The following is a 72,089-nucleotide window of genomic DNA, read 5'->3' as shown; positions in this document are numbered from 1 at the left end:
AACTTTCGCAAAGTAGTCACCTCGACATGAGACTCAGTGTATACATAGTCATTACTTTGGTTAACCTCATGGAATCATTCAGTTCGAAGGAGAACTATAATATTTAGTGTAGCTTTATATTCGACACACACTTGCCTCAAAAGTTGATAAGTAGACACTGGAATTTGTTGGGAAGCAAATATTCTCCAGAAGTAACCATATCGAGAAGATGAGTCCGGTCATTCTTATTTCTCAGCACCTAACGTGAATGTTCGGATATTAATTCACGGTCACGAAGGATCTAGAGATGACTCTATCTCACCGGAGTTTGTGTTGGTAAGCGGAGAAGTTGGGAGTTAAACCCATCGATGTGGTTAAACGTGATTAGCAGTTTGCGAAAATGGTAATACAACTGGGCATGGTTTAGGGTAATGCCCTATAATATACTGGGCTTCATGTTGTGTGGTTTGCACGGGCCAATACCGGCGATCGTTTAAGCGGGAGCACCGCTTAAACGGGAGAAAAACTTGTCTCCCGACCCCTCCCTTTTAAGCGGTGAGCACTGGATGCATGTAATTTTCATTTTCGTATACATGCACAATTTTTAAAAAGGAAGTCCCTGAGAAGCTCCGATCGCTTTCTGTATATGGATTTTGGAGACAAGTATGCATGGATACTGCAAAGGTGCGTATATAGAGGACTTGCATCAACAAATTATCAGGTTTGACCTAAAAAGCAGCATCATTCGTCGGTGTTTTCACGAACCGACGCTATTTCGATTTTGGTCAAAATTTTCAAAATCGAGATATTGGTACCAAATGAAAGTGCTTTCAAAACTCTACCAAATCCCAAAATTCTAGATCACAAAATTAATTATTCTTAATTTTATCAAAGAAAGAAAAAAACGACGGTACCCGAAATATCGAGAAATTGAGAAAAAGGGGTTTCACGAACCGACGCAGTAAAGATACGCCGGTTCGTGAAACCCGAATTGCTAGGGTGAAGAGCAATGCGGGTTTTACGAACCGTCGCAGTTGCATTATTTTGAGCTTTGTTCAACTTACTGGCCTAGAATTAGGTTTTGGCCCTAATCCAGATCTCAGAGTGAGAACCAAACCTTCTGAAAGATGAATGACGACCTAAGCCAGCCCACTGTCCACGAGTGAAGTGAATGGTAAGCTATAATCCTATTAAAATCATGCTCAAAATAACAGTTTCAGTTGGACTACAAGCGGTAGAGTGTAGTCCCATGTATTCAATCGCTTATGAAGCCTAGTCTGTAAACGCCATCCAATTTCAAATTAGATCCCAAATCATATTATTTATAGTTTCTTTTCAACTTATGTCGTTACTTCTGAGACTCACTACTGAGTACTGTAGTCGTAACGTCTGTGTGCAAGACATGCAAGATGTCAAAGTCTCGAAGACACTCATGGCTATGCCTTGACTTGAGTTGAAAATGAAATCATGAGATTGACAAAGTAGGCCTACTAAACTAAAAAAAAAAAGTAAAAAGTCTAAAAGTAAAACTCAAAGGAAGAGTAAAGAATAAAGTTAGACATGTTAGACTTTGAACTTTCAAGTTTAACTATTAAGTCTAAGTTAAGACTTTACTTGTAATACCAGTTACTAAAACTAAGATCAGCTGAAGTCTAAGACCAAGTCAAATTAACACAGAGTCTACATGTATAGTCTAGCTCTAGATCTACATCTAGACTAGTGGTGATAGTAGGTAGAGTCCACCCATTTTTTCCCCCAATTTTTACTGGTCCATTCCTGAAAAAGTTACTGGTCAGTGTCCAACAGTGATTTTTCCTGGTCAGGGACCGTCGGACCAGTGCCAGTGTGCAGCGTTGGTGTAGATGTCATCTATGACAGTATGTGGTCTAGTGATACTACCTAAACACTACGTCCAACGAGTAGTACTCTACAGGTTAGGTGGCTTTCCTGTACAGTGAAGTGTTATAGTATACTTGTGAATTCAGCCCTAGTACCGTATAAAAATATGTGTGTAGATATGTGACATTATGTCTAACGTTAGTTCGAGTGGAGTACCTTTGAAGCACAGCGGTGGTGCTTTTTTTCCCTAAAACTTGTGAATGCGGCCCAACCAAATGGCGTTTACATATTTACGCGTGATTGATACCGGTAGTGATACAGTAGCGCTGTCGATTTCCACAGCAGCCATACATAATCTTTTGTCCTTTCTTCTTTCCTTTTTCCCTTTGTTCTTTCACCCTTTTTATTCTTGGAATCGAAGGACTTCTAAGAAATGTCCCTCGACTGATTTAACCAGGACTCTTGAGTCCTGGTAAACCTAACCTAACCGAGTAACCGTTTACGTTTGTTAGGCCTAACATAACAGTAACACTGACTTAGCCCTGTATTGACTTTGTCTTTGGCCGACTTACTGAGATGGCGAGTCTAACTCTTTAACGTTAGTCTAAACGTAGTCGTTAGATCTGTCAGTGTCAGTGTCACCGGTTTATATTGTATATGGTGCCATCTCTAACGTACGTTAACAAGTTGATGTTAGTTATCTATGTCAACTTACTGATTCAGTAATAGTGGTACTGTCATCCTGTTGGATATCGCCGCAATATCATCCGTGACGTGTTAAATTCGTGTCACAAAGACAAAAGTTGCCAAGATCTAATAGTATTAGATGTCTAGATCTAGATGTAGTCTAGATCTATAATATAAATTCTGTGTACCACTGGTAACTTAAAAGTGAAAGGTCTAGACTTCACTTAGTCTATAATTAGACCAGACATTCATGAGGCAAAGGCCTATTTAGTAGATCTATTCTTATTCTATTTTAACGTCAATTCCTACTAACTCGCCACGTGTTATTCCTAAGGCCAAGGACTTCCGGGTTAGTGATTTTTTTTTTTTTCATAAATACCAAACAGCAGACGTGTTTCATTTGCATTCTTGCACAGACTTCATGAAAATATGTGCAGTATCAAAGAAATATGATGCACATGACAATGCCAGTGTTTTATAGGTGAATGGTTATTAATACCTTTAAAAGCTGAATGATAATGTAGAGTCTAGGTCTAATTAAGATGTTACAGTCTCTGATAAGAAACAGGTTTGATTGTCATAGACTGTTTCCCAAATGCAGGTACATGTAGTAATATTCAGCTATTTCAATGCAATGCCTTGTTTACAAATACATGTAGATTTATATTCATGTGAATGATAATTCAATATCTACATGAGACTTACTAAGTGCTAAACATAATATCTTGCATCAGTAAAATTTCTTCTCTCATATCTTATCCTTTTGCCTGCTTATACAATATTTTTCACACTTTGAATATGTGTAGGATTCTGTCAAAGTTATGTGTATTTATGTTCGTAAATCTTCTGTAACATTGTGTGATATTTATGTATATGCCCTGCTTATTCTGTTCATCCAGTTATGTCCTGGGCTTTTATGTTTTGTATTTATGTATTCCTTTGTTCGATTTGTATATCAATAAAGTGATGAAATATATAAATGACGAGACAATTTGAATATGCATCAAATACGAACAGCAGCATTTTTTGACATTCTTTGATCCTGCATAGGCCTACCATTTTGTTTTATGTTTAATATAGATAGAGCAAAATAATTTCAACTTCAGTTTTGTTGGCTGATTTTTTTTCTTCTCAAAAGTAAAGTTGTATCTTGTACCATGATGTTTGATTTTAATCAAAAGTTCTTAATTTCTTTCTTTTCTTTCAGATGACTGGTGCCATGTAGTAGCGAAGAACTGGACTGTCTCAGAAAAGAAAAGGAAAAGTACAGGGTCGTGTACATCACCAACGGATGTGAATACAATGGTAATGTAGAGTCTAGGTCTAATTAAGATGTTAAAGTCTCTGATAATAAACAAGTTTGATTGTCGTAGACTGTTTCCCAAATGCAGTTAGTAATATTCAGCTTTTTCAAAGCAATGCCTTGTTTACAAGGACATGTAGATTTATTCATGTGAATAATAATTTAAATTCTACATGAGACTTACTAAGTGCTAGACATAAGATCTTGCATCATTAAAATATGTAAAAGGCGAGACAATTTGAATATGCATCAAAGACGAACAGCAGTATTTCTTTTGACATTCTTTGATCCTGTATACCGTTTTGTTTTATGTTTAATATAAATAGAGCAAAATAATTTCAACTGCAGTTTAGTTGGCTGATTTCTTTTTCTCAAAATGAAAGTTGTATCTTGTATCATGATGTTTGATTTTAATCGAAAGTTCTTAATTTCTGTCTTTTCTTTCAGATGACTGATGCCATGCAGTAGCGAAGAGCTGGACTGTTTCAGAGAAGAAGAAAAAAGTACAGCATCGTGCTGATCATCAAGGAATGTGAATACAATGGCTTAGGAAAGAAGACAATCTACAGATAGGATAGAAGGGAGAAATTGGGATGAAGGGCGACAACATAAGGACGGTATATCTACAGTGAAATGTGATTGTAAAGTGGAAACATGAAAGGAGATCCTAAGATTGAAGGTAAAAACAATGCATTCCATTCTGTGATGTCGTAATTGCAATTTTGCTACACTTTAATAACACTACAGAGAGACATTTATATCAAGGAAAGCTTCATGTGGATATGGAATGTTAGATTTTTTAAAGTGTTCATTGGTATGTATTTCATGATAATAAATCTTGAAGGTTTTGTGTGGTAATCATAACCTTGTGATAAATCTTGATAGATTTCTAAGTGCACATTGGCAATATTTAGATGATGCTGTAATCAGATTAAGTTCTATTCTCCTTTATTCTTTTATTTATTATTTTGTTGTCTTCAACCCACTTTGAATGTGTCACGTATGATTCTTATAAACATGGGAACATGCACTCCATGTAACTGATAGGACTTATAACAAATTGACATAATTATTCAACCATCACTAGACAGTTCTGTTATAAGATGTTCTTTATTAAACTAAAATTTTAAATTATGATACGTGTATGTTCCCATGCAAACTGACAACAAAATACAGAAATATGATTTCTTTTAATAATAATTCATTATGTCTCTAAATTTACAATTAAAGAAAGTGATTGCAATAAGGATGTCAAACATTGTATATCAAAATAATAGATTATTCATATGTCTCCATCCGTAGTAACGCACGCAACTGCAGTGTGCAGTTTGTAGGCTGCTGTGAAAAAAAAAAATCACAGGCAGCCCAAGCAGGATTCGAACCCACGACCTCTGGATTACTAGACCAGCGTCATAACCACTAAACCACCGGAGTGCCCTGGCGCTACCTTTACACATGAATAATTAAGTATAGAAGGGCTTGGGGGCGCTTCGAAGTTTACTGCTCTTATTAAATATGTACATGTCATGTGCAACTCAACTAAAGATGATTAAACACACTGAAATTCTTACTTTAAATGATATTCATAATCTGTTTTTTTTTTCTTTGATAGCTTGGGATGTACACTTTATACACTGTATCGGTCTACATTTCGCCTACAGTATGGAATTCTTTACTTCGAGACGTTTGTTTTTAACAAACAAAAAATTAAGAGTCCTTTAAAGGTGCTGTAAAACAGTGGTGTTTGTTTGTTTGTTTGTTTTTTGGTGGGGGGGGGGGGAAGGGGAGTCAAATTAGCCTTGGCCCCTCTCCGCCGTCTTTTTTTTTCCTTTAGCTGCATTTTTTTTTTTAGTCATCACATGAAAATTCGTCTGCATCCACCCCGTTGTTTTGCTGATGACCTTTCTTTTTAATTATTTTAGCCACACACAATTTTGGCCGAATTTCCCCACCCCTCTTGTGAATTTGCTAGTACATGTACTAAAACACATTCTCAGAATGTGTTTATAGTACTGGTGGATTAAGGATTCACAGGGAGGGGGGGGGGGGGTCGGCCAAAATTTCTCTCTTCTCATATGTAACAAGCCTACGGGGCGAAAGGCTGATATTATGGGCTTTCTACATACATTTTTAGATGCTAATTATTGGTTAACATGAGCACGATCATTTATGTTGTGATTAATTTGTTTCCTTATATATGTATGACTTCTATTAGAGACTTAATTGGCTTGGCACTCCTTACATCGACCTATTTTAGACACCCATTTCCTTCTCTCTCTCGTGCTTTTTCTCTACTGTCCTGTGAATAGTGTAACTACATGTACATGCAGTACCTCTTCTCTTTTGTATGATATACATCAAGTTTTTATCTGAGCATATGGGTGTTGCAGCACTCTCAAGCTTCATGCATATGCAGCAACATCTTTGTGTGTTCATATACATAGTTATGCTTGATATATTAATTTGAGAATGTTATTCTTTCTCTTGTATATGTTCCGTCCGCACTCTATAGATGTAAATGTACGATGTAAGATTTGGTGTGCATGTTCGAACTGTGTTCCTCTTTTTGTGAACACACAAGAACTGATATAATAATGAACTTGAATTACACATATTCTTGAATCTTGATTCCATCTCCATTTGCCATTAGATATGTATTGATTTATGGAGCTCTTCCACAATTGTTATCCCTCCCATTGTCATCACTCATCTCTGAATAATTCAAATTTGATATTTTATTGAGGACCTATGTTTCTTCGATTACATAATGTACCTCTTCAATACATTGCTGCAAAAGGCATAATAAAACATGACCATTATTATATATTTAAAATGAAGCTTGAAATTCTGATAGTGTTGATATTTATGTATTTTTAGGAGTTTATCAGTTTCGAAGAGTGCATGCAGGATGAGTTTTATGTTTTTATATGATCAGGTGCAGCTATCATAGAATCTGTTGAGCAGGAAAGAGAAAGATGGAAAATGAGGAATTATGAGTGAATTCGCATGCGAGCCAAATGACAATAATGACACTGATAAAAATTGTGACAAAGTAAATGTCACATGTGGAATAATAAGAAATAAAGAAATTAATAGATTATTTCAGAGAAAGAAATAACAGAGTGCATGCATGAGTATGAAAGATGAGTAAATATAAGTAATTACTACTGACTGGCACGTCTTTTTCCCAAGATTTAGCGGTATCCTTCATCTTAGAACAAACATTCATAATTGTTATGAAAGAAGTGAACTGAATTTGAATTAAAAATAATGTGAAAAAAATAAAAAAGTAAGTTAAAAAAGTTTTTAAAAACAGTAAAAAGTAAAAAATATGAAACACAGTATACCGAGTAAATGTATTACCAAATGATAGATGTCCACATGCAAAAGTGTTAAATGATAATATATCCACAAAAAAAGGGGGGGCAAAGAAATCTTTGGAACGATCAACCAGAGCTATCATAACAATACGTGCGTGTACTAAATGAAGATGAAAACAATGACAACACTCTTTTTAGAACAATTAAGAGAAACTGGCTTATATTATCATCTTAATTATCACTAAATGTATTGTAATCATCACAACAATCATTACATGACAATTAATTTCAATTAATAAGGTTATTGTTGATAAGCAGGTATAGCCCTAATAGTATTTGTATGTAAACACATACGAAAATGAAATAGCGACGGTTCGTAAATACACGCGTATTGCACGTTACCTATTGTACAGGCCCTACAGCGCGGGTCTCACGAACCGGCGTAATACAACTTACGTCGCGTCGGTTCGTGAGACCCGCGCTTAAGTACATAACCTATGGTGCGCGCAAGAACGATGGATTTACGAACCGACGCAGTGAGTTTGAAGACAGAAATATCGTAAATTTTTTGAATTCACACTAAAATTACACTATGGATAGGAAGAACAACTTCCACTCTCATCACCCTGTCAAAATTTTCACACACAAGACAGGAAAAGTCATTGAAAACGTTGTCTGAAACTTGTGAGATCTTTAAACGCGATTTTCTCAGAATTGCATTTTCGCTCAAAAACGAAATAGCGTCGGTTCGTGAAAACACCGACGCATTGTTCATATACACAAGGACCTGTGTACATGGACTTTGATCGTTATTGCTGAGACTGTCTATATACGCGACAAGTACGTGAGCAGATATACACTTTTGTTGCATTACAAAATATGAGCAACTGATCAACATTTCCTTGAAAGAAAAAATAAATCCTATATACGAAGGCCATTTAAGTCAACTCGACGAAATTCTTGCTTTCTAATTTTGTAGTACAATATAAGCTAATCCATAGGGCGTAGAGTTACAATTGTTCGAATCGATAGCAATGTCTTACGAAATGTACTGGAAACATTTTTTATAACCTTGAGGGGTGGACCTTGAATAATGACAGGTGCAGATTTGATGACCCTGACAGCTAGTGCTCATGAAGGAGGGACATGTACATTTGATATCGTTCCTACAGATTCACGGTATAGATGCGCCCTGACTCAAACTGTATGTTATTTGAGATGACGGATTAGCACGTATTCAATGCATTATGCGTTCAATCAGTAATTGGCGACAATCGGCCCTAATGTCTGCCTGCATGACTTTGTGTGTAGGGCACCAGGCTTTTGCCAACTCATTGCTTGGAGCTAACTAATAACCACACGCCATTATTAACGCTCGCAAATACACTATATATACACATGTAGTAAAATATAGGTCCAGTACTACGATCATTGTATAAGACTATCCATACAAAAATAAAAAAATAACAAAACGAAATGTATCTCAAGAAAATCGGTTTGTATTCAGTTAACACAAAGTCATTAAAAAGTGTTGTATTTGAAATATTCACACAACAGTTTCGTCAATGTAAATTACTATTTTATCATAAAATTGACAAATACAGTTCTTTAAGACCGTCGCTAGGCAATACTATATGCAACAGGCGGAGCTACTATCATTCCCCCCCCCCCCCAACTTTGAACGACAGGTGGAAACAGTGAAACGGACTGAGATATACACAATTATTACAACCATTAATCACAATGATAATTTCTTCCTTGCTCAGAGACATGCACAGTTTCAGGGCGTTGTCAGGAACGAAATGAAAAGCAATAGGAGTTCGTGTAAACTGGTACACCTTATACTTCGAATGTCATTTTCGTCATAGGCTGAGGGTGCCATTCCCTACCATTATGAGACTCTTTGAGGTACCGTGTGTGAACACATACATCGGTAGAGGGAACCCATTCACGATTTGGCGGCAGCAAGTTTGATTTTCCTTCTTCTAATATGGAAACCTGCATCCTTCATTCGGGAAGATTCGAGCGGATATTCGGTGGAACTACATTGTATGATACTTACCAGTACAAGATGTGATGAGTATTAACTGAAAGACCCGAGAGATGAACGAATAGCCGTTCAGCACTTACTGTACATGCATGCACATATTACACTTCCACATTGATCTTTGATTTTATAGTCTCTGCTTTGATAAAAACAAACACGCATACATCTAAACTGCACGTGGTGCTATACTGCTCACAATAAAACAAACACTATATAGCGCTATGATACTTTTCGTTTTCAGCTCAGCATTGCCGTTTGATTTGCTGAACCTCCACCCTATATATACGTCTACACGTGGTTAAAAACAAACAAACAAACAAACAAACAAACAATTGGGAACAAAGATAGCCAGCAGTTCCTACTTAGTCACTGCTGGATGAGAAGACTGCTACAGCTTGTGATGTCACATGTGTACAACGATATAAAGAAAATGTAAGGAAAATTCAAGATATCTTCCCTTTTCTCGCATAATAAAAGCACACTTGACTTCCCTCTTTCAGAAGGCAAGGGGAATAATGTTACCCTTAACATATACGTCAATGACGAGTCGAGGAAATGTGCACTTTTTAAAAAAAGTAACATTTTGTGAAATTCTCTTTTTTTCCTTATATCGTTGTACGCATATGACATCATACACTATAGTAGTCTTCTCATCCAGCAGTGTCTGTGAAGATACTTAAAAAATGCATAACATTTGAATGGATTGTCTGATTTTCCCCAAACTTTCAATGAAGATGTGTTCTACAAAATTGCTGCATTCTCTAAATCCACACGTATATGAAGGTGGACTTGTCCTTTAACCCTGTTTCAGTCCCATGATATCAAGTGGCTCCGCGGCCCCTGTTTATATTTGGTTTGGGTTGACAGCCCAGGAATATCATATTCTTACTATGTATTATTTTGTTAGACCATTATTTCTGAGGCCATTGTCCTCGTCAAGCGTTTGCTTATGATGATGGTCTCCTGTATTTCTGTTTCATCCAGAGTTGCTTGATTTGTCTTTGAATGACAGATACACGGGATGTGTTAATGTGTTTGCATAAATATATGCATAAATTAATGCCTGTTTGTTTTCATTTTGCATTGTGTTAAAAAAGTTAGATATTTGAATTTATCATCTGTGTAATCAAAGATCGTACGATCTTTGGTTTAACTGTCAGATTCAAATTATACTGTGCTCAAGTATTTCATTTATGTATGAAAAAGAAATTCAGAAATAAAATAAATCAAAATAAAAAATCAAAATCAAATTTCATCTTCGTGTCTTTGGCTCAAGAGAGACGAAACAACTTCACATACAACCTTGAATGATGACGCTATGATTCTTTTCCTAAGCCACTTCACAAATTTTCATAAATCTAGACGAATGTTGCATCAATCAATATCAAGGTATATATATATATATATCAAATATATATATATATATATAATTATATTCTATCAATAATAATGTCTCTTCATAAATCTGATAATTTATGAAAATGACAGCCTGATTAATGACATTTGATGGATTCAGAGAGCCAATGTTCCAGTAATTAACATTGGTTCAGCCGGTGATATAACAGACTCAATAATAACCACGCTAAAGACTGAATCCGAGTCATCAGCTTCAGAGTCCATGGCTGGATCAACAAGCACACAGAAACACATGTATGAATACACTCATACTTATCAAAGCTTAGAAGTGGATATCATCAAGCTTTGTATATATAGCATTGATTATGATAATATGATGTGATATGACACAACATTTATAACGTTATCAAAGACATTGAAAAATCAAGTAGAATTGTCTTTATTAAAAAGTACATCGTAATTAAGACAACATGAGCACATAATCACATAAAAACTCAATAGTATGGAGACATTCAATGGCACAACATTTGACTGAGACTCTCCATCATCGCATAGGGTTATAAAAAAAAAGCCTGGAAAAATTGGCGGTTATTCATCTGAGAATATTTTTGAAAGTCGTATGCGTGTATACGTTAAAAGGCTATCATAGTGATTTACTCTACAACTTGACTCTTTTCCACGACTAGACAGTGATGACTAATTGGAACAAAAATCTATCGCCAAGGTGACGTGATATACACACACACACACATACACACACATTCACACACATACACACACACACACACATATTTTACAAGCCAAAGATAGATCTTTTATTGCCTTACACCACGACGTGATAAGTGGCACAATTTGAGTTCGAGTCCAATTCGGTTTTAATTTTCTATCCAACAAGGAGTGAAACAAAATATGATATGATATAAAGCATGTGTAAAACAATCCCATTGTTTGATTAATTTCAATCAAGGAAAAAGAAATACCAAACGAAAAATGAATGGCATAGTTAAGATGACAAGCAGTATAGATAAGAATACCTATGCATGCTTTGAAGGATAACAATAAAGAAGGTATGGAAAAAGAGTGGTCCACTAAAAAGCGGGGCTTGTACGGATCACTCAAAACATGATTAATAAATAACATGATATCATTATAAACAGTAATTAATTTGTAATAGATAACAAAATAATAGATTTATCTAAAATACACTTTAAGGCAATTTCAGAGTTTTGTCTTTTGCAGCACGTGATATTATACCGGAAAGCACTGTCTTATAGACATCTAACAACCTGAACCATATAAAATTAAAAAAAAAAAAAACAGAAATCAGACTTGTCAAGTATAAGGAGATACAGATATGCCAAACGTATCACTGCATCTACCTATCAGTTCTGTTTCTATGAACGCAGCTATACCAATGTCCATTCCTTGATCACGTTTTCTCGAGAACAATTCGCGAATATATGCAACTGAAAGATTAGGCCGAAAAGGTAATGTACATAACTTAATAAGAAATTTACTTCAAGGTGCGGAGAAACAGCAGACATCATCTAAATACAATAGACACATGAAATGAAAATCAATACTTTATTAGCATTTAACTATACATGTATAGTAATAAGCGACATTAAATGTATCATTGTGTTTTCATTTATGTAATAATCCACGATACTCACATTCTAATATTAAGGACAGTTCATTGATTTAACAAGCCAAAGTTCCTGTAATCTGCATTGGTATTGCTATTCAGCCTTGTTTGGGGACGCTTCGATCATGACCAATCTGAGTCATAACCTTCAGATTCCATCAGCTGGGTCATTCAATAATTGTACTCAACAGATGCATGCTTCCACATAAAAATACACAGAAACACATAAATGTGCTTACTTTGTAAGTGATTTGTTTGGGTTCGGACCAATATGTTGAATGATATGATTTTTGTCCAAAAAAAAAATAGATACAGATTATGGTGGTACGGTAATGGCAAAGTAGTTACCTCATGCATAACACAACATTGGAAAAAGTAGAAACGCCTTCATGAAAGATTCATTCAGACAACGTAAGCACATTACACGTAGAACTTGCCAATTTAATACTGGCGAAATTACAAGTGGAAAATTCTCTCACATAAATTTCTTATGAAGATAGTACTATCTCCGTCTCTCAGTCCGTCAGAGATATCGGAGTTGTTGTAGATAAGCATCTGAACTTTCAACAACACATCAAAAACTCATGTCGTTCTGCTGCTTGGGGTATTTGTAAAATTGGTAAAATCCGCATTTAATTGTTGGATCAGTCTTCCACTGAACATCTTAGTCATGCGTTTGTATCTTCTCACAGCTGCCGTACGCTTATCGTGACTCTTACAAAAAGATTTGACCTCGTTACTCTAGTTCTCCAATCCCTCCACCGCCTCCCCATACCTGCATACATCAGCGTATCACCTTTAAAATCCTTCTCATTGCTTATAAGATACTCTGTATGTAATAATCTTGCCCCATCTTATCTCAAAGACTTGATTTCTCTCCGCTCCTCCACTTAACCTGTTCTCTCTGTTCTTCCTCCACTCTGCAACCATGCATGGTCCCCGCACCTGTACCCGTTTTGGTGACAGGGCTTTTTCTGTTATTTCTCAATCTCTTTGGAACAAAATCCCTCTTTATATCCGAATTGCTGAAATTGTTGATAATTTTAAATTATTGTAGAAAACTCATCTGCCTAATCAATCCTAATTTTTTGTTCTTATAGTTATCATATGCATTATCATTGTTGTTGGTGGTGTTATTATTATTATTACTACTACTACTACTACTACTACTACTACTACTACCATTACTATTGCTATACGAGAACTGTAAGCACATCGAGCTTTTGCTTAAGTTGCAGCCCTTGTGTTTATGAAATGTCTCGCGCTGCAACTTGCTTAGCACAATTATATTTGTGTCAAAAAAAGAATCGTTCTCTTTGCGATCACATGATAATTTGCATTATGCATGTGTGACGATGATACAAAAACCATCAAATCAAATCAAATCTCATCAAATCAAATTTTACCTCGAGACAAATTATTCTGTCATTCTAGTGCACAAGTGAAAAATCCAAGGGTAATAATAACAATGCTCACTTTAAATAGGCCTACGACAGATTGTGTTTGTGTGTTAGGTAAGATTTGTCTTGTAAATTGAATTACAGAAAGCCTTTAGGCACGTTTCAGTGACCGTTCGGTAGTGATCGCAGCAAATTTCTTAATTCTTTCGCTGGTACAATGTTCGTTGTTGTCCGCGCGTGAACTGCCAACCAGAACTTTGACGTTGACAAAATTATGATCTTATTCAAATGGGATCTCGATATCAACTCCCTCCATTTCCTTCCGGAAGTACTCGTCAAAAATCTCGTTCTGCGCCACGGTAAAATAGTTCTTCCATTGTCCCGTCTTTCCTGTGTGGAATAAAGATGTAAACTTGTAAAGATAACGTCATATTATTTTAGCCTATCATACCTTCGCACTTTTTACATCAAGTGGCACCCATGGAATCAACCCCTCTGGTTACATCGTGAAATAACACTGACATACATGTATGCGAACATTTTTTTCCGTTGAAACAAGAGAGATCCTGAACGTCACAGATTACCTTTAGAGATGAATTTTAGTCTAGCTAACTCGGCCCCTGGTTCCTTGAGTTGTTTAGCTCTCTTCTCGTAGGTCTTTCGCATTCCTGACAAGGAGCTGTTCTCGACAACTCGCTGTAACAGTTCTTCTGACAGTGGACGTCCTATGTGTTCTGCTACCATACGGATGTGTTTCACTGGATCCTTAAAAAACAAACAAACAAACAACGCGATATTGCATCGTGATCTGCTTTGTTTTAGAAAAACGTGGAAATGCTGACGGCTCGTTCTTCTAGGAATGAAAGAAGTGAAATGAAATGAATGAAATGGAATATTGTAGCGTCAAATTAGTTGAGATTTTACGAGACCAATAATCCCATAAAAGTTCTTCTTTTTATATTCACGTTGAGGTTTTACGAGACCAATAACAAGGAGTCATTAAAATACCCTTTATCGGAATAAAATACATATACCCCTCTTTGAAGGATTCAGTAATTTTGAATCCTCCCAATATGATGTACCCTGTCAGGGCACTGGAAATATGAGTACAAAAAGTCTCAAAAAATGAGAAACCCTAAATGGAAGAAGTATTATACCAAGATGACAAAATACGATTTTATTCAATATGAGCAAAATACAAAAAGTGCACTTTTTACAAAATGGTTATAATTTTTGAATGCTTGAATTGCTCCCCAGCCCCCGGCCAACCACATTTGCATTGCTCTTCACTATCAACGGACAGATACTCATACCCGCAGGATGTCTTCGTAGAACACGATGAGGAGATTCTCGTAGTGTTGACGGATTTCCCAGAATTCCTTGACATGGTCTGCCCAAGGTCCGTACTCAATGGCTGATATTGATAAAGGGAAAAGGGATATTTTATGATTCGATAGATGAAGCAAGCGTGTATTGCTAGTACACATTTATTCAAATATAGGCACCGTAGGACTCCTTTTTGTTGAGGTATGGGATGGTATGTCTCTGATATTACATGCTGCTCTGTTCTTACGTCAACTCTTGTTCACACTAGTATTGACTGCGCTGTTCTCGTAATATATAATCTTTACCAACATAATTGTTGAGGATATGTAGTGATCATCATCACGCGTGCAAAAACAACAACACCAGGTGTCTCGGTGCATCATCATAAAAGTCTTGGTCAAATTTTGTTGAGGGTAACCTTTTCTATGCTACCATGCAGAGGGGCCTGCGATCATTATTACCCTATATAACAGAGCATTACAAGGTACCCCGTTTTTACACGTGGGTCTATAGAGGAACATCTTCAAAACATCTTGTCCAAAAAGGACGAAAGTACTGGAATTCAAACTCTGGCTCTTTGCCTGGATGGGGACTGGATGTCAAGAATCTTGTCCATTATCATACTATACACTATCAAAATTCATGTTGTCATAACATTCATTATGAACATTGCAAGAATGCTAAAAATTTGAAAGAAACTCATTGCACTGGTATTCAGACGTTTTGTTTAACATCTGATTTTTGTTCAGATTATTTTCTGTGATAAGAAATAGAGATGTTAAACACTGACTTCCATCCATAGCTTGATGAACGACAGATTCCCAGGTGAGGGGAACGTCATCTTTAAGAAACTTGAACCACGAGACGGCAGTGTCCTTCGGGTTGCGACCAACGTATATCACCTTTATAGAAGAAAATGAGGTCAGGATATCACTTGCAACTGTGGTTCGTGTCTGATTATAATGAAACATGGTGTGACAAATTATAAGTGATCATTCTAAGGAAGCAATATTGTCTATATAGCTAGATATATAAGTAGCGAGTTTCGAGCAATATAACATAGACGTTCTTGTACTGATACGATTGTGATCTGTTGCCAAAACCATTTACGAGCTATTCTATGACATCCGAGTAAACAGGGGTGTTAGTCGAGCATACACGTTTCATGAGATATTGGACTGTGAAACTCATACAGTACAAACACACTGATTTATACGCCAATGCGTTTATTGTAGCCGGTGTCTTCTAGAGAATATGGGGAAGACCTTGAACTTAGCATAGTAGGTCCTAATTATTCGTGTTAAAACCCGCGTTTCTTGTTGACCATGAATTTGTTCCAACATAGTTTTTGTATCTGATTTTTACAGTGTGATGTAGTCCGTAATGCTTATCATCATGGTCAATTGTAAAGAGCACTTTCAGGTGTGAAATATCGTGAGAAAATATAACACACCTTAGCTTTTTTCAGCACGTTCTGTGGCATGTATTTCAGTCTGAGGTGGGTTTGGATGACTCTCGGTGAGGGCGCTTTCTTTATCTTCTCCATAAATGGTGTCATGTCTGGAGGATTCTGTTCTTCCTCCTCCTTAGTGAATGGCAGTTTTTGGTCCAGGTCGATCATTTCAATCAGAGTAGAGCTGGAAGAGCGGTCAATTTTCTGTGGGTAGCCGTCCGAGAGGATGAGACCAACAATTTCCAACATCCAATGGGTTCCTGCCAGTTAAATATTAGGGCATTTGGTCTTTGGATTAGCTGCACGTTCTTACGTAAAGGAATTTCGTAACATTGTATACAAAGTCATATAGACTCATAGTGTGTGTGTGTGTGTGTGTGTGTGTGTGTACTTTCATACATGCTTCTTATTGTTTTCCTTGTAAAGCTGTTTTATCGCCGGTGACACGACATTTGCTCCTGCGACAATTGCTCCGGTCTTGTTTTCTCCAAGGATTTAGGGTGATAAGGGTTCGGGTTGTGATAGGGTTTTTAGGTTTAGTTTGATATGAGGATTATGATTATGTTTGTGGGTAGAATATTGACTTAGCATGCAGATATCACAAGGGAGCACTACGCCATGGATCCTTCCCCTTCAGAAAGGAAGCCCTTAATCTGAAACAGTTAAAGATGGGAAGGACAAATCGATGTCGAACATTAAATGAAACAAAAGTCATACTCTACTTACTCCTTGCAATAAAAAAGAGACTTAAAGGCATTGTAGACTTGTCAAGATACAGTGTATGCATTATATTACACAAGAGGAGGAAATTTCAAATAGACCACCTTTTTTAGTCTGTTTAGATGGCATTGGTCGCCTAATTTCAAACGTCAAGAACTTAATTGTTCCACCTGCTTTGGGATAGGTTACGACCCACACATCGTCTGGGCGAACTTCAAACGTCTGCAAAGCTTCGATGCTGGAGTCCACCACAATATTCGGGTACCAGATCCCTTTGTATTCGTGGTGACCCATAACGTACGCTCTGTTCGAAGCCTCGGTCATTTTCACTGAGTTGCACGTGTCGATTCTGAAATCACATGGATAGAGAACAAAGGAGTTCTGCTTACTCTGTATCAAGTATGTCGGTTCATGGCAATCTACCGCAGTCATCTAGAGTATGTTTACTGCAAGCATGTAATTTTGCAAAAGCGTTTCATCTGTAAAATGCTCGTTTATCTTAACAAAATCTACTGAGTCATTTATATGACCACAAGCTTCATTATCATTTCATTAATGTTTGCATACTATAACTTTAACGACTATGTTGTTCACTACTGGTAGAAACTTGTCAATCAGTTGCAATGATAGAAACTTGATTATCATTTCTTTTTTTAAACCAAAAATGGAAAAGAAGAAACAAACTTTTGCAGAGTAGTCACCATGTATTGCTTTTTGTGGAAACGAAAATGTGGTAGGAATACAAATGCCCCCTTGGTCTTTATAGAGTTAACCTACGTTCAGCATAACCACAATTATCTAGGCCTACAATTTGGTTAAACGGCGCTGAACAACATCATACAAGTTAAATAGGAGAATATACGTGGCTGGTCAGAGAACGGGATCGAAGTTTCGGGATAGAAGGTAATTTTGATGCTCGCAATGCACGGTAGTTATATAGAATGAAATGACATGTTTCAAAATGCTTCGTCATTATTCTTCAGTGTACTTTTATATTCGGCGCACGCATCGTTGCCTCAAAAGTTGATGTGTTGCACTAGTGTTTTTATTAGGAAGCAAATATCTTCCGGAAGAAACCATATCGAGAAGATTAGTCTGGTCATACTTCTTTCTCAGGATCAAACGTGAATGTTCGGATATTAATTCACGGTCACGGAGGATCAAGAGATGACTCTATCTTATATGATTTTGTGTTGTTAAGCGAAGAAGTTGGATGGGAGTTAAACCCATCGATGTGGTTAAACCTGATAAGCAGTTTGCGAAAATGGTAATACATATAATTCTCATTTTCGTATACACGCACAACCATTAAGCTGGAAATCAATGAGAAGCTATAATCGCTTCCTGTGTGTAGATTTGAGAGACTAAGTACACATGTATACTGCAAAGGTAGTAAAGAAATATAATATGTAAAGACTTGCATCAACGATCAGGTTTGACCTAAAAAGAGCTGCATCATTGTTCATTCAAGAACCTGTCTACTTGGACTTTGATCATTATTGCTAAGACTGCATACGCGGCAAGTAGGCCTATAAGTGAGCATACACTATTGTCGCATTAGAAATTACTGATCAACATTTCCTTGAAAGAACAGTAAATCCAACACAGGTCAATTAAGTCAACTCGACGAAAATTCATACTTTATAACTGTAGTAAAATCTGACCTATAGCCATAGTGCCTATACAGTTGATTTATTGCTCCGAATCGATAGCAATGTCTTAAGAGATGTATTGGAAAAAAAAAATTATGACCTTAAGGGGTGGACCTTGATTAATGGCAAGTTCAGATTTGATCACCTAGATAAAAAGTGCTCCTGAAATAGGGACATACCCATCCACACTATCCATAACAAGAAAAATAAAAAGACGTAAATAAGACATTCAGTTTGTATTTTGTTTATCTAAAGTCACTCAAAAAGTGTTGCATTTTAGAATATTCACACAACAGTTTCATCAAAGTAAAGTACTATTTTATCATAAAATTAACAAAATACAGTTCTGTTAATGACGACCAACGCTATGTACTATATGCAACAGGCTGAGCTACTTTGTGTCACAAGGTTTTTTCTCCAACTTTGAAGAAATCTGTTCAGAGACATGCACAGTTTAGGGCATTGTCAAGAACGAAATGAAAAGCAAGAAATACCATATTTTGTGTAAATTGGTGCATCTACATGAATATAATTTTCGTCAATGACTGAGGGTTTCATTCCCTGCCGTTAGGTGAACACATACATCGGTAGAGGAAACCCATTCACGATTTGGCGGCAGCAAGTTTGAGTTTCCTTTTTCTATGGAAACCTGCGTCCTTCATTCGGGAAGATGCTGGCGGATATTCGGTGGAACTACATTGTATGATACTTACCAAATGTGATGAGTAAACTGAAAGAGCCGAGAGATGAACGAAAAGCCGTTCAGCACTTACTGTACGTGCATGCACATCCGCATTGATCTCTGATTGTGATGCTTTTGTAAAAACAAACACACTAAATATGAAAATCTCTACGCAGTGCTACCACTGCCCGAAATAAAACAAACACCAACTCGCAGGCTATTATCTCTCTACTTTTCTTCTCCAGTGTAGCACCACCTTTTCGTATGCTGATCTTGTCATGCTACTGACGATCCGCTCTATACACATCCACACGTAGTTTCAACATAAAAAAAAAGAAGGAGAAGAAGAAGAAGAAGAAGAAGAACCAGCAGTGGCTTAAAAGCAACGGAGTAAGTCTTATCACATGATAGTATGCTCAGGATTTTGGCAAGTCAAGCCCAAATCGATGAATTAAAGAGATAAAGATCTATAATTAAGAAGGGTTTAGATTAAAAAGAAAAAGAAAACACGCTTAAGACTGAATTCCTTCCATAACAGTCATTGCAGCGTTTATGACATGATATGAGTTAAATCAATTATAGGATATGATGACTTTGATGTTCAGTATCAGCGACAGTCAATTCAAATGAAATCTTATTTCCAATAACACATACAGTTATTGATACAGAGTAAAAGAAAACAAAACGTGCAATGTATTACAATAATAAGTTAGCATATTAACTTATGGAAGTAATTGTTCGAAACAATGGCGTTATTGGAAAAGAGAGACCCACGTAAAGCACAATAAGCTTGTAGAAATGTGAGCCATCATTAAATCTTCAGACAGTGTCATATTGGCTGAATAAATTCTCGTATTCATTACAACGCTGAAAAGTGAGAGTCCAGTAGATTTCGACAGGTTCTGAGGGTGATCTCGGAAAGCAGAGTGTGATTGATTCGGCGCTTAAGAGGGATCGGTTACAAAGGACTCTTGTTCGTTTGCTTGTTTGTTTGTTTGTTTGTTTGTTTGTTTGTTTGTTTGTTTGCTTGTGTTTAGCCGCCCATGATCCCAATGAGGTTGACAACCCTAAAAAGTGGCAAGCATCCGCCCAGGCTGTGAAGGGCTCAAGGGGGTAACCCTGTTTCAGTCCGGTCCAGGATCAAGACCGGATAATGGTTACGCGGCCAAGTCATCTCATCTTTTTGTCACGTCACAAACAATTAGAAAATCCTCGAATGTACTGATTTATTGTTGATGACACTTGAAAGAACCGGCAAAGGGTTATGGAATTGAATTCTACCGATGATTAGATAGTGATTTCGTTGCTTATCTAAATCCAGGACCTGTTCTAAAAAATCACTATCGATCTTGGCCTTTTTGAATCATTTATGACTTATATCTCGAACATAAACTTTTTCTCCACTAATCCTCACAGCTCCTGCGTATCTGAAATCTTCAAATCGGAATCAAAGAAAAGCTACCAAACAAAAATGATAAAAGTTCATAAAAGTCTAATAAGACATTGTAAGAGAGAGAGAGAGAGAGAGAGAGAGAGAAGAGGATGGTAAACGTTTCTGCTTGGTCAAATAAAAAAGGTTTTGAATTACCCTGGCCCTAGCTACCCCTACTCTCCTCCCCGACAGCGCGTATTTTTACAGAACAAATTTAGATTCTATCTCCCTAGGGATGCTATACCTGCCAAGTTTGTGAAAATAAATCATATGTTATCAAGAAGTTGAGAATTAAGAAATTTGACTTAATTTGGTTTCTCCCCCACAGTCCCTGAAGGGTACGCTCAGATAATAAACTTGAAAGTACAGTCACCACTGTATACTCAATCAAATTTATCACTATAATATCATTATTCGAGAGATGAATGCTTTTAAAGAGTCGTTAATTTAGGGGCTTTGGGACCCCGTCTGTCGGGGGGGGGGGGGGGGGGCACTGTGCCAAGTTTGGTGAAAATACGTCATGAGATTTTAAGAAGAAGCTGAAAATTTAAAAAGTTGACGCATAGACCAGGAGCTGGCTGCTGGTCAATTTACCCCATCAAGCCCAAAAGGTTTGACCCCTCAAAGTTACTGGGGCCACCCCCCTCATTACAAAACTGGGCGTCAGCCTGATACCTGAGGGCGGGGTCGTCCCCCAGGGACCCCCCCCCCCCCCCAAAATGGCCCCCGGCGGGTGTAATTTACCCCATGGAGCCCATGGACCAAACCTGGTCTAAAAGAATGGCCTAGGGGTGTACATAATAAAAATATAAAAACTGACAAAATATCTGGTCGGGAAAGGGGTTGCCAGACCGTCCCCCCCCCCCCCGCCCCCCCCCCCCCCCCCCCCTGGCGGGTGTAATTTACCCCACACAGCCCATGCACCAAACTTGGTCCAATGAAAGTACTATGGGTGTACATAATGAAAATATAAAAACTGACACGATATCTGGTTGGGAAAGGGGTTGCCAGATCCCCTCACCCCCCCCCCCCCCTCCACCACCACCACCACCCATTACGCCCCTTCGTGGGTTTAATTTAGCCAACAGCACCCATGGATCAAATTTGGCTGGGGGAAAGTAGGCCCCACTATGGGTGTGCAAAAAATAAAGATAAAAGCTGACAAAATATCTCACTTACAAAGAGTAATCAAACATATCCCCTACCTTTGCTACCCCCCCCCCCCATTTTTTAGTGTGAAGGGCCTATACGGTTTGGAGAGGTATGAATGAGCGTGTCATAAAAAGTAATAAATGGAACTTCTTGAATTAAGATGAAGTTATGACAACAGAAGCATTGTGTGTGTACATATATCCACATGCCCCATCCCACTCCCTCCCCCGAAAGAATGGAGTTATTGATATCTACACTAGAAACATACTCAGACAGTGCAGACCTTTGCCAAGCAGCTCATTTCCACCCATCCACACATGCTAAAAACTGCCAAATTTCCCATATAAAAGCCTTTTGCTCTTAAATGCCATCAACTTCCAGGTGTGTGGTAGTGCATTATACCTTGAGCACATGCCTTTACCTTTAGTGCGCATTGATGCAAACCTCAAATTCATGCAGCTTGAACTCCCAATTCCATTGATCTCATCTGCCATAAGATAAAAATCATCAAAATTTCATAAAGATTCCCGGATCACTACCAAAATTTATATTTATCATCTGTTTTTAAAATGTAATTGTGTTATTATCATCTTTTCATACAAGTTTCATCCAAAATGTGTTCTCAACCTTTCAAGTTGTTTTGCATACAAACAATAATGCAGACAATACTATATATAAGTAACATAAAACCTCAAGTGGCAGAAATAATCACAACTGTATGCAACATCCTACAGTTCAACTGTGTTACCATGCATGTGGAGCAAGCTCATGTACAACAGTACAAGAAACTGTATACCTGTGATACAAAATTGTACATGCAGTGGGTGCATAGGCCATAGTGTGTTTAATTGCATGCATATATTTGTATGTTGTATACATTTTACTTGTTGCATGCAATTATACATTTCGAAGATCGGCAACACGTGTATCATCAGTCTGCAAACAATAAAAAGGCGGTGTTTTCCTGACCTTGGTATTAAGTGAACTGGGCTTTCCTATTGTAGGTACTATACTGGTAGGCCCCTATGACAGTGAGTACATGTATTTCATCACTGGATGACAATTGGTGTCAGTAACAAAGCAAACAAAGAAAGGTCAAGAGTCTAGATCTTGGACTAGATCTAAGTCTCAAATATGCTATGATATGGCTAGATATCTAACGTTAGGACCTATATTTCCTATACATGCTATAGCTTGTAGAGTACCTAGTACTATTTGGCGAAACCAAATGAACTGGAACAGGGGATGGATTATCAGCGAGATGTAGTGTATTATGAGTCATAACTGAAAAACCAATAAATAGAACATCAATGTTCTCAGCCTATATAGGTTTAAGTGTCAAAGGTGTGCATTGCTTTAAATTTGCATAGAACACTTAAACCCTGAATTTGTTAAAGTCACTGCACTTCCTATCATTCATAGCTAGAGTCAAAAAGGCAGAATTATACTACATTTCAATTTCTCTATCTAATAGACAACTTTGATTTTAGGATTAGAAATAGCCTTATTAATAGCTATATGTATCATAAGTGTTGAAGATGCAGATGTTCCACTGAATGAATACTTGCAGAATTTGGTATGAAGATTAGGCAAATAATCTGAAACTCTCTTTAAATATAGCAAAAGAAATAACAAACTGTCCCTGTGTTGTAGCCTCTCCCAGGAGAGGCTGCAGTGCCAGTGTGGTGCATGTAGTAGTCTTTGTGCAGACTCATTGACAACCAACAAAGGTTTGTACCTGTAAACTATGAGAGCTGCACAAGGTATAGAAAACAAACAACTGAAGTGAAAACAAGCTTATGTGTACTTTCGCCTCATACATCAGTGTAAACAAACTCAGAGTTGAGCATAAATACTGTAGCAATGCACAATTATAGCTTTGGCTCTAACAGAGGTGTAAGTGAATGACCTTTGGTACAGATTCCTATATTTTTGCAGGTATTTAAAATATTATCTTACTACCAATGGATTTGATTTGCAATTTAAGCAATTTGAGGCTTCATTTGGTCACAGCTCTTCAATCTTAAGGCTCTCTGTCCATGTTTCTGGCATGGTAGACATGCTGCATGTACTGTAGCTTGTTAAGACATCGATATCACAATATTTGCAACTTTAATCAGGCTGTTTGTTATTTCTTTTGCTATATTTAAAGGGAGTTTCAGATTATATGCCTAATCTGCATACCCAATTCTGCAAGTATTCATTCAGTGGAACATCTGCATCTTCAACACTTATGATACATATAGCTATTAATAAGGCTATTTCTAATCCTAAAATCAAAGTTGTCTATTAGATAGAGAAATTGAAATGTAGTATAATTCTGCCTTTTTGACTCTAGCTATGAATGATAGGAAGTGCAGTGACTTTAACAAATTCAGGGTTTAAGTGTTCTATGCAAATTTAAAGCAATGCACACCTTTGACACTTAAACCTATATAGGCTGAGAACATTGATGTTCTATTTATTGGTTTTTCAGTTATGACTCATAATACACTACATCTCGCTGATAATCCATCCCCTGTTCCAGTTCATTTGGTTTCGCCAAATAGTACTAGGTACTCTACAAGCTATAGCATGTATAGGAAATATAGGTCCTAACGTTAGATATCTAGCCATATCATAGCATATTTGAGACTTAGATCTAGTCCAAGATCTAGACTCTTGACCTTTCTTTGTTTGCTTTGTTACTGACACCAATTGTCATCCAGTGATGAAATACATGTACTACTGTCATAGGGGCCTACCAGTATAGTACCTACAATAGGAAAGCCCAGTTCACTTAATACCAAGGTCAGGAAAACACCGCCTTTTTATTGTTTGCAGACTGATGATACACGTGTTGCCGATCTTCGAAATGTATAATTGCATGCAACAAGTAAAATGTATACAACATACAAATATATGCATGCAATTAAACACACTATGGCCTATGCACCCACTGCATGTACAATTTTGTATCACAGGTATACAGTTTCTTGTACTGTTGTACATGAGCTTGCTCCACATGCATGGTAACACAGTTGAACTGTAGGATGTTGCATACAGTTGTGATTATTTCTGCCACTTGAGGTTTTATGTTACTTATATATAGTATTGTCTGCATTATTGTTTGTATGCAAAACAACTTGAAAGGTTGAGAACACATTTGGATGAAACTTGTATGAAAAGATGATAATAACACAATTACATTTTAAAAACAGATGATAAATATAAATTTTGGTAGTGATGCGGGAATCTTTATGAAATTTTGATGATTTTTATCTTACGGCAGATGAGATCAATGGAATTGGGAGTTCAAGCTGCATGAATTTGAGGTTTGCATCCATGCGCACTAAAGGTAAAGGCATGTGCTCAAGGTATAATGCACTACCACACACCTGGAAGTTGATGGCATTTAAGAGCAAAAGGCTTTTATGTGGGAAATTTGGCAGTTTTTAGCATGTGTGAATGGGTGGAAATGAGCTGCTTGGCAAAGGTCTGCACTGTCTGAGTATGTTTCTAGTGTAGATATCAATAACTCCATTCTTTCGGGGGAGGGAGTGGGATGGGGCATGTGGATATATGTACACACACAATGCTTCTGTTGTCATAACTTCATCTTAATTCAAGAAGTTCCATTTATTACTTTTTATGACACGCTCATTCATACCTCTCCAAACCGTATAGGCCCTTCACACTAAAAAATGGGGGGGGGGGTAGCAAAGGTAGGGGATATGTTTGATTACTCTTTGTAAGTGAGATATTTTGTCAGCTTTTATCTTTATTTTTTGCACACCCATAGTGGGGCCTACTTTCCCCCAGCCAAATTTGATCCATGGGTGCTGTTGGCTAAATTAAACCCACGAAGGGGCGCAATGGGCGGTGGTGGGGGGGGGGGGGGGGGGGTGGGGGTGAGGGGATCTGGCAACCCCTTTCCCAACCAGATATCGTGTCAGTTTTTATATTTTCATTATGTACACCCATAGTACTTTCATTGGACCAAGTTTGGTGCATGGGCTGCGTGGGGTAAATTACACCCGCCAGGGGGGGCCCGGGGGGGGGGGGGGGGACGGTCTGGCAACCCCTTTCCCGACCAGATATTTTGTCAGTTTTTATATTTTTATTATGTACACCCCTAGGCCATTCTTTTAGACCAGGTTTGGTCCATGGGCTCCATGGGGTAAATAACACCCGCCGGGGGCCATTTTGGGGGGGGGGGGGTCCCTGGGGGACGACCCCGCCCTCAGGTATCAGGCTGACGCCCAGTTTTGTAATGAGGGGGGTGGCCCCAGTAACTTTGAGGGGTCAAACCTTTTGGGCTTGATGGGGTAAATTGACCAGCAGCCAGCTCCTGGTCTAGCACTCACGCACACTAGACCCCGGACGATGAATGATAGCCATTGCTAACTCACTTGAGCCTCTGGCTCAGGTGAGACGAAGCAACTTCACATACAACTTTGGATCATCACCCTATGATTCTTTTCTAAGCCACTCCACAAATTTTCATTAAGCTAGACAATTATTGCATCAATTGATATCGAGGTATATTCTCTCGGGGAATGATAATATCTCTTCATGAGTCTTATAATTCATGAAAATGACATCCTGATTAATGACATTTGATGGATTCAGAGAGCCAATGTTCCAGTAATTAACATTGGTTCAGCCGGTGATATAACCGACTCAAAAATAACCACGCTAAAGACTGAATCCGAGTCATCATCTTCAGAGTCCATGGTTGGATCAACACGGACACAGAAACACATGATGAATACACTCATACTTATCAAAATCAAATGGTTTGTTGCAGTTAGAAGTGGATACTATTAAGTTAATGCATAGATTATGATAATATGATGCTTGTGATAATTATTATGGTACGAAGAGCATTCACAGAGCATTCATATCATACTCTCTTGCACTGTCACCTGCACACACGACGCACTGTCACTTGCACACACCTGCACTTCTATTTGTCAGTAATATATGGTGCATGCGTCTTTTTATCTTTTTCTCTAGCACCAAGTCACTGTTTTTTCTTTTCTTTTCCGTTGTTCTTGTTGTTGTTTTTTTTAGCAAAATGTTTTTGGAATGTAACGCTAAGATTAAGAGTTTTATGTGTAGTTTTATTGATGTTGTAATATATTCGTATATTTAAGATAGGGCCTCATTCACATCAAGTTCTGCTTGTGATGACGGTCCTCTGTATTGATTTCTCCGTTGTTCATATAATCAGTGAATACGTTGCTTTGATTCATATTACAGACTGATGTTGTTATGAAATTGACATTTCTTATATCAATTTGTATGTTATACTCTCCTCTCTTTTTTTGCATACTCTGTATCACCTTGTTTTCATTTGTTATTGTATTTGAAGAAAGAAATGCAGAAAGAAACTAAACCAACCAAACCAAACAGCATTTACAACATTATCAAAGATATTGAAAAAACAAGTAGAATTGTCTTTATTAAAAAGTATATGGTAGTTAAGACAACATGAGCACATAATACTCAATAGCATGGAGACATATCATTTGACTGACAATCTCCATCATCCCATAGAGTTATGAAAGAAAAAAAAAATGCCTGGAAAAAAAGATTGCAGTTATTTCGTCGAAGAATATTTGGGTGCACGTCACGAGACCGACATCCACTAGTCATACAGCCCACAAGTCATACAGGTCACAAGTCATACAGCCCATTAGTTCGACACTAAGCTAACAAGGCCCACGAGACCGTGTTGTATCTGTCGAACTCGTGGACTGTTTTCACCTATAGTGTCGAACTCATGGGCTGTATGACTCGTGAGCTGTATGACTCATGGACCTAAATTCAATGTATGACTCGTGGGTATTGGTCTAGTGGGATGACCCCGAATATTTCTGAAAATCATTCAACACCAATGTATGTTAAAAGGGTATCATTACTAAATCTTAACTACTCTTCAACTCGACTCTTTTCCATAATATAGTGATGGCTGATAGGAACAAAAAACCTGTTGCCAAGGTGACATGATATAAGTCCGGTTTTATTGAAGGATAAAATGTCATCACATCTAAAATAATTTATGTTGATAGACCACACCATTGTTGCACAATTATTGCAGTGCTATCAAATGCTGTGGCAACATTATTATACTGTAGATTCTTCACCTTGTTCAATTCAGCGGAGAGGCTATACATTGAACCTGTCGGTTCCTTTGGAACACATTTTCTCTGATATACTTATAAAAATAGGACAGGGGCTTGTCGGTACCCTCATGCTCTTTATGTATATAAACCCCTCAAAAAGTTTGGAAATCTGAGTTTGATCAATCATTTCTCATTTTTCCTTAGAAATAATTTATTTGTGCTTAGTACCACAAAAAGATTGTTTAATTCTCTTTAAAATGATACCATACTAGTTATGATTTTCCCTTACATGGAGGTCCAATGCTTACAAATATGAGGTAAAGTCAGAATTGAAAAGCTGCAAAATTGCCCAATTTTTGACGTCCCTAATGGAGTTTCCTCGGTATGAGTGAGTTCCCCATTATTTCTTTGGCGTTCATTTACTGTAACATCAGCATTTTTATGGAGTGAAACATGTATGCGTTCAACCAAACAGATAAACAAACATACACACACACACACACACACACACACACACACACACACACACACACACACACACACACAAACACAAACGATCATGACTCAAACCCTTTTATCTCACAGAACCTCGCAACATTAACCACAACAAAGACACAAAGATGTGAAATGGCATGGTCTTGATTTTATTGGAGTTTCATCTTTATTTTGTCTTCATTTTGTCGTTATTTTGTCTTTACTTTATGTTTACTTTGTCTTTACATTGTCAATGAACATGCTCGGGGCTCAGTATCTGGTGGACGACCCAAGTGCTTGCACCACCGCCTGGCACTGTGTCCTCATGCTGTTGATTAGCTTCAATGATTCGCTGCTGAGGAATGGCGTTTCACTCGTCAACCAGTATCTGACGGAATCCTGCCAATGTCGTTGCATTTGTGACCCTCTTCCCCACAGCTCGGGCAAGGTGATCCCAAAGATGTTCTATCGGGTTGAGGTCGGGGCTGCATGCAGGCCAGTCCAGTTTGATGCCCTCTCTCTCGAGAAAGTTGCGCACAAGTTTCACTCTATGTGGTCTTGCGTTGTCATCTTTTTTGAAGCATCTCAGCTTCAATTTGCCCTATGGAGCGGGCTTTTTGAACATTGCTTACACGTGGCATGATGTACAACCATAAAACTTGATAAGCTATCAAAATTGCCTGGCATGGCACCACTGAAAACTCGAATGTGAAGTTAAGATGTCTATTGAAATTTGCCTTCATGGCTGACCAGTTGAGAACAAATGACATAACACAAAACAAGCTTGTTTCTTTCACATCGAGACCCTAATGCATTAATAAATATGATGAATACTGAGCTCAGGTCTGTGCAATCCTGGATTTATGCGAACGTAATTATCCTTGAACATAGAAAAAAAAACTCATTATATGGTATTCAGTAATTCTTTGAATGTTGTTCCATATGATTTCAAAATAAATGATTTATGTTTAAAGCAGGTTAATAACACAAAGTTTTTAGGGCTTCGGATTGACCGAGAATTATCCTGGAAAACTCATGTTAATTTTGTAAGTAAAATTTTGTCTAGAAATATTGGAATTTTGAATAAGCTCAAACATTTTTTTCCTGTTTATATTTTGCAGAGTATATATTCTTGTTTAATAACTCCACACTTTGATTATGAAATTTTGGCGTGGGGAAATGCAATTCACTCATTACTAGATTCCCTTCTCCGTATTCAAAAGCGTGCAATAGGAATCATAAACCACGCCGGATATTTTGCTCATACCAACTGTTTTTTTCATCAAAACAGAATTCTGAAAATTCCAGACCTATTTTATTACAATCTCGGAATTTTCATGTATAAACTAACAACTAATGAATTACCATCTGTTTTTATCCACATGTTCAAAAGGAATCGCTCTATCCACTGTTATCCCACTCGCCAGAGTGACGCCTATCACCTTCCCCGTACTCGCACTATTTTTGCAAAGAAAACAATTGTATTTACTGGACCCAGATATTGGAATGATCTCCCTCTAGATATCACTTCTTCCTATCTTTATTCACCTTCAAACGCAAATTAAAACAGTTATTACTTAGTGGATACACACTACCAAGCTTTTGTCCTTTTGTCCTTGTCCTCAGCACCAAGTTATTCAAGTTATTTCATGATACCGATACATCTTTTAATAATATAGCATTTTTGTTTTTCAAACACTGCGAGATTTGTATACAGTCTGGTTTGTGCGATATCTATGTGGTTCATTAGTTTATTACTTATCGATTTTTTGTACTGGTGTAATTTTTTTTGAGGGGTTTATATAACATATATATATATATATATATGTAAATATTTGCATATATATTATATATATATATATATATATTTGCAAATATTTTGCATATATATTAAATATATATATATATATATATATATTTGCATATATTTTGCATATATATTATATATATATATATATATATATATATATACATTTGCATTTATATTATTATTATTATATATATATATATATATATTTGCATATACATATTCCTGATGAACAACATCCGGGGGCAATATTTCAGTAAGAGGTTATGTTCTTGCGCGTATTCATAATTGAAGTCATCTCGTGATCTTATTCAAATGGGATTTGGATATCAACTCCCTCCATCTCCTTCCGGAACCACTCATCAAAAATCTCGTTCTGCGCTACGGTGAAATTTTTCTTCCATTGTCCCGTCTTTCCTGCATGTGTAAAAAAAAAAAAAAATGGAGATTAAAAAGTGATTTGTGTATGACCATTAATTCAATATGATGTTTTCATCTCTTCCAGGCCTAGTATCGTAGCGCCCTACTACTGTGAAGTAGGTATAGTATGACATAAACTTTTGAAAAGTAATGCTTTCGCACAGTTAAAACTGATACATCAATAGTGACATCCATTCAATCCACCCTCTCAGACTATACCATTGTGACGTAGCAATGACATGAATGCAGGAAAGTTTTTAGTTGGGATACATGTATTGTCAATAGTCACCCTCAAAAAGAAAGAGTAATACCTGATGATCACAATAGTAAGACTTTAATCAATATGGGATAAGAATTAGGGGAGTTATGAAATTGTTAAGCTTTTTTTTTTTAAATTTTCATGAAACACCAAGCACAATGAAAATTTAAATGAATAAGTCGATGATATCGTCCAACAACTTGCCATATACTAATAGTTTGTACACGAAATCTTGAAATGTCCAGTTTTCTTTTTCAAACGGAATGTACCACCGTCTCAAATCCTGTTATCTTACTGATCATTTGATATTTCACGGGTGTTTACCCAGAAATAATATCATGCTCAACACTTTTGAAGCCTAAAATTAATTGGTTTGTTGTTGTTGTTGTTGGTACGACGATCGACGGTAAAATGTGAGGTGATGACGTCATCAGCTCACTCAGATCCATGTTTGAGAGCTGTTAGGTAAATATTGGTAAAACGTCACAATTTGGTAAATTCCCGAATTGTCCCCCAATTTGGTCACATTATCATTCTTGTGCTTATAATATTTTACTGAATTTTCAAACGGACTTTTACCTGGTCCGAAATTTCCCTATGGTGTAACGTCGCAAATTACCTTTGGAGACAAATTTCAGTCTAACTGACTCGGCCAGTGGTTCGTTGAGTTGTTCAGCTTTCTTGTCATAGGTCTTCTTCATTCGCGACAAGGAGCTGTTCTCGACAACTCGCTGTAACAGTTCCTCTGACAGCGGGCGTCCTATGTGTTCTGCTACCATTCGGACGTGCTTGACCGGATCCTGAAAGCAAAAACAAAAGTGAGAAATAAAAACAAAACCCCCACACATTACATCGCACCATTTAATACACAATTTTTAATTTTCCTGCTTGGGGTGCTTTAGTTTTGTCTTGTTTTGTTTTGATTCTAAAGAAGAGTGATGGGAACGGTAACGGCTGATATATAGTATCGTTCCCCTGAATGTTGTCTTTATTCTGAAGAGGCCGGGTCCTTCTCCCATTCTGATAGGCGCCATTTTTTCCAAGAAAAACCCTTTTCCCCAATTTAGTTCTTCTTCCCCGTCTTATGAATACACTTTTCACATCGCTTTCTGGTTTGATAAGTGACCCTGTTCACCTCCTCTATGTGCCCAAACTTCTGTCTAATAATGTGATAAATTTTACTCGCTCCCTCGCATATGAATCCTTAGATTATTGCAGAACTGTTATTGGGGGATAACGTTCATTGCATTTGTGACACTATTCTTAACGTTCGTTCATTGTAATTAAAAAAAAAGAATCAAGAACAAGAAAATGATTGAAACCAAAGTCATGTTACAGTTCCGAAATTGAGTCGGAGAAATCTATATAAGATTAAGAAAGTAATTTGCGATGTGGGTTTTGACAGACCCCTGTTTTTACGAAATACGTCTTTTTCTCTTTAAAAAAAAAATTGTTTCTTATCTATTTTCATGAAATACGCATTAATTTTTGAAATGCTCGTCATTTTTTTTTAAATTCTCATGTTGATTTTTAATGAATGCGCTTTGTTACAAAGTGCGGTCTCACGTTAATAATTATTAATTATTAATTAATAATAATTAATAATAATAATAATAATAATAATAATGATAATAATAATTATCATTATTATTAATAATAATTATTATAAACCCTGTATGAAAAATAATAATGATAATAATGATAACAGACAAACCTAATAATTATGTGGCCTTTCTTTTCCTCAATAAAGATATGTATTTTAGTCAGAAAGGGAACAAATTTAAACAGGTACATTTATATCATGAAAATGGGGTATTCCTTTTTTTCTTTTTCTTTTGTAGTTTCAAATGTTGAAAGTCTCAGAGTCTCAGAAGTATGTATCATAAGGGATCGAATGTCCTTTCATGGTATAAACTATGCCCCTTCTTTAAAGGTTTTATATGCTATATGCATCTTCACATTATGACTTGCCCCCTTCATGACACGTCATGAAAATTAGTAGGCCCTTATAGAAAATCACACTCGAGGACAAAAAAAAAAGAATCATTTTACAATATTAAACACTTAAATATGTATGAAGTAAGGACACTACCCAAAAGAGAACTCTTTTACTTAAGAAAAAGCTACCCCCCCCCCCTTTTTTTTTTTTTTTTGGTATGACACTTTATCATGACTGGACAAATTCTCACATACCCGCAGGATGTCTTCGTAGAACACGATGAGAAGGTTCTCATAGTGATGGCGGATTTCCCAGAACTCTTTGACATGGTCTGCCCAAGGTCCGTACTCAATGGCTGATGGTAACAAAGTGAAAGTAGACACTTTATGAGTTTGATAGATGAAGCAAGCTTCCATTGCTGAGGATTCAAATATGTAGATCTCAGTTGCTGTTAAGGTAAAAAAAAAAGGCAAGTCTCCGATATTACATGCTCCTCTGTCCTTATACCAAATCCTCTCCAAATTGGTGAGTTTTGTTCTTATAACCTTTACCAACATAATTACTGCAAACATTATCACTATCATCTCACATGTCAAAATACATGGTTTACGATACATGTCATAGGAATACAGTTATATCTTTTAGCAATCTGGGGATTGGGGATGCTGTATTGCGGTAATATCATTATGATGATAAATGACAATTTATTATAAAAAACAAAAAGCTCTTTGATATTTCTACTTTTAAAAATATATCTACATATTCATTTTATTTTTACAAGTTTATTTATGATATTTTTACTTGTAAATTAGACAGTTATCCTTTGTGATCGGAAGTATAGGCTTTTTACACTGACTTCCATCGATAGACTGCTGGAACACAGTTTCCCAGGTGAGAGGAACGTCGGAGGGGTCATCCTTAACAAACTTGAACCACGAGACGGCAGTGTCCTTTGGGTTGCGTCCAACGTATATCACCTTTATAGAAGAAAATGAGGTTAGGTTGACCCGTTGATTTGACTCTTGATTGTGTGTTTTTTTCCTGTTTTCCTTTCTCTTGATTGTGGTTGGTTTATTCAAAAACGATATGACAAACTGTACAAGTTTGCCTATGCATTGTAAGGAAAGGATTGACCAGCTAGTAACAAGTTACAAGCGATGTGCTACAGCCGTCCGTGTACTCGGATTTAATCGTTGTGAATTATTTACAGACGACAAAATATGCCATGCATATTTGTTAAGTAAACACTTCACATGAAACGAGTGCCCTGAGCCACTTCCTACCAAACATGGACTGTGAACTCATACATACAGGAAGAATACTTCAAGCGTCCTAATACGCTCATCGTCGTATATTGTGGCCCGTGTCTGCTGCATGGCATTGAGACATACTCAACGGCGGCCTTACTGTCTTAATTGAATAGCATTTTGAAATATACCTACATGGTTATGATAATGATAGATACAATGACAAATAATACATACTCATAGATTACCCATTTTTTTTTAAATCTAACTGATCCAAATTGTTCCTCTCTCTAACCACGAGATATTTCGGAAGAGGCTTTACGAAGGTCCTATGCCAGGAAATCTGGGTAGCTGTGTAGAATGCTATGGGTTTTCCTGTGCCAATGGACACTCAAAGCCCTCAGAAGATTAAAGGAAAAGCTACTCAATGTTTACTGTTCAACATGTCATGACGTGTGCAGAACAAACTAAGCGAAGTGGCTGAAGTTTTTAGTCACTTACATTTTAGTAAGTTGAAACAGCAAAATAATTCATTATGAGATATAATGCTATCGACTGCAAACGTTCCTCAAATAAAAAGAGGTGACGATATGATTGCCTCACAACTTTCCCATTCGTTTATAAAGAATATGATTTTTTTCGGTTAGCAACTACCACCCCTCCTGTTGAGTGATCATTGCCTGCTTATTACAACTTTACATTAATTTTAGTGAACCTTTAGTGAACCTGTTATGCATTAATTTACTTGTTGTAGGTTCAATCTTAATGAAAGTTGTATACACCCATAGTTGTATAGTCTGACTTGAGTGCAAAAAAAAAAAAAATTTCAATGTCAAATCTCACTTCTAAAAACTTACACTCGCCAAGGCAAATACATTAAAGGAACAAATTTATAGTCCCAACAGATACTTTGTGACGACTATGAGCCAAGTACTTAGTCGTCACTAACCAGCGTTTCTAATTTCCTATATAGGGATATTACCATCGTACTCACTTTAATCTGACGATGCGACATGGTACGAAATTGTTTTGAAATCATTTTGATTATCATCATGGCCCATTGTAAAGAGCACTTACAGGTGTGAGATATCGTGAGACAATATAACAAACCTTAGCTTTCTTCAGCAAGTCCTGTGGCATGTATTTCAGTCTGAGATGAGTTTGGATGACTCTCGGTGAGGGCGCTTTCTTTATCTTCTCCATAAATGGCGTCATGTCCGGAGGATTCTGTTCTTCCTCCTCCTTAGTGTCCGGCAGTTTCTGGTCCAGGTCGATCATTTCAATCAAAGTAGAGCTGGAAGAGCGGTCAATTTTCTCTGGGTAGCCGCCCGAGAGGATGAGACCAACAATTTCCAACATCCAGTGGGTTCCTGACATCATATAAGAATAAAGGCATTTAGTCCTTGGCTTTACTGTTTTTAGCCCCGCGTTTTAAATGAAGAAAGTTATATAGTTATAGGGTTGATACAGGGTTGATACTGACTGCTCTCAAAAAATTAGTTTTGAAGACTTATGACGGTATGCTTGAGAAAATTGAGAAATGTTTGAGACGTTTTCTCGTTGATCACCTTAGTTTGATCTGTTTGAATGCCATTAATCACCTAAATTCAAACGTCAATGACTTCAATTTCCCACCTGCTTTGGGATAGGTTACGACCCACACATCGTCTGGGCGAACTTCAAACGTCTGCAAAGCTTCGATGCTGGAGTCCAACACAGCATTCGCGTAGCAAATTCCATCGTATACATGCTGACCCCGGATATAAGCTAGGTTCGAAGCCTCAGTCATTCTCACAGAGTTGAGCCTATGGACACCAATGACCATAAAATACGAACGAATGGTACTTCTGAAAATATTCTGAAAACTTCTGTATATAATATATATATATATATATATATATATATATATATGTATGTATATATATATATATACAGGTATATATATGTATATATATATATATATATATATATACAGGTATTGGCCTATATGTATATATATATATATATATATATATATATATATATATAGATATATTCATTTATCTATCTATTTATTTATAAACAGAGCAAAATCATGAAACGAAAGTTATGATTGTTTGACCTCACTTTCCTTACATACCAGTGTCCTACGGGTTCATTTAAAATATCTTTACCAAGTGATGCTGTGACTGCAGCGGCGTCATCTTGCTTAGATCCCACGTTGCTTTTGCTTGCTTAGTGTGAGTTGAATTGACTTGATTTGGCTATTGATAACAATTGCTCAAGCTGTTAACAAGCAGAATGAATTACCGTAATTGAACGACTGCATGTCATCAGCAATCAACAGAAAAATGAGACTCAAACCATGGATGGACATTCGCTTGCTCACATTGAACTATACGATCTTAACTTACTTTCGGTGCCGACGCGATGATCGAGACACTTTGATGCTGATTTCTCAAAATTTGTTCCCTATTGATCCGGCATTTAACAGCATCATCGGACATACGTTGAATTATATAGACACATCGTATCCAGTCAGTGAACGGGCTTTAAGTTTTCAGGATTAAACATGTTTTTCATGCTCACTATTGAAAAAATTTAATAACAATGTTACAAAATTTTCCCCTTTATTTTTCAATGTAGCTTGACGACATATTCGACATCTCAAATGTTGATCAGTAGGCACTGCAAGTGATTAGTGGGGAGCAAATAAATGATTTTCAAGAAGTTGCGTGATGAGTCAGGTCATACTTCTTTCTATAAACATGGAACTTGAGTGTTCACATAATGACGGTCCGGGTTATCATGGTGACTAAATGGAAGATCAGGACCCCGTTTCATAAAAGATGTTAGGATGGCAACTCTTGCTGGAATGGCAACTTCAAATAGCAACAGCTAATCAGGAAGCTGAATTCTTGCCGTTACCATGACAATTGCCATTCCAGTTACTACTGAAAATGGGTTATACATACCCTCCTTATATTATTCTATACCTCTGTGGATCATCGCGCTTGTGAGTGAAAAAGTTGGATGGGAGTTATCAACTTACGAGCAGTTTGCGAAAATGGCACGTTATCATTTTCGTATACACTTTTATACACTCACAACTTTCAAAAAAGGTATCACCTTCTGTGTAGATCTGAGAGGCTACTGGATACTGGTGTGTATGCATAAAGTCTTGCATACATAATTATCAGGTCTGACCTAAATGGCCGTATCATTGTTTATACATGGACCTGTGTACACGGACTTTAATCAATAATTCATTGCTGCCTTAAACATACACAAGAAAATACCAGCAATTGATTAACATCCACTTGAATGAACGATGAATGACGACAAAGATTATTTAAGTCAAATTCGCTGTAAACAGTAATGCATTCTTATTGTGGCGATGTTTTATTATTATTGGTAATTATAGCGGTTGGTATTCCTGGGTGTTCGTTGTGATGTGTACATTGTGAATCGAGTTAGCAATGCTGTTGTTGGGAGACATTTTGTGCGAAAGTGGTTCAAAGGTACATGAACTAATATCTCTTAAGAATTAGCAAGGTGGTATAAGCCATACGGTTTACGTAGTGTCAAAACGACGCATTTGTATTAATCATGATACAGTAAATGTGAGTGTACGTGTGTGTATATGCATGTATTTATATTGAAGGGAAAGAGCACCATTGTTGAATGTAAAAGGCATTTGATGAAGAAGAGGTATATTAATAGGGCATTGTGTACTTTCGCTGAGGGGAGCATTTTAAATGTGCGGGGGAAAATGAATGGTGTTGCCTCGAAAGGGGGGGGGGGGGAGGTACCTCAATATATCGAGTTTGTGTTTATTCTGCATAGTCAGTGAAAAGTGCTCAGTTTTGACATGCTTACGCAATAGACATCGAATTAATAAACATTTGATCATAAAGTTGACAAATACAGTTCTTAATGACGATCAACGCTGTATGCAAAAGGCAGAGCTGTAGGGCTACATTGTATTTTATGTCACAAAGTCATGGTTGTGTGGTTGTTGTTTTTTTTATTGTTCATATTCCATGTTTCAACAAATAAACCATACACATAACCCCCAAAAATGCATGGGTAATTGACAAATACAGTATTTTAAGACAATCAAACATGTGAAATATGAGGAATCTACAGAAAAGCATTGCTTGTATGGTGTAGATTCCCAGATACTGATATGAGATAAATTCTTACTTGATATTTACATGACAATAATTCATTCATGAATGACAATTTATGAAGTAGGGCAGCCCTGAAGGACAGGTGGAAATAGTGAATGGGGCTAGGAAAATGCACAATCACAATCATTCACAATAATGACATCTTCCCTGTACAAAGGTATGTCCTGTTAAGGACATTGTCATAAACAAAATTAAAATCAAATGTGGTATTCTTGTGAAATAGTGTACCTCCCCAGTGACTGGCATTCATTTCGTCAAATGCTGGGGACTCTATTTCCTGCTGTAGACTCTGCGCACAGTGTGTAAACACACATCCGTATAGGGAACCGATTTTACGATTTGGCGGCATAAGTTTCATTCTTCTTATGGCGATCTGCGTATTTCGTTCTTGAAGATTCTTGCAGACATTTTAGTTGAACTACTTTGTGCAACTTACCAAAAATTGATCTGAGTTAGCTGAGAGATGAACGCATAGCCGTTCCACAAGCACGTACATACACACAGGTCCACACAGATCTCACATGAAGGTGATGCTTTTACAACAGCAGACACGTGTGAAAACGACACATACACTGGGGGTACTCACTTCCCAAAACGACGTGATAATAGCGCTATAGGTATTACTAAAAAGTATCGCGTTATATTTTTTTTTCCTATGTAACAGCGCCTATAGTTGCGGTAATAGACCATGCCCTAGACGATCTACAATGCACCTCCACCCTTGGCTCCCAACACCCACCACCAGTCTCTATGTGGTTCACATGTGTGTCAAAATAGATAACAAAGTATAAGGTGTTACAAAAAAAAAACATTTCCCACTTATGATCCTTAATAGTTCGAAAACTATATATCAGATGACACTGTCATAGATAATAATGAGTAATATAGTGTACAATTTAGTTAGAAGTGATTTGAATATGAAAGCATGAATCCGTGAACACACCAGTACACCAGAAAAGAATAGCCAGTAGCGGCTTGAAAACAGAGAAGTCCTATATCTTCTTGTGACAATGCTTATTACTATTATTTGGTGAATCGGTGACGAAAGCAGAAGCGAAGCGGGGAAAAAAAGAAAGAATTTATGACGCCGAGTTCCTTTTGAAACAATCTGTCATGCATGCAATTATTCCCTGTATTATACTACATTTCAAATGGGTTTAGTTAAATCCCGAATCATGCGTGACTAAACGTTATCAGCGATACTGGGAGATTGAATTTTTGTATTCCATAAACAAGGCAAAAAGCTGTGAGGCCGGTAAATTGCGACGGGTGAACGAGGTGTGACTTAGGGAAGCAGCGTGTAATTAAATTGGCTATACTTTAGCGTAGGCACTTCATGTACCAGACGTAATGACACTATACCATAGGTCTTGCACACCTGTAGATCTGAGTGAACCTTCCCCAGCCCATTAATTTTTACGTGCAAAATGAGTTGACCAAAATAAATCTTGAGAAGATTTATAACGAAGTAGCCATGTTCATATAAGCCTGTTTAAAAGAAATTAGGTGTGGTTGACGACACTGAATTTCTCTGCAAATTATTTCAGAAACACGTGAACTTTAGGGATGCCCCAAATCGAAGCCTTTGTTTAAAGACCTCTAACTTGTTAAGCAGAATTTGCGCAAAACCCTTGCAGATTTAGGGCTGGAGTGAAACAACTTGGTCTACATCGATATGAAGCACGAAAGACACTGAATCTTATACAACTTGTTCATAATATTTTTTTATTTTCAAGCCGGGAAATATCTATATGTTTTATATAATTTTCATTCATTCATTCTTATTCCTTCCTTCCCTCCTTCATTCATTCATTTTTTATTCATTCATTCATTTTCCATTCATTCATTCATTCTTATTCATTCCTTCCTTCATTCGTTCATTCACTTTTTATTCATTCATTCATTCATTCATTTTTCATTCATTCATTCATTCATTTATTTATTCATTCATTCATTCATTCATTCTTATTCATTCTTTCCTTCCTTCCTTCCTTCATTCTTTATTCATTCATTCATTCATTCATTTATTAATTCATTCATTCATCCTTCATTCATTCTTCATTCATTTATTCATTCATTCATTCATTCATTCATTCATTCATTCATTGTGCTGCTCTATTGCCACCAGCCCATAGCTCGTGTTTGTAAATTGTGCGCCTGCTGCTGCAATGGATCCACTGTCTTCTCAAACTTCTCTCTCTAATCTTTCCCTCATCACTGTCGCTATCCCTGCTAGATATTCCATCCTAGTTGATATCCAAATATATTATACAAATTAACCTCTTCGTTCCTTGATGTGGTCTAATGGAGAGTTTTTGCTTAGTCTTTTGATATTGGAATTCATTGTGCGATACAATGAATAGCTTCTAAAAGCAATCATGCATAATGTATTGTCAAAAACACGAATACTTACGGCTCACGGATCTTGAACTTGTGACTTATACAAGAGATCTAAGTTATTCGTTTTCGGTAAAACCTTCTGCATGAGAATCATTTACATTTTAGATAGGCAAATCTTTTTACATGGAGTGACTTCAAATTCGTTTTCACACATTTTGTGTTTTCTAATTTCTTCGCGTATAACTGTACTGGAATGCGAAGTGGTAAAGTACACATTATGAGCATTATAAACTCTATAAGACATTGTTAGAGTCAGTGGTAGCATAAGAGCCATTTCATGCTTGGATTGCCCGTCAACAGATGGCGGGATTCTAATGATGTGCTCAAAATGAAGAAACCTCCGAATCAAAGCGTGGAAAGATATTTCTCGGCAAATTTCTGTCTTAAAATCTCGAAGGTGCAATGGTTGAATACGGACATCAATAAAAACACATCGCCGAACCCTCAAGGAATGATAGTTTGTATTCATAGGCTGGAGATATTATCTTTAAATGAAAGTAGAAGTCCGATGCGCTCTGTTCCGCATTATAAGAGTGTTTTTATTTTTTCCGATGGATTTTAAGATGTACTTTATGCCAAATTACATCAAATTAGGAAAAAGTATGATAAATTCAACACAATTACCTTTGGATTTGAACTTCAATGAATTTGCAAAATGTAGAATACAATGTACTCCGAAAATGCAAATCATTAAATATTAATTCCACATAATATTTCAAAATAATTTCAGGGTTTCGACAATACAAATACTGATATTACTCCTATCTACTTCGTCACTTCGATATATTTCATTTCTTTAATCATAAAAAATTCAAAAAATGTACTTGATTGAATCGATTTTTAATTAGCTGTACAGTGATTTTTTTTTTACCCCTCTGACATAGGTGTATATGAATATCGAACTCAAACCAGAAAGTTGCTTATTAGGTGGAGGAGAAACGAATTGCTCTCCTTAGAAGTCACGCACGACGCCACCGAGTAGTCATGCACTTAAAGGGATGGTACAGTATTGGTGGAGATGAGAATTAGGCTTTGAACTTTTTGCGAGATACCAAGAAAATACTTATGAAATAGTACAGAGCATACCATTCTAAGAGGAATTCAAAGTTTATTTGATGAAAATCGGGTTTGGAATGACTGAAACATCCAAAAGCAAAGTAAAACAAAGCGATCGTAAAAAAAACGTGTGGGTCCCACACTTTATTAGAATCGCTCTGTTTTGGATATCTCAGCCATCTCAAAACCAATTTTCATCAAATAAACGTTGAATTCCTCATGGAATTACATGCTCTTTCATATTTCATACGAGGTTTCTCATTATCTCATCAAAAAATGTTAGAAACTTGAAATTAGGTCTCAACCAAAACTATACGATCCCTTTAACCCTTCCACTGCCAATGAGTCAAATGTGCACACATTTCACAACAGGGACAGGTAATCAATGGGACATGCAGACGGTTAAAACAAGTGGTACCCAGGTGCCAATCCAGAGATGGCATACGTAAGAATATAAAATGTAAAAGATTACAAAATTAAAAAGTACAAAATTAAGAGAGTAACGAATGAAACAAATTACGGAAATGAATAATTTGAAATACTTAATGATAATATAAGCATAAACAAAGATAATGTTTCATTTTCCATTTGCAAAAAAAAAAAATGAAAATACAAACTACTGAAAGAGAAAATAAATGAAAACCGTGTCATATATTTGGAAAAAAATATATATCAAAACTAATATATCAAATGAATAACTGGCTACAACATTTCCGCGAGAAGTTCAAAATTATCGTACTGCGAAAATTACATAAGAAATTGAAATACAGCTGTATCCACAACTGGTTGATAAAATGTCATTCCTTATACAACATTTGAAAATCTAAGCCATCCTAATACAGCTAATAAGACCTGTTGCTTCCACCTTCTACAATTTCTGTTTTCTTGCATATCATACTTTGAACATATGTCATAATGAATGTATTTTAAAATAAGAAGATCTGATTAAAAAAATAGTAGAATTAGAAATGTCGCTATGGCGACTGGTATGCCTCCGCCACGACGCATGGATCTCCCTATAGTGTCTAGACCATGTCTCAACAATGCGAGACGACAGTTTCACAATTATGATTGATACCACATCAAAATAACATAAGTTCCATTTGGATAAATGAATAAATTATCCAAGAGAGTCATTCATTCGGAAACTTGAGCACCTTCACCTGGCTCCTGCCCCTTGGCCCCGCAACAGACAACTCTTCAAAATTAATAATTAAGATGGCAGCACCATACAACTAAAACTAAGAAAAAAAATCAGATCTTTTGAACGGATTGACCGATTTTCCACAAACTCCACTCCATTTCTCCCGTTAGACTGCTACGTTCATCGAATCCATACATTATACAATTTGTATACATGTATAGATTTGACTTGACTCTTGACTTTGAATCGCAGGTCTTGAATTCAAATCCCTCAAGTGTCTCTACGTCCTCAGACAAAATGTTTACGAGGTGTTCCTACCCTCAAGATGTATTCATGCCTGGCAACGCTATAGGGTGATAACACTGACTGGGTCAGCGGGTAGAGCAGTGTCAACATTAAAGAGACTTCCCTGGAAAAGAAGACTTTATATTATCATTAACTTACTTAACCTTAACGAATATGAGTCTCTGAATGTAGAAATGACTATGCTATATCACTGGATTACCCATCCTCCCCCCCCCCCCCCCCCCCCCCTTCGATGTCTTATAAAGCACTTGGTTGACACGAAAAAAAAAATGACATCAAGGAATTATGTATCGGATGTGGAACAATTCCAAAAGCTAATATACATTATTCTAGGGTACAAACAATCACTGATGTTGTTCAAATCTTATTCAAATGAGACATCGATATCAACTCCCTCCATCTCCTTCCGGAACCACTCGTCAAATATTTCGTTTTGAGCCACGGTGAAATAATCCTTCCATCGCCCTTTTTGACCTGTGCGGAAAGAGAAACGAAGATTAGACCCACTTATATTAACACATCACCATTCTTCTTCTTTCAGACGGTAACTGTTGTTATCCCATGATTGTTGGTAAAAGTCATAATTATACTACATTGTTACACTGTGAAACTCTTGGCTATGATTTCTATATTTCGAGGTAGCGCAGACAGGTGACATCATAACACATTAGTGACAGCATCCTGACTTCGGATGTAATAACTTACAAAGCAAACACACTAATGAAGGACTGACTTTTTTTTTGGGGGGGGGGGGGCGGTGGGGACATTAAGGTAAGGCTCACAGAATCCAGGAAAGAACCAATCTCATCATAAATCTTTCCTGTGTTTACGCTTGCAAGAGACTATTTGTTTAATGCATTTGTATCATAAGATTTTATATATTTATTTTTCTTCTGCCAGTCTCAAGCCTATCCTGTATATTTTGATTGCCTTATAATATCCCTTTCCAACGTTCCATCTGTCATTCTATTCGAAAAGCAAAGACCAGTCCAATCACCATCATCTACCACAAAGATACAAATCGCTGGATATAATGATGTAAACATCGTTTTAAGGTTACTTTCCTTTTAAATATTAATACTCCACATACTTTTGATCTATTCCACTTTGACAAAGCCATCAAATAAAACAGTATACAGCATTCCGTTGATTTTATTGTAAGCTAGGACTGTGCTATACGCAGTAACTGTTATGGACACTCTGCAATCCGTGGACTGGCATGCAGATTGTTACAAGAGATCTAGTGGTGAATTAAATTTGAAACTAAAATCATCAATGTACTTACTCATAGCACTTAGGTTAATAGCTCTATCACATGATTGTGGTTCAAACGAAGTCTTTAAAAAAATCCTTAATTTGGTGGTTTCGGTCCCCTTTGGTTCGGCGGGGAGGGGAGGGGAAGGGTGGAGTCATGGTGCCCATTTGAATGAATGAAGATCCTATCACCTTAAGCACTCTACCGGTACTGCCAGGTTTGGGGAAAACACTTTCTGTTATGGGTTTCAAGAAGAGGCTGAAATGGAAAGAAATTTACACACTTCACATGCCGAACGATGGACGATGAATGATCGCAATAGCTCACTTTGAGCCTTTGGATCAGATATGGGCTAATAAACTTCACTAACATAACGTGGGATAATGACACTATGATTCACATCTATGCCACTTCACATACTTCGTAAAGCTGCACGAATGTTGCACCAATGAATACCAAGGTATACAATTATACAGATTCCATCACGGAATGACTTAATATTATGAGGTATGCGAAAAATTGTTGAGATGCATTACCTTTAAAGACAAATTGTAGTCTCACTGACTCGTTTTGCTTCTCTGTTTGGTCAGTAGCTTTCCCCTCATAGTTCTTTTTCATCTTTGATAGAGAGCTGTTTTCAAGGACTCGCTGCAAGACTTCATCTGAGAGAGTGCGTCCGATGTGAGCAGCCACCATTTTGATGTGTTTCACAGGATCCTAAAAAAGAGAAGAAAATTGTCTTTATTTTTCATATATGCGGATCTTATTTCAACAAGCTGTATCTGGCATGCTAAATGCACGTCGGCTTCCTCGTCTCACGACCCTTTCGTCCTGTGTTTATCTGCTCTGGTTTGCATGGATGTTGCTGTGTCTGTGTGTGTGTTTGTTTGAATGTGTGTGTGTGTGTGTGTGTGTGTGTGTGTGTGTGTGTGTGTGTGCGTGTGTCATCTTGTCCAAACGCTTTACTTGTACCTCTTCCTCTTATCTCTTCTGAATCGGAATGCACATTCGTTTTGTGTGTGTGTTTTTATATATATACGCACGTATGTAAAGACTTTCTTTTCTTTTCTTGTATTTAATGAACTTACTAAGTTTATTGTACAAGCTCGTTTTTTGTTTTGTTTTGTTTTGTTTTGTTTTTGTTTTTGTTTGTTTTTTTGTGACGTACAGAACAGTGAATCATTCGTGAAAATGGTGTGATTTTCGACATTACAACACGGGGCTTAATGTATCGGTCTCGTGGGCCTTGTTCCGGGGCCTTGTTTATTTAGTGTCAGTCGGACTCATGAGCTTTGTGATTCGTGGGCCATAATGATTTATGGGTGTCCAATTCGTGACGTGCACCCACTTGATCGGCTCTTACATCTATGAAATGTTTGTATTTGCTCACGATTTGACGTCTATTTCTCTCTGAGACATCAAGTTAGGTATGCAATCATCATATCCTCTCATATCGGAACAGATTTTGCTCATTCCTCCCACCGGTGATAAACTTATCGTAATTATTCTCCCTGCGCCTGCTGACAAACCTGCAAGATGTCCTCGTAGAATACAAAGAGCAAGTTATCCTCTTGTCGGATTTCCCAGAATTCTCTTACATGGCTTGACCATGTTCCGTACTGAGGATCTGGTAGAGACAAAAAGAAAAAAAAAACCTTCATGCATTAAAAAATTGTCACTCATCTTTAACAGTAGCTTAAAGGGATAGTATAGTATTGGTTGAGGAGAGGATTCAGCTTTTAACTTTTTGCAAGATACTTAGACACCGTTAGAAACCACTTTATGAAATGTTAAAGAGTATACAATTCTAAGAAGAATTCAGATGTTATCTATGAAAATCGGTTTTGAAATTGCTCGGACATCCAAATAAAAGTCCAAATAAAATAAATGAGGATCACTTTATTTTGGATATCTGAGCCATTGCAAAACCAATTTTGATTAATTAAAAATTTGAATTATAATCATACGCACATTTATTTTATAGTTGAAATAATTTGTTTGTTTTCTTTACATTAAATTCGCACTTACTTGATCCAATGAAATGTTCGAACATTCGGTTCCATGTCATTGGGATTTCGGCCGGATAGTCTTTGGTAAAGTTGAAAAACGATACTGCAGTATCCTTGGGGTTGCGTGTAATGTATATCACCTGATTTCAATTTCAGGGAGATGATCAAAAGAACTGAGAATGTTACTTTTTACAAACCCTCCCGAAGGCACCCTTAAACGAGAATCACCTGTGATAATTAATCGGTGTGAAATGATGACCAGCACACTCTCTGAGATGAGATGCATTGTACTTCTGAACATGTCAAAACTATCATACGAACTCGACAACATTAATGTCACTCTCATTTGTGTATTCATACTTATTGCATTGCCACTAAATTATGGTTTAATCAGAGTCTATTTGAGGTGAATATATTTCGAAAGCTTTCCAATGAAAAAACGATAATTATAAGTATCAGAAGTTATAGGAATGTAAATACATCGACAATGTTGCTATTGATATGTAAGTCAATTTGTCTCCCTCTACAGATGAAATTGATAAGATCGCAACTGCTGATGTGTAATTAACAAATTACAAATAAAAAAATATAAATTTCATTTTTTTTTTTTTTTTTAGAGAGAGACAAATTGAAGAAAATTCACACCTCAACCTTCACCCCTCTGATTAATATTCTCTTGCTTTCGGGATGGAACATGTTATCACATTGCGAATTTAAGCCATAGTCCATATGGGTAAATTTGTCCTATTATTGCTGCAGGCCTTTCCTGGAGTCTTTACGTAAATATAAGAAATAGTGCAAAAAGTAAGCCCTGCTTGTAAATGGTACTACCGCAAATATTACATACACAAACCTTGGCCTTCGTCAATAAGTCCTGTGGCATGTATTTCAGTCTGAGATGAGTTTGGATGATTCTCGGTGAGGGCGCTTCTTTTATCTTCTCCATGAATGGCGTCATGTCCGGAGGATTCTGTTCTTCCTCCTCCTTAGTGTCCGGCAATTTCTGGTCCAGGTCGATCATTTCAATCAGAGTAGAGCTGGAAGAGCGGTCAATTTTCTCTGGGTAGCCGTCCGAGAGGATGAGACCAACAATTTCCAACATCCAATGAGTTCCTTTTATTGCAGAAATAGAGAATCTTGTTCTGTTTTTGCTCGTGTATATTATGGTTGTATTTCGTCTGCGTGTTGGGCGGGGGTCGATCCGTTTTCAAGATGGGGGAGGCATATTTGGAGGACATGTGCGAGGGAGCGAAGCGACCAAGAGAGGGAAGGATGTAATGTTGGAGTTGGTATTTCCATCCTCCCCCCCCCCCCCAACACACACACATGCAAGGGAGCTTTTGCACTTTTAGAATCGAAATTCAACGATCTGATGCACACTTTTGTTGAAATACTTTGGAAACTGCAAATCAAAAACGTTTTAAAAGAAATAGATATTCAAGGAGATTTTGAATGGCTATCTTTGAATGGTATCTGCCTCTTCTTGATCAGGGTGTGTATTCACTGCTTCCAATAATGTCTATGGAGGTGGGCCAAGCCGGGTAATGGTGTGGGAGAGGTATATACCCCCCCCCCCCCACCACCACCACCACCACACACACACACACACACACACACATACACAAAAGAGAGCTGTAGCACTTCTAGTATTGTAATTACGATTTATTCATTACGATTATTTTTTTATACATATTTGGTGCACATTTCTGTGTAGTATTTGGAAAAATTTGAAAAAAAGTGTGCCAAGTGTATGGAGGGTGGGGCCAGAGGGGAAAGGTGTTATGCAGAGGGGTTATTCTCCTTCCACACGAGGGGGCTTTGGCATTTTTAGAATTAAAATTATAAGATCTGATATACAGTTCTGCTTAAATAATCTATTTGGAGTCATTGTTTGATCAAAACGTAGAAAAATAAATATTCCGTGTGGGAAAATTTGAATGGTAAAATCGTCGTATCTATCACCTCTGGTTCCACGTGTGCGTCTACACTAAGATAATTTTGTAGAAGGTCTATAATGGAGGTGGGTATAGCGTCCACCGGCTTCCACGAGATAAACATCAGTGACTGGGGTGAGTTGGCATAATCTTGGCATAAAATAAGTTGGCATAATAACACTGTGAATCTGATTGCGCGATACACATTTACATGTTTTAGCAGTCTACATTACATTTTTTGTTTCACATACCTGGAATTATGGGGTGGGGCAAAACGATATCTCCCACGACGCCCCGTTGTTGGGGGAAGGGTCGGTAGAAACGCCGGCATGATTAAGTTTATAGTGAGTCTGTACGAATATTGTATAATTGATTTGCTTCCCTTAGTAATAACAAGGAATGTGATTACAGCTTCGTACATGCTGTATTATGATCTCAGATACCGCTACACTGGCTGACTTGACTACCTGTTGCTGCTTCCGTACACCAATGCGTAACTTCCACATGCTTTCTACAAAAATGACTTAAATCATTCTCAAAATAATCGTCGTCTGTGTGAACGCTCCCGGAAAAAAGAAATAAACATTCGTATATCATGATTATACCTTTATTTCCGTTGTTCGAAATGAATGTCAAGGTATTTCTCACCTGCTTTTGGATAGGTTACAATCCATACGTCGTCGTGACGAACTTCAAATGTTCTCAGAGCCTCGACACTGGAGTCCAACACCAGATTGCAATAATAGATTCTATCGTAATCATGGTAACCTCGGATGTTTGCCAGATGCGGACCTTCGGCCATCGTGAAAACCATGAAACCCCTAAAGAGGTTGGATAATGAAAAGTGAAATCGTTCTACGATGTATTTTGCTAGTTAGAGGATGGTTCAAATCAAATGATTTTATTTCAATATAAAGTCATACAAAGCAATATATTATACATAACGCTTACGCGAGTACAACCCCATAAGGAACTTTGAATCACATAAGCTTCAACAAAACATGGATACAATTATAATAATTTAATTCTCTTTTAAGATAAATACAGAAGTATAAAAGTAAGCAAATGAGCAGGAGACAGTGAATGACGCAGATGCGTAGCAATGGAGGGCGCTCAGATTTTGTGCTACCCACTGCCTTATCATTATCACAGAATCATGACGTGTCATATACTAGTATGTTCTCTTAACGAATTCGATCGAAACGCTAATAGGAAATTTTGCTTTCCTCAGCATAGCATATACTTACCCACCAAATGCTGAACTTCAAGGATGTTCAATTTTGTTTCCTCAGCATAGCATATAGTATACCCACCTAATGCTGAACTTCAATGATGTTCAATTTTGTCAAATTTGGTATATCTACTAATGACTTGTATACACAAGAAACTGATACAGAGAGCGAGAAATTATGACTAAAATTCGGCAAAACTGTGTCTTCGAATGACCGACATTCACTGAGAATACTGGGTTGATTTCTATGACTTCAAAATTCATTAATTTAATGTTGAACAAACTCTTTACCGTACCGATCAGCTGCGCGCTTCAAAGGTCAGCGTGCGCGCGCTTTGATTCCTATATCATGCAATTTGTGCATACTCTATCCCAAACTATCCCAAATTAAATTTGCGTTCGTAAATCCGAGGAAAATATAAGACATGATTTTTTTTTTTTCAAAATCTAATCAACGAGAAAAGGCAAGCATAAGACAGAAGATTAACTGCTTGTCTGAATGTATCCTTCCCCGGTAAAGTTTCATCTCAATATCCGAAATGTAGGTTCAATATTACGCTCGACATTTTTTTTTCTCTCCCGAAAATGGATAGTGAAACAATTTCAGAGTTCTTGTGACTGATTGATCCCCCAATCGTTTTGCGATCTGAGCTACTGAACTCACGCCACATAAACGTATATGACTGATTTTACGTTGATCTTGCGTTGTCTGAGTTTTCACGGTTCTGAACCATTTTAACGTCCGCTCAAATTCATGACGCAGAGAGCTACTTGATGCCATGATCATAATGCTTATAGAGGCGCCATTCACTTTTTATAAGCTGCGTCCTCGCGTGATCGAACGCTACTTTAAGAGAGGAGAACGGCCAACGTAATCGTCGTCTAAGAGTACACATCGCATAAAGGTCCCTATATTCCGCTACGGAAGCACCTATAGATGGGTGCGCAAAATGAGGGTTAAAATTCACCTTTCATTTTCTAATTCGCCGTAGACCTGCAAAAGTACAATGAATATTTGTATTTAGTCTTTTCAAACCTTTAGGCCTACTATGTAAGATGTATATGATTTGCCTAATTTATAGGATTCCCATTGGAGTTCCAATATGAAGTACTTTTGAAAAACAATAATAAAGATATCTATCCTACCATGCTGTACGCGATAAGGAAAACTATGTCAATTTGCCAGAGCAGGCAATGGTCTAGGAGACAAAGTCAGATTCGGGTCGCCCTATATTGTTGTTGTTTTTATCAATGATAATTTTAACCCTTTTAACCCAGGTGTGAATCTGAATCTCGTGCATGTAACCCTTTTATCCTTGAGAATTATGAGACATTAAAAGACGGCTGAAATTGCTCTATATTTGTTTCATAGTGATTTAATTTTTTAATGATATGGATTTACCCTTATTTCGAGGGTTCTGGATCCGAATCTGGATTTTTGCAATTAACTCTTGCTTCCTCGAGGGTTTTGAAGTATTCCCCAATTCCGTCAAAACGGCCGTCTAAATCTGAAATTCCAATTTAATTCCCCCTTTTTTTTTGGGGGGGGGGGGGTTGAAAACGAAAAAAGAATGATGTGGTATTCTTCTCATCTAGCAATGACTGAAATGAAATTTCAATATTAATCACGTTCTAAATGATGTTTCCGATTTCCCTGCAACTTCACTGATGTATTCTACAAACATTTCTGCATTCCCTAAATTTACATGTTATGATTGGATTTCATTCTGCTTTGATATCGATCTTAGATATTCAGTTCGCGGGAAAACATTACTGTATAAGTCTGCAGCACATCCATCAATACTGGGATATCTTGGTACCATTTTTGTATCCATATTGGATTTCATTTTCGCTGATATAACAAACTCCCTGGACTGTAGATGTAAATAGAAATATGGATTAGTGTTTTTCAATTCCCTGAATTTTTTTTTTTTTTTTAATAGCACAGTTCCTTTCCGCTTTGTAAGACGATTTAGATTTTGGAGGCCATCTCGAGTATCCTAAGATCTTCAAGGGTGCAAGAGTCGCATCAACCAGATTCGGATTCGAGATTGTCGAAATACGGTAAACCCATCTATCTTTTTCATTTTTTTTTTCACTAATCATAATGAAATACACGGAAATTTCAGTTTTGCCAGATATTTTGGCGGCCATTTCAATACAGGTATTTTAAAACCCATCGAGGATGCAAGAGTTGCATCATCCAGTTCAATGGATTCAGCACCCTACAAAATAAGGTAATCATCATCATCATCATCATCATCATCATTGTCATAATAAAGTATATATAGATATATATATAGAGCAAAAACATTTGACGGACAGTAACAATTAAGGTTCAACCTCTAGCACTCAGCTCAGACGAGTAACAAGTAGCTAAACACAGTCTCGCAAAATGGTTTCTTAGTTGATGGTTGATGCATTTAGAGGGACAGCTAACAGAATCACACCGCTCCGTGTAACCAAGTAGAACTGACAGCCAGAGAACACGAATACGTGTTGACACGAAAGCCATCAGTGTGGAAGGAAGAAAAAGGAAGCATACAAGTGAATGAATGTATACTTTATGGCAAGTACGTGCTTTCATGGCCGATTAATGTGCGATGTGCGAGAAGAATCCCTGGATAAAACCATGGACAAAACGCACGTATTATAGGTCCGCAGGACCATGGACCTGGCTAGGTCCATGGCAGGACCGAGTGTGGTTTCCAGGTGGCAAGTCCAGCACAGCTAGCTGCTAAAATCAATAAGTGCATTGTTTGCTTTATACAACTTCCCCCTCCTACCATGGAGCTATGATCCTAATAAACTCCCCTCTCAAAAATCAAATTTAAAAAAAAAATAACTGAAATCTTACTTTTACTCACTTTTTCTCACGTTTTAGATATGTAGTGGAAAAAATCGCAGCTGGCAATACAGTCTCGTATCAGTGCAGTGCAATCAGTGTACAGGACGCTGACGGGACATACACACAGGCACTGTCATTGCCACACGGTGCCCCTGAACCTCAAAATCTCAAATTTCACGGTTACGAAAATTACAAAATTTGGTAGCCCGTATTGTCACCCTTACCAGAAGAAATACTCACATTACCCCTGTTTTGTCCTCATTGCATTGGTTACCCGTTGAATCTCGCATTGCATTCAATTATTATTATTTGTTTTTCATTGCATACACGGATCTGCCCCAGAGTACAATATTAATATGCTGACATTTTACAATCCTCCCAGATGTTAAAGGTCATCCGATTGTAGATTACTTGTTGTTCCAAAAACAAAGATATCATGGGGGGGGGGGGGGAGAAATCGGTCATTTGCACATGCCGGACCTTACCTTGGAATCAGTTGCCTCAAGCTATCCGTTACATTTCGAATGTTGACTCCTTTAAAGTTGCCCTCAAGACTCAATTGTTCGCAACCGCTTTCCAGTAGGATTGTATAGGGCCTACAGAGGATGCCGTGTTTTTTTTTTCATCATTATTGTTTCATTCATTTTCATGTACATGCGTGTGTAATGATTTTTGTACTTAAAAATTCACTTTTCCTACTTCGCCTTGAGCACGTTATATAGTCATGTGGAATTGGCGCATTATAGGTACCCTGTATTATCATTATCATTATTATTATTATTGTTATTATTATTATTATTATTATTATTATTATTATTATTATTATCACTCCGTGAATGCATTTTATTTGCTATAGCATACAATTCTCAACATGCACGCACGCAACGCACATTGTTGTTACCCACGAAATATTGTCAAGCTGTATTTCAGAAGCCCTGGCAAAGAAAGGCGAACGACATATCAAGCTCGGCATATCAAGCCAAAGGTGAACAGTCTCGCCATGTTTCGCTGGCTTGGTGAATGGATGAATGGATAGATCGAGATTACTGCATGTGGTTGATTTTTTTTTTTCTGGGGACTTACTCTCGCAAGCAACTGCTCCTATAGGTTCCCGCACCGCACACATTTTTATTCATCCGTCATGAATGTAATGTACTTGAGATTGATTTCAATTGATTTTGAGTTATGTAGGCCTAATGATGTTATTATAGTCTGTATATACTGAACTCATGATTTATGTGTTACTTTACACTGTCATGGATAAATGTTGCAAATACAACACTTTGTATGGGAACTCATATGAAATGAACTGAAATAAGATATAATGATGATTTGAGAGAACGGAAGTAGCTGCTGAAGATTTTTACTCTGCCTGCAATGCCGCACCGAAGAACGATATACCCTGGCCCTGGTTCATAAAGCTGTTCGTAGAGTTACGAACAGCTTATAAATGGCCGGTGATCAGTTCTGATGTGCTATACTTATCAGAATTTCAATAATTCAGCATAAGAACTGATCACCAGTCGTTCGTAAGTCGTTCGTAACTTTACCAACAGCTTTATGAAACCCCCCCCCCCCGATTTCTTCTTCTATATCTATAACCTTACATCCTGACAGTATAAAAGTACGATAAATTACTTCAAATATAAGACCGGTCATTCAAGCTAACATTAGAATAGACGATTACAGAATTAAATTACACATTGCTGGAAAAAAAAAATGTTCTGGTATCATAATATGAAGATCGACATCAAACATAGGCCTACTGATCAATACTGGCAATATGAGACAGACACACCTTTGCATAAAATCAGTTATTTACAGTCATAAGTGCCAGCATTTTTGGGTCATTCATCTGAAGATTTTTATGATGAAAACGTATGGTTTTGATATCCTTCTACCATCAAAGAATAGTATACTTACCAGTAAGTGTGATGTATAGAGTGATGCCGAAGTGATATCTTCAGATTAATGCTAGCTCAAATCTAGACGCTACGTGCATTTGAACTTAGTCGCACAATCAGTTATAAAGCCGTGTGGCAAAAATAACTCGACGGAAGAATTACATCAATTTGATACGTAGTCATATACAAATGAATTTTATGACTTTATATTTAAACACTAATAAACATGACGTGTCGACAGTTTAGAGCCTTATAGTGTAGGTCACGTTTACATTGCATACTATGTGGAATAGTAAAAAAAAAAAAGAGAAAAAAGTCACAAAATCTGTAATGAGTGAATGATATTCCGTATGTAGTTAGAATGAGCTTTCTGGTGATGTAGCGATGATGGTGGAGGTGGTGGTGATGATGATGATGACGATGATGATAGAGTAATGGTTATACCATGGACCTACCACACATGGACATATACATCGCTCGTTTATTATTATTTGTGGGAGCGCCGTGGCATAGTGGATAAAACTCCCGACTCCCGACCGGAGGACCCGAGTTCGAATCCCGCCCAGTGCTTACGTCCTTGGACAAGATGCTTCTACCCATGATGCACCATGTCCCTCTCGACCCAGGTGTATAAATGGGTACCTGGCAATGCTAGGGTAATAATAATGGCGGGGACCTTGAGCAGTGGTAACACTGAAGAGGTTACCCTGTGTAAATAAGACCTTATTATTTGACAGAAAGATATTATTCAGAGGGGTGAAGATTCAGATGCAAGTTTCTTCACGTCGTCTCCCTCTACAAATTAAATTTGTTAAGATCGCAACTGTTGATCTGTAGATTAACAAACATGTCGGAAAATATTATTATTATTACCTTATCATTATCAATATTATTTATCATTAATTCAAAGACCTGTTTCTATAAAGAGCGCCACAATAACATGACAGCCAGCCTGGAGTAAAGACAAGACAGCGCTTTGAGATATCTAAAAACTACATGCGCAGAAGATAGTATCTCTCTTAAATCAAGAAAAATGCACGTGCAGTAATATACATTGGGAAATCATCGCTCAATTAATTTCATTTGCGAAACGCACGTACTGTACGAGAGAAAGCAAGTATTTCCGCAGGTTGGTTGTAATTTGTAATCTAATTTTTCCCATTTTTCGTACATTGTTTCAAACATGGACAGTAACTGTAGACAACATCATTACCGTTAAGCAACGTTGCACGCGCGTTAAACGCCCACTTCAGTAATTACTAATTTTGTGACACGAAATTTAATGTGAAGTTTTGTCGCAGTTAAGTCTGAAAAGGCACCTATACGCGAAATAAAACCGAAATGAGGGAAATGGTCTTTTGTCAGTGACGATACACAATCGTCATTGTCCCAAATCTGAATGTACTCATCAAGATGCACATCGTGGCGGTGATGCACTATCTATAGGTCGGGTCAAAGAAAGACCTCCGTTCATAGTCCATGTGTGTAGTATAGGTCCATGCCATATTTGCCCATACAGTATAGGCGGCGATAAGGCGCTGCCAGTACAATGTATATCACCCTCGAGTCCTTCTACATTATACACAGAGTAAGTTATTGTCAATACTATATTATACGACAATAACTTCACACATTTTGATTACAAAGGACAGAGAGGGGCAAACAGTGTGTCCTTTTAACCCGCCATCCTGAATTGTCTATTTGTTGTTGTTGTTGTTTTTTCTCCATATTATTAAAAGAAAACCATCAGATTCCAATTAAAGTCTGATGAGATGTTTCACATAGAAAATTAAAGACGTTGGATAGCCCATCAAGTAACGATGATTGCCACTCTTGGTCTTCCATGGTGCCCGGTTTAAAACCAAGAGTCTGCTGTATGAAGGAACATGATTTTATCCATTTGACAACAGTGATATCAGCGGTATAACTGCAAGGTGTGGAAAAAAACCACATACACACTCGCAAACCCATTTAGCATCGTATTATGAATAACAACGCAAGATCTCCATGTATGTTCTGTCTCTATATTGATGGGCTTCTGCATCAACTGCAGGCACTCGGTGAAGGATGTTACATGGGTCAAATGTTTAGTGGCGTTTTCTCATATGCTGATGATTTGATCATTTTATCCCCAAATGTGTCAGCTCTGAAGGAAATGATTACTATCTGTCAAAAATATGCTTCTCAATTTGATTTGAAGTTTAATAGTGACAAAAGTCAGCTTATTATATTCAAATGTGATGGAAAAGAAGTTGTAGATCCAAGGATAACAATTAATGGAGAGTATGTGAAAGTTGTAGACAATATAGTCATCTTGATCATATTATTACAAATGATATTTTGCATGCTGATTTGTCTAAAATTAATGGTGATTTTAAACGTCAGTGTAATATTTTACTGAGTAATTTTAGATATGCCAAGTGTGAGGTACGTAATGTTTTGTTTCAAAAATTTTGTGGTAGCTTTTATGGCTCTCAGTTATGTCCATTATATGACTCCTCTTTAGATGCGTTATATAGACACTGGAGAACTGCTGTTCGAAGAGTATGGAAAATTCCATGGCAGACACATAATGCATTCTTGCCTTTTTTATCAGCAATGATGAGCCCTGAATTATGGTTCCATAGAAGGTGTTTGAATTTTATAATAAAATCTTTAAACACAAAGAATCAGATTGTTTCTTATATAACAGGAATGAGTAGATTTGGAGCATATTCTGTACTAGGTGGTAATTTGAGATTTTTGAATAGTAGGTATTTTTTAGACCAGTCGAAGATAAATGAAAGATGGAAGGCATTATGCGTTGAGATGGATAAAGCCATGAGGAATGCCGAGCAAATAAGGGAATTGATACATAGGCCTATGAGGGATTACAAAGAATTTTCTTTTTTAAACCCTCAAGAATGTAATGAGTTGATTTCGTATCTGTGTCTACATTAAGGTGGCATAGTGTAGCTGGAATGAAATACTTTCAGGGAGAATGAGTTTTTGTACTGGCTACACTATTATACAGAACATAGAGTAAAAGATGCAATTTTTTTTTTCTTTTTATATCATCATGACTGCTTCGGGGACAGTTGTGCGTATACGGTTGCATAGTAGAACATCGTACTTATTGAACAATGTGTGCATGTCTATGAGAGCATGCACTTGTGTGTACACATCATGTACATTGTACTAGTAGTCAGAGAGTGAGGTACATTGTGCTGGATTGGGTGCGTAGTTTTTTTAGCCGGGATACGGATGGGTGCTGTGCTCCACTCACTTCCCCGAACAGTCAGAGCGGGCACGGGTGAGGGAGGGTTGATGGGCGAAAATATGTGGATATCTGTTGGATCTCCCTGAGGGCAATTTTAGACCTATGTGTGTGTATGTTTAATTTTTTTTTTCTAATATTTCATTTCTGTATCCATGTCTACACATTGTATCTGCATGTTTTTAGGAATATTTTACTGTATATATATGTGCTTTGTAAGAAGCGAATAAAGAATATAGTAATAATAAAAGAGTGAATGTGCTAGGTATGTGAGCATTTTGGAGGGATTTTGTATTGAGTTCGTTTTCCATTCATTCGGATTGTATTGCGTCGCCTATAACAGAAGTCTCCACAATTGTATATTTTTTGTCATGTAATGGCTTCCCTTATCACAAGCAAAGGCGTATAATGAATTATGTCCTGACGTTTGTAAGAGAAAGGAGACTTCGCTATGTATAATCTCAATTATGACTTTTAACTTATAATATGACAAAGAGAAAGATATCATTGTAATCATTTTATCTCTTTGTTATTGTTGTTACCACCCGGAGGATCCACAGATTTGAATTATAGAAGCTTGCAAAAGTAGAGTTGTCGTCAAACATAGCATGATTGTCTTGCGAGGATATTTTTGTCTACCGACTTTGTGGATGTGTTTATATGTGTATTAGTCAGTGGTTTTCTATGTTTGTTTGTTTAGTTGTTTGATTTTTCATTTATTTGTCACTGTTTGTATAGTAATAACTGCATGAAATGTCTTAACCACTGAAGACACAAATAGCAGACCATCATTTTAAGTTGATCTCTTAATGTTAAATCCTTTGCGAAACACACTCAGGTCCTACCGAATGTACCTATCTTCACTGACGTCACCCAGCATGCGCTTGTCGACATGGACCAGATAATCCCGCAAATAAAACAAAAACAAATACAAAAAAAGAACACTGTTCTTCAGCACTTCGATACCTGTATTACGAGTATTTCCGTCATGAAAGGATCATACAAAACCAGGTTGCAACAAATACATCACAAACAGATGAATAAATGTCGTTAAAATCATGGGTGCTTTTCGTTACAAATAGTTACGCTCAATTAAGCAATAGCAAAAAAAAATCAACAAGATTTATCAGCTTATATGCTGAGACCTTAACGACATCGACAAATTAAGTTTAAAAAAATAAGATATGATTGTTGTTGTTGTTGTTTTTGTGTTGCTCGAAGTAGGTAACTGATATAGATATCATTTGGGATTCGCTAAGTTCTATTTCAACTGGACAACATGCTTTTCACAGCAAAAAAGACCGCGGAATAGATATTAAGATCCAGTAAGTTCGTTTAGATAAAGTCACGAATATCAATTTGTAGTATCATTGTTACATTTTAGCTGTGTTTCTATATGCATCTAGTACCGTCACCACGGTACTATTACCATAACAATGGGCCCATAGTTCTTATTATTTTCTTGGCTCTTGTCCAGTGTACTTGGTATAACAGGAATATCAAATCCAAATCCAAATCCTTTTTTTATATATCAGGACTGGTTAGATAAAGGTATTGCTTGTATTAGTGATCTGTTGAATCATCCTCTACTATGATAGGTAACAAGCTTTTGGAAGAATTAGTTCTTGATTATGACGCTATTAGCTCACATGAGAACAGAAAATATCATTTCTTAATTAAAAATGTACCTCCGGATTGGCTGGTAATACTCGACTTACATCATGATGTAATATTTGACACTATAAAGACACAATTACTAAAAAAAAAAAAAAAATCCTAAATATCCTTACAATGTCATCTTTGGTACATATATACATTCCTGAAAATCATGTATTATTTTGGAGTGACCTCTCTGACCTGAAATCTGTCAATTGGAACAAAGTTCATATCAATAGTTTTAAGTGCTCCCTTAAGCACTCGTATACATTCGTTTCATATTAATGAGGCTCCAATACATTTCAGCTGCCATTTTTGCTATGATGATATATATGTATATACATCCTTAAAAGACACTGATAGTTCACTCACTACATTTTGTCAGGCTATAGATCACATTCAGTACCAGTTTATTTATCTATTTTTTTTAAATAGAAATCCATTGCCATCCATACATAAATCTTTAACATCAAGCCCCACAGGATAAACCAGTCATCCTATCATGATAATAATGAGCGCATGTTGATAAAATATTCACTACATAATTCTAATGACATTCTAAAGTACTTTTGACTATTCTGCATTTCATTCATTAGTCATTGATTACATCTTGGTTTTGTCAGTGATAGATATACGCGTCTTTAAGAATATGGTATCTGGATGTGGAACTGTAATGATTCGTCACAAAATACTGCAGACTACCATTAGAGAGGAAATCTAGCCAAAAATAAATAGATTACAAAAGAAAGAGAAAAATATTCCCTACAGAAAGATACAAAATGACCACAAAAAATCGGGAAAAAAATAAGGAAGATATGACATTTTGAAATTGCACATTTTGGAAGACATTTCTTGACCAGTCCTTATGAATATTCAAAGCAGCAATTTGACCATGTCGTGCTCCCACGTTTTCCTAGTCATTTTATATTGAGAAATGACAAAAATCTCATATTTCAGTTGTATAAACAGAAAACTTGTCTTTTATAAGACTACTCAAAATAAAGAAGAACAAATAGTAACTCTGATATATCTAAGTGTGGGAACATGCTTTTACTTGGATTAGCTAAAAATGACAATTTCATATTTAACATATACACGACAAATTGTGAGGGAATGACATCATCCACTCGCTCATTTGAATAATAATATATTCACAATGACTTATGGTCAAGGAATGTTTTCCGGTAAACAAAACAAAAAATGTGAAATTTCAAAATGTTATTATCTTCATTGTTTTTATTCCCATTGTTTATTTTTGTAGAATTCTGTATTTTATATTTTTCTCTCTCTTTCAAAGTACATATTCATTTTGTGGGGATTGATTTTTTTTATCCAAAGGTTATACAGAAAAGATATGCATCAATTCGTGTCGAAGACAGTATTGTGATTAAAAATTGTGAATATTGCGCATTGATCTTTGACATTTGAATCGCTGCACACAAACATTACGAGCAGAAATAATGGATGCTGTGAAAAAAAAATATAAACGAATCACTGAAACAAAACGTGTTAATCATATTTCTCATTCCATATCACAAAAATGGGGGAAAATCCAGAATTTTGCCTCATATTAATGATCAGATCTCATTCGAATGGCACCTTGATGTCAGACCCCTCCATCTCCTTCTGGAACCACTCTTCAAACATCTCGTGTTGCGCCACGGTGAAATAGTCTTTCCACTTTCCTTTTTTCCCTGCAAAGGAGATAATGATGAAGTCAAGTAAACGGGACAAAAAAGCGTTTTTGGATAGTCTGATAGATCGTCTCCCATCTCCCCTACCAATGGAAAGAATCTTAGTGCAGAACTGTCATGGTTTATTTTTCATGGGATTTCTTGTGTGCATGTGTGTGTGTGTGTGTGTGTGTGTGTTTGGCGAGTTTTCGCCGTTTTGCTTTTATTGTTGTTTTTAAGACTCAAGAGCGTATGTGTTTGGGATAATTTGTGCACCCCCCTACCATAACGGTATCAGTAAGGGCTATTATATACTTCAAGAGTTGGGGTGTTATCTGCATGTATAGTTGTTGGGCTAATATAAACTTCATCCTGTTGAAATATTTTTTTTTTCTTTTTTCTTTTCTTTTTTTTTCTTTCATTACCAAGTACAGACTCTTACCTTTAAAGAGAAAAGTGAGCCTAAGCGTCTCTGCCTGCTGTTCTTTATGGTCATCGGCTTTCTTCTTGTAGGTCTTCAGCATGGAGGACAGAGAGCTGTTCTCGACAACTCTCTGTAAAACCTCATCCGATAGAGGGCGTCCAATGTGATCAGCCACCATTCGAATGTGTTTCACAGGATCCTGCACGACAAATTTCAGTTCATTTTATATAAAAACATATCATGCATTGTCATTGTTTCTGACATGTTGACAGAGAAACGTCAGCCGATACTAAATAACATCTAAGCCATTAGAAATCAGACTCAGTTGTTAATAATGGTAGTTTCTGTCACTGTTCAACTGTTTGCCAACATTCGACATTGCATAAACGCAAGCGCTCATTAATGTAAAATAAAATACGGTTCGTTTTTCCGAAGGTTGGTCATTCCTAAACACAAAACGTCCTGTACAAGTGTATATCATAGATGGTATATTCGTTAATCCAAAAAATGAAATAAAGGTCGTTATCCCCCCCCCCCCCTTCCCCCAAGGTTCATTGTGCGGACAAATGAACCTTCGGACTAACGAACTGTAGCTAGCTGTAATACGGTATCATTAAACACCCTTTCAACACAGCAGTAAATGATTTCTTCGTGGATTTCATCAACGAAAAATTTCTACATACCCGTAAGATGTCTTCGTACCACACAAAGAGCAAGTTTTTCTCTTGTCGAATCTCCCAAAATTCTTTCAGATGATCCGCCCATGGTCCATATTCTATACCTGGAAGAACAAATATGACCCATTCTCACTCACACTTTCAGCAGAGCTGACTGACAACTTTCCTTTTTTTATGTAAGACTCTCATTTATAATCAAGATTTTCATAAGTTAAAGCAGGGAGGTGACTTCTCTCACCATCCTGGTTACAGGCATTATTTACCATTTGCAGATGAAACAAATAACCAGCTTTAGTGCTTTAAAATAGTTCTAAAATGTGAGTCAGGGATAGAAACAACCAATGTGAAAAATTTAATCAGTACAATTGATGTTAAGTTTTGTTAAGAATACAAAATGTGAACAATAGTTATTATAAAAATGTTTCTAGACTAAACCATCTACAGTCATGGTTTATTGAGAACAATGTGATATTTCCCTACATTTTAGGTTTTCTTGCTAAATTTTTATGGATGTGTTGTGATACAACTGACCTACACATTATGCATCAAAATAATGTGATATCTCTAACATTTTCAAATCACTGCTCCCAATGATAAACAGTACCTTCAGTTCAGTTCAAATTTATTTCGGTTTTTTTTTTCAATGAAATAATATATAGACATAAATGTAACTTTCTTCAGTGACAAAATGATGCATGTAAACATATGCAAAGAAAGCATGATTAAAAACTTACAATAAGGATACATTACAATGGTTGGTAAAGTAACGAAAGTGAAATAATTTTCAATATGCGCTGTGTGAAAAAAAAACAAACAAACAGAGGGACTCACTAAAAAGACAGAGCTTGTAGAATGTGGGCCCCACTTAGGTAAAAAGATTTGCTGCAAAGATTTTATTGAAAAAGCAACCAATAAAAATCAAGAAAAAAGCTAGTGAAAAAGCAACAATGAATTTTATAATGTCCACCTTTAAGATGGACATTATACAATTTATTTACTTTCAGTGTATGATACCCTCATTATATCATCGCTTCAAAATCTCATCATTGCTTACCCATACAGTCAAAACCTGTCAAGTCATTTCTCACTTTATGCACATGCACGTTAAATATTCCTCTTTTAAAATTCTTTTCAAAATGGGAAATCGACCGTTTGTTTGACGTGCGATGACGTCATCCACCAATATGCAAATACGGGTGTGACAGTTATTTTACCTTTTCGAAACTTTCATGACACATGACTCTCTTCATATTCTTTCAATTATTAGTGGAATTTCAGAACAGTTTATTCATTTCACATCACAATTATTGGAGTTAGCTTTGGTGTAACAATGAGAATATTAGAGTTTGGATGCATTGACTACACTTTTGTAATCTAATTTTTCGATAAAAATAGATGTTCTGCTATACACTTTCAAGTAAGAGCTGAATTTTCTCCCGATGCTTCTGGTCCAAAGCTTGATGTGAGGAGAAGATGGCAGACGTTCCGGTGGTCCCAATTGACCTTTCCGTCTGGAGCTCTGAATGTTGATTTAGAAAAATATTTACCGAATTTAGACAGCTTATGTATACTCACTTCCGTCGACAAACTGCTGAATGTTTTTCTCCCACGAGAAAGGAATATCTCTGGGGTAGTTCTTCGTAAAGTTGTACCATGACACCGCAGTGTCCTTTGGGTTCCGAGCCACGTAGATTGCCTGCATGAATATGACGTCAACAATCTCTTTATTCTTATTCATCGTTGATTCAGTGTGCCTTCATCTTAGTGATTACGTGCAGTGATATCGTTAATATTAGATATTCACATTACGAGACGAACTTTGCTTGCGTCAAGACCTATCTACACTGATGGACCTGCCAATTAAAACAATGTCTATAATACTTTCATTGTATACGTGTTCGTGATTATGATTTGTGTAAATGGAAAGCTTACGTGTGGGTCAACTTTTAGGGTTTTAGTTCATAAAAATGGATTCAGTCAACGTAATAATTATGCTACTTTGCCACTTTCTCCATTATAATGATAATTATGTCATAGTGTGCATGGTGACAAAACAAGGAGAAGCAAAATACATGAAATGCATAATATCGAAAACTTGAGGTACATGCACTTTATACATCGATCAGGAGGTATTAGCCAGCAAGGGTCGGCATGCAGTTGCCTGTTTGATCAGTCTCATGACGCACGTCAACCTAAAAGACTTCTTGCTGGCTTCTGAGGCAAAGCCAGGGCGTTACAGTTCATTATTCGAAGGTTCGGTATTACGAAGCATCGTAAACCGAAGATTCGTTATTCCGAAGGTTCGTTATTCTGAATATTCACTAACCGAAAATGAAACGTTCGTTGTTCCAAAGGGTCCTTAATCCGAAAATATATATTTTTTTATTCCGAAAACGAACGAAGAAAAGTGCTAGACAACACTGGTCCAAGTGTTGTTTAGCACTGTCTTGTTTACATTCAGTTGCCACGACCATATAGTATCACGGCTTTTTGCTTGCTTGTTTATGTTTTCTTTCCTTCCTACTTGCTCTACTTATACCCTTGCTTTACAGGGTGATTAAGCACAAGCTTGTTTGCTTTATAATGGTCATTTTCTCTTCTTCTTTTTTTTCACATTGTGTCTTAGCAGTCACTTTTTCAATTTGTGGAGTGTCTTTACGACGTTAATTTAAGATAAAACGTTTTGCATCTCATGAGGAACCTGATTTTATAGATGGTTCTAGGACAATTCATACCCCCTGGAAAATTATCCCAGACCCTTTCCCTTACGATAACCCTAATCCCAATCTTGAACCTATTCCTAACCCTAACGCAAACTCTAACCTTAAACCTAACCCTAACCATTATACGAAGAGTTTGTTCGCAAAAACCGATAAGTCCATTTCTGAAGATTTTGAAATATACGGTTTCTGTCATAAAGTACAAAATAATACCTTTTAAATGATATATTGGTCACTACATATAAAAGTATATTTTTGAAGTTATGGTCAAAAGAAGCAAACATTTCCCTATTATTCTCTTTATTTTTCTTAACCTTTAATCGCAAATATCCCCATTTGGCAAATATGGACTTATCGGTTTTTGCGAACAAACTCATTTACCAATATTTAGCCGGGGATAATTGCCCAGATACGGAAAAAGCGCCCAAGCTTTTTGACCAACCTCATTATTCTTTTATTTTGCTATTCTTGAATATGATTATAATATTCTGCTTGCTGGAAATATATTCTTTACATCAAACATATTTTAAAATTGTTTGATAATCTCCACATATAGCATTTACACAGAATCAGCATGACTTATATTAGGATGACAATCTAACGACTAGGTCTATAGAAAAAAATACAGTGTAACAAAACAGAGAAATATGAAATGTTGTAGTTACATGCGACACACGTGAAGCGTGCATTCAAAAATTGTAAGTGGATGAAATTCCCCACCCTAGCTCTCCATTCCCTTCCTACGCTTACCTTTCCTTTTTCAAGCAAGTCTCGTGGCATGTATTTCAGTCTGAGATGAGTTTGGATGACTCTCGGTGAGGGCGCTTCTTTTATCTTCTCCATGAATGGCGTCATGTCCGGAGGATTCTGTTCTTCCTCCTCCTTAGTGTCCGGCAGTTTCTGGTCCAGGTCGATCATTTCAATCAGAGTAGAGCTGGAAGAGCGGTCGATTTTCTCTGGGTAGCCGTCCGAGAGGATGAGACCAACAATTTCCAACATCCAGTGGGTTCCTGCCAGTTAAAGAAAAAATGGATCTTATCATTGATATGTACTTTCACATTATACCGGAGATAATATAGCATCTTTTATAATCTGGAGTAAAATAAACAGCTGCAATAAGCATGTGTTTTGAAACAATTAAGTGACTGTGCTTTATCAAAGAACACACATCCGAAAAGATCATCATTTTAAAGTGCTGCATTGTGTATGTTTTGCCAAATATTTCATAGCTGAGCTCTTATAGATCAATGCTTGAAACCGGTAAACATTACTTTAAAGGGACTGTGCAGTACTGGTTGAGGTGAGGATTCAGGTTTATAACATTTTTGGTGAGACATTGAAAAACCTCTTATGAAATATGAAAGAGCATCGTTTCAAGGAGATGTTTATTTGGTTAAGAATTGTTCTTGAAATGGCTGAGATATAAAAGAAAACACCGATCCTAATAATAATTGACAGGCCACGACTTTCATTAGGATCTCTTTGTTTTACCTTGTTTTAGATATCTCAGTCATTTCTAAACGATTTCATTAAATAAACTTTTGATTCCCCTTAGAGTTGTATGCTCTTTAACATTTCATATAGAGTGGTTTCTAAATATCTCGCAAAACGTTACAAGCTGAATCCTCACCTCAACCAGTACTGTACAGTCCCTTTAGCACTGCGATGATTTACAAAGTGTATAGTTATTGCATTTTTCCCAGTCACTAAACGCATCAACAACTCACCTGCTTTTGGATAGGTAATGACCCATGTGTCATCAGGACGAACTTCAAATGTCCGCATAGCTTCAATGCTAGAATCTAGGACCAGATTTCCGTAGTTAATTCCGTCATAGTCATGTATACGTCGGACATACGCCAACTCTGAGTCATCCGCCATTCTTAAGAAATTTTGTCTGGTTTAATAGAAAAAGAAATGCAAAATTGTTTGAGCAATACTAAAAGCCTTGTAAAACAAAATTGACATGGATTGCAAATACAAGTTTAAATGAAAGGAAAGAAATAATTAAATCATCTGTCCACTTGTTGAATGACGGAAGGTGATTGTTGTGAAGTCATATAGAAATTCACACAATTAATACGAGTCTTAGTTTCTTCACATTAACCCCACACATTATTATAAAACATTGTGTTTAAATCTTTCGAACACTTCCTAGATAAAGAGTATCAACGACTTGAGGGACGTTCCTGTCGCATGCTCTAACTTAGATTTATCTGGCTTAATCTCAACAATTCCTTTTAGAAACACTCGGTAAACAATTGCAGTTAACCTGTAACTGACCGGACACGAGTCTAACATGTCACTTCTATACACGTATTGGTATTGTACTCCCATGACAGCGCCAATGGGAAATTACTGATCTCTATGTATTGACCGCCACAGATATGTCACGACAGTAATAATTGATATGCTATTCGTATACCCTATGGATCTTTGTTTTTAACAGTCACAGTCATTAGGCAGTGTAAATTCAAGTGACAAATATTCAATGAAGAACCACAGGCAAAGTAATATATCGACTATATTCGTACTGGTAGATGAATCGGTACAGGGATTGAAATAAACCTAAAAAATTAAGGTAAACCCGTGTCAAGACATTTTCAGCTTGAGGCGTACTTTGGTGTAGTTGAGGTAAGCGGTTCTATCATACGATGTAGGTACCTAAGTATATATACGCATTTGGTATAATTAAGCTTAACTGTCTTACCTGATATCACTTGTTTTAGTGGACCTCGCCCGAGTCCTAGCCTTGATATTCCTGACAAAGAGCGCGTGATTTACTTGTGAGCGCTTGGAGCATGGGAACAGAATGCCGTCTCTGCAGTCTGCAGTTGAATACAATACCGCCAAGCTAACAAGAGTACCTCCTTCGTCGGATTGTAAGGCGTGTATAGAAGAGCATAAGCGCTCCCAGGGAAAGCACAGTCCATGCGATTTGATGTCTACGCGATCTACACTGCGGAGAATAAACATTAACCTTTTAGAACACAAGCTCAGATCCCTCCCCCTCTCAGGTTTAGATTGTGGCGCCATGTACACAAATACTGTTAACAGTGGCGGATCCACCGTAAAGGCGGGGGGGGGGGGGGGCGCAAATACACACACACACACACACACACACACACATATATATATATATATATATATATATATATATATATATTATATAACATATATATATATTATATAACATATATATATATATATATATATATATATATATATATATATATATATATATATACAGGGTGGCCCAAAAAGAACGGAAAACCTATGATCTTTAACTTCAGCAATATTGTTGCAAATATGTCATCATTTTGCATACTGCTAAAAAGGCCATTCTTTTTCCAACAGAATGACACCAAGTTCTTTAATTTTGGTTAATGTTTTATGATTTTAGGATCATTTTTGTCAACCCGTGCAATTTTCAAATTATGATCATTTTGTACTCTCAGAGATACCGAAACCAGCGAGAATTCGGCTTGCCATAGAACCAGTAGCGTTCACAATGTGTGGAATGTGGGGCGGATGATGTGATTGTCATTGTCCGTTATTATTGTGAATAATGTGAATGTCATTGTGAATATCATTGTGAATGCTACTGGTTCTATGGCAAGCCGAATTCTCGCTGGTTTCGGTATCTCTGAGAGTGTAAAATGATCATATTTTGAAAATTGCAAGGGTTGACAAAAATGATCCTAAAATCATAACACATTAACCAAAATTAAAGAACTTGGTGTCATCCTGTTGGAAAAAGAACGGCCTTTCCAACAGTATGCAAATTGATGACATATTTGCAACAATATTGCTGAAATTAAAGATCATAGGTGCTCCGTTCTTTTTGGGCCACCCTGTATATGCATATTATATATAGTGACTTCAGGCTTGATCATCTGACAAGCAAAAAAAAGGGGGGATGGGGGCTTCAGCGCAATTCCCTGTTATAAGAAATTAAAGAGGTTTTAATTCGTCTTTTCTTTTTATGCCTCCGCCACGAAGTGGTGCCGGAGGCATTATGTTTTCGGGTTGTCCGTCCGTACGTCCGTACGTCCGTACGGACGTCCGTACGTCTGTACGTACGTCCGTCCGCTTTCGTTTACGCGATAACTTGAGTAATGCCCCAGTCACACAGTGCTTTACGATGGATTACGTCCGCCGCGGATAGATACGAATGAGTGGACGCAGGGGGACGCAGCGTGGACGCAGGCATCCGCAGGGACGTATGTAGACGTAACTGCCCGTAACTCATCCGTAAAGAAACGCAAAATGACGTCGCCGAACCTGCGAAATTTTGAAATGTTCAAAATTTCGCAGAGGGACGCCACGGACGCAAACTTACGCAAGTAACCGTAACCAAACGTAACTATCCGTAATTGAACGTAACTACCTGTGGCTTGGACGCAGACCATCCGCAAAAAAAATTTACCTCCCGTCCGTTTGCGTTCGCTTACGTCCACCGTAAGTATCCGAAATTAACCGCAAGTTAACGTATCACAACAGTTTCGTTCGCTTACGGATATTTACGGACAGCTACGGATGTTGCGGACAATTACGTCCTTCGACGTTTTCCGTTTTCCACTCGCATGGGAACACAGAGACTCGTGGGAAGGCACACTACTCCTGTTGCCAAGCTGCAGCGCCTTTACCTGAAGGAATGCTACAACACAGTCGGAGCGGTGGAGAGGCAGAACTGCATGGTCAAATTATGAAATTTCTCCCACAATTAATGGTCATTTAAGTGGCACCCATATACTATGTATACTCATGACATCGGTTGACTCTTGGTGCTGAACTTTTTTTCTTGTACTTTTTTTCTTGTACTGCCATACTTCTCTTTTTTTTTCCGGATCAATGCGCTTAGAAACATCAGTATTAAGCGCTATATAAATGTTATTCATTATCATTATCATTGTACTCTTCGAATGTATATTTTTCGAAAAAAAACAATATTTTGGGTAGGGGATGGGGTGACAGCATTTTATTAACTTTTCTGGCCGGGGAAGGTGTGGGACAGGGGCAACTATATAAAATGAGAACGAATTTAGTATTTCTCTATAGTCTTACCCATGCACTTTACGCTCCATCGAATGTGTATTACATTTTTTTTTTTAAATACTGCTACTACTACTACTACTACTACTAATAATAATAATAATAATAAATGACATTCATATTGCGCAGCTACTATAATAATATACTCTACTGCGCATTACAAAATGACATGCATACAAGAAATTCAAACAGAAAATACATTACTTCAAGAGATGACTTAATATTGTACTTGGGTGTGGGAGAGGTGTTTGAAGGTTTTGATGTCTTTTTTTTCTGTAAATTTTATAAGCATTGCTTTATCATGAATATCTCCTTAACATAACCCAGTAAGTCATGAATATCGCTGAACAACGACAGCGTAACCACAGTTTGTCTATTCCATGACTGCAAGTAATATTTTCTTACTCTAATGTTTAACTTTTCGATCTATATTGTATTTCATTTGTGGTATAGTGATGTTAAATGTGACCCTGCACCACAAAACACACAAAAAGTCGCCACACATAAAAATTTTAGTTGGGAGCATGTTCTGAAAGAGCAGACTTTAAGCTTTAAAATGATGTATTACTCAAATCAAATGGACTCTCCTAACCTATCTAAATATTGGAAAGAATGCACACACTCAGAAAAAGTGTAAACTGAGAAAAGAGGCTCTGAAGTAGAGTGTCTATTCAAGCGCTTAATCTTTATCAAGCCGTGCTGGTTGTGCGATGAATGGGACAAACAACAGGATGGAAGCCACCGGAGTAACAACAATGAGGGGATTATCAGATGAAACTGAAATTAATAATAACAATATAATAATAATAATGATAATAATAATAATGATAATAATAATAATAATAATAATAATAATAACATTATTATTATTATTATTATTATTACTAATAATGATAATAATAATAATGATGATGATGATAATAATAATAATAATAATAATAATAATAATAATAACAATGATAATAATAATGATAATAATAATAATGATAAAGCCTTATTTACCCAGGGTAGCCAAGTCAAGATCGGCTCGGTTGACCCATTTCACCTATTTTCAGTCCTCACACAAAATCAGTGTGTGCGACTTTTTGTTCGTTTTGTGATGCACGGTCACATACATTCTTTACATTTATGACGTTTATTCATATTTGAGTTGCACAAACAAAATTCAAACTTCAAGTTCAAAATTTCATATATCTTTTATTATTGTAAAGTAAATTAAAGGATTAAGATTTTTTCACAACTTGTACGTAACTCAATTTCAGTTTTCCCCAGTGTACAATGTAAGACAGTCCAAAATGTGATAACCTTGCTGTCATAATATACTGACTTAGCAGGGATCGTAAGAGAAAACCAAATTGTCCATAGTTATTCATAGTAATCTGTAACTATCCGTAACTATCCGAAAAATGCGCAACTCTCCGCAAGTGTTCAGAACTATTATGTGCCAATTCGTAAGAATATCCGCAAGTGGACGCAAGTATTCGCATCTGGTCGTATCTGTCCGTATCGCCCGCATTTTTTGCCGGCATGTTTTGTACAAATTTCTGGTGACGGCAAAGGATCCGCGGGGGTCCGTGGAAAAAATGAATTTTTTGGACGTAACGCCGGACGCAGAGCATTATGTGACTGGGGCTTAATATCGACTGGAATTTTACCAAACTTGGTACAAGTATAAAGTATGATGGGGCAATTATTTGATAAGCTTTTGGGTGAAATCGGCCTAAGGTCAAAGGTCAAAGGTCAAGGTCAAATCATGAAATTGTATCTGTTTACGCGATAACTCAAGACTGGATCGAGCAAATTTCACCAAACCTTGTCGGAGGGTGATGTATGATGGGGCAATTACTTGAAAAGTTTTTTAGTGAAATCGGACAGAGGTCAAAGGTCAAAGATCAAGGGAAAATCCTAAAATTTATCTGTTTACGTGATAACTCAAAACTGGACAAAGCAGCTTTCACCAAACTTGGTCCAAGGATGACGTATGATGGGACAATTAGTTGAGTAGATTTTAGTGACATTGGCAAGAGGTCAAAGGTCAAAAGTTCAAGGTCAAATGCTAAAAATGTTGGTATTTCCCCCATATCTATGCAATGCCCAAAGGTATTTTCTTGAAACTTAGT

General features: G+C 36.9%; 4 protein-coding genes across 4 annotated transcripts; all 4 read right to left on the bottom strand.

Annotated features, from left to right (window-relative positions):
• Positions 1-13,411: 13,411 nt before the first annotated feature.
• On the bottom strand, positions 13,412-19,538 carry LOC139721518 (sulfotransferase 1A1-like). Its single transcript, XM_071632833.1, has 7 exons — positions 19,441-19,538; positions 17,246-17,424; positions 16,356-16,615; positions 15,693-15,804; positions 14,890-14,990; positions 14,161-14,341; positions 13,412-13,966 (listed from the first exon to the last, which is right to left on the bottom strand). The coding sequence occupies exons 2-7, from the start codon at positions 17,397-17,399 to the stop codon at positions 13,857-13,859; spliced, it is 918 nt and encodes a 305-aa protein (XP_071488934.1). The 5' UTR covers positions 17,400-17,424; positions 19,441-19,538; the 3' UTR covers positions 13,412-13,856.
• An 11,077-nt stretch (positions 19,539-30,615) lies between these two features.
• Positions 30,616-38,984, bottom strand: LOC139721517 (sulfotransferase 1A1-like). The gene is made up of 7 exons (XM_071632832.1): positions 38,858-38,984; positions 35,885-36,054; positions 35,360-35,619; positions 33,859-33,979; positions 33,257-33,357; positions 31,683-31,863; positions 30,616-30,801 (listed from the first exon to the last, which is right to left on the bottom strand). The coding sequence occupies exons 2-7, from the start codon at positions 36,036-36,038 to the stop codon at positions 30,692-30,694; spliced, it is 927 nt and encodes a 308-aa protein (XP_071488933.1). The 5' UTR covers positions 36,039-36,054; positions 38,858-38,984; the 3' UTR covers positions 30,616-30,691.
• A 4,707-nt stretch (positions 38,985-43,691) lies between these two features.
• Positions 43,692-49,327, bottom strand: LOC139721546 (sulfotransferase 1A1-like). Its single transcript, XM_071632862.1, has 6 exons — positions 49,174-49,327; positions 47,445-47,704; positions 46,611-46,731; positions 46,112-46,209; positions 45,119-45,299; positions 43,692-43,801 (listed from the first exon to the last, which is right to left on the bottom strand). The coding sequence occupies exons 1-6, from the start codon at positions 49,325-49,327 to the stop codon at positions 43,692-43,694; spliced, it is 924 nt and encodes a 307-aa protein (XP_071488963.1).
• A 10,543-nt stretch (positions 49,328-59,870) lies between these two features.
• LOC139721516 (sulfotransferase 1A1-like) lies at positions 59,871-67,786 on the bottom strand. The gene is made up of 7 exons (XM_071632831.1): positions 67,625-67,786; positions 66,642-66,811; positions 65,665-65,924; positions 63,770-63,890; positions 62,201-62,298; positions 61,536-61,716; positions 59,871-61,114 (listed from the first exon to the last, which is right to left on the bottom strand). The coding sequence occupies exons 2-7, from the start codon at positions 66,793-66,795 to the stop codon at positions 61,005-61,007; spliced, it is 924 nt and encodes a 307-aa protein (XP_071488932.1). The 5' UTR covers positions 66,796-66,811; positions 67,625-67,786; the 3' UTR covers positions 59,871-61,004.
• Between the last annotated feature and the right edge of the window lie 4,303 nt (positions 67,787-72,089).

This window comes from Diadema antillarum, unplaced genomic scaffold (genome assembly GCF_040938485.1).
Source record: "Diadema antillarum isolate AM-2024a unplaced genomic scaffold, OU_Dant_1.0 scf00000145, whole genome shotgun sequence".
Taxonomy (NCBI): domain Eukaryota; kingdom Metazoa; phylum Echinodermata; class Echinoidea; order Diadematoida; family Diadematidae; genus Diadema; species Diadema antillarum.
Note: the sequence above shows the minus strand (reverse complement) of the source record. Positions and strands in the feature narration are given on the sequence as shown.

Bases quoted from the DNA above. Each gene is read 5' to 3' on its own strand.
- LOC139721518 (XM_071632833.1), bottom strand. From the start codon at position 17,399: ATGACCGAGGCTTCGAACAGAGCGTACGTTATGGGTCACCACGAATAC. The intron at 15,805-16,355 runs GTGTGTTATATT...TCTTCTATAAAG, and splicing joins ACGTGCTGAAAAAAGCTAAG to GTGATATACGTTGGTCGCAA. The intron at 14,342-14,889 runs GTATGAGTATCT...TTGTTTTTTAAG, and splicing joins TCTACGAAGACATCCTGCGG to GATCCAGTGAAACACATCCG.
- LOC139721517 (XM_071632832.1), bottom strand. From the start codon at position 36,038: ATGACTGAGGCTTCGAACCTAGCTTATATCCGGGGTCAGCATGTATAC. The intron at 35,620-35,884 runs GTGGGAAATTGA...ATATGATGTCAG, and splicing joins CGTAACCTATCCCAAAGCAG to GAACCCACTGGATGTTGGAA. The intron at 31,864-33,256 runs GTATGTGAGAAT...TTTTGCTTTCAG, and splicing joins TCTACGAAGACATCCTGCGG to GATCCGGTCAAGCACGTCCG.
- LOC139721546 (XM_071632862.1), bottom strand. From the start codon at position 49,327: ATGGCCGAAGGTCCGCATCTGGCAAACATCCGAGGTTACCATGATTAC. The intron at 46,732-47,444 runs GTTTGTGTATGT...AATTGAAATCAG, and splicing joins ACTTATTGACGAAGGCCAAG to GTGATATACATTACACGCAA. The intron at 43,802-45,118 runs GTAATGCATCTC...CTTTCCGCACAG, and splicing joins ACTACAATTTGTCTTTAAAG to GTCAAAAAGGGCGATGGAAG.
- LOC139721516 (XM_071632831.1), bottom strand. From the start codon at position 66,795: ATGGCGGATGACTCAGAGTTGGCGTATGTCCGACGTATACATGACTAT. The intron at 63,891-65,664 runs GTAAGCGTAGGA...ATATTCATGCAG, and splicing joins ACTTGCTTGAAAAAGGAAAG to GCAATCTACGTGGCTCGGAA. The intron at 61,717-62,200 runs GTATGTAGAAAT...TTTGTCGTGCAG, and splicing joins GGTACGAAGACATCTTACGG to GATCCTGTGAAACACATTCG.